The 71764-nt window shown below is 47.8% G+C and overlaps 2 protein-coding genes and 2 long non-coding RNA genes across 4 annotated transcripts in view; all 4 read left to right on the top strand.

Moving 5' to 3' along the window:
• LOC149327611 (uncharacterized) overlaps positions 1–9930 on the top strand; it is a 15219-nt gene extending 5289 nt beyond the window's left edge. The window contains exons 3-5 of the mRNA XM_089564929.1: positions 510–654; positions 8784–9045; positions 9891–9930. Coding sequence (XP_089421055.1) covers positions 510–654; positions 8784–9045; positions 9891–9930 — 447 coding nt within the window. The remainder of the gene's footprint in view (positions 1–509; positions 655–8783; positions 9046–9890) is intronic.
• A 4463-nt stretch (positions 9931–14393) lies between these two features.
• On the top strand, positions 14394–19145 carry LOC149327610 (uncharacterized). The gene is made up of 4 exons (XM_089564928.1): positions 14394–15204; positions 15633–16740; positions 17638–18251; positions 19075–19145. Exons 1-4 carry the CDS (start codon positions 14394–14396, stop codon positions 19143–19145), a joined length of 2604 nt encoding a protein of 867 aa, XP_089421054.1.
• An 8925-nt stretch (positions 19146–28070) lies between these two features.
• On the top strand, positions 28071–33801 carry LOC149327609 (uncharacterized). The gene is made up of 3 exons (XR_016286335.1): positions 28071–28154; positions 31437–31484; positions 33751–33801. It is a non-coding gene; the product is annotated as an uncharacterized LOC149327609 (long non-coding RNA).
• A 15565-nt stretch (positions 33802–49366) lies between these two features.
• On the top strand, positions 49367–50533 carry LOC149327608 (uncharacterized). The gene is made up of 3 exons (XR_016286354.1): positions 49367–49522; positions 49849–49917; positions 50432–50533. It is a non-coding gene; the product is annotated as an uncharacterized LOC149327608 (long non-coding RNA).
• Positions 50534–71764: the final 21231 nt, after the last annotated feature.

The following is a 71764-nucleotide window of genomic DNA, read 5'->3' as shown; positions in this document are numbered from 1 at the left end:
TTGGCAACAGTGATAATACGCTTGCTGCAGTGTTTTGTGGCTAGCCTTCTTTTTTTTTAGTGAAATAAGTTGTAAATTTCATGTTGAGTATTCTTTCAGCGATTAAATTGCTTTGATTTTATTGCTTAGTGTATAGTTGCGAGTGCTCCATGTCTGAGTGCAAATTTCTACCTCTGAAAAGCCTTCAAAATCTTAATAGATGTCCACACTGTTCTAGGGACTCAGTGGCTATTGGAAATGCCCATTTAGCTGTATTCGAGTGCCACTGAGTTAATAGCCATTTGAAAGCCTTCAAAATGCCTGTGTGACACGGTTATTAGATTTTGTGCAGGTTTGATGCTGAGCAGTCTGCGTGCTTGAGTCGGGTTTTCCAGTGTCTGTATTTCAAACCTGAAACTTTTCGAAATCATCGTTAGTTCATTAATGGAAGAAGTACTTGTGCCCTTTTCTGGAATTTCCAGAAAACAGATTAACTGAATTTTTTTGCATATACTCCTACCTTTTTGCAGGTGCTGCATAGTGAGAACCTGTATCAAGACGCCAACCTGCTGGACTTGGAGAAACTGAAGAAATTGTTTAGCCACTGTGTGGCACCCATCATGAGGGATGTGGCATTAATAAAGCCAGTTAAGGTGACCTTATCTATGTCCTTTTGCAAGCATGCTACACACATGAGAGCCATCCCACGAAGCACCGTTTCTGCAAAGCTTGTTATCTCACAACATGCATGCTGAATGATTGGTTTGGTTTGGTTTATGGGGTTTAACGTCCCAAAGCGACTGAGGCTATGAGAGACGCCGTAGTGAAGGGCTCCGGAAATTTCGTCCACCTGGGGTTCTTTAACGTGCACTGACATCGCACAGTACACGGGCCTCTAGAATTTCTCCCCCAAAGAAATTCCAGCCGCCGCGGCCGGGATCGAACCCGCGTATTTTGGGTCAGCAGCCGAGCACCATAACCGCTGAGCCACCGCGGCGGCCCATGCTGAATGAGGCAGTGACAGACAGATGAGGAGGCCTTAATGCAGTACATTAGCGTACCGTGTTGAGCAGTGATGTAGGAGCCTTGCAGCCATGCAAGGTATTATCGGCATCATGATGGTAACTCCATTAGACACTGTCTAGTGCTCTGTGAGCCAGACTCGCCTCTTGAACATTCTGGGACTCACTCTTGGCTCTCGGACATTCTGGAAGTCTCACCCGGCTTGCGCATATTACGTGAGGATGTCTCCTGCTGTACGAGCCTTACGCGGCTTGCGCAGTTATGTGAGAGATGTCTCGCGTTTGCGAGCTTGCTCAGCTTGCGCAAATTATGTGAAATATGTCTCGCGTTCTGCGACCTCGTTCAATCGTCGCATTTTGCGTGGCAATAAACACGCAAAGATAGGCACGCAGAATTCACGCTCAATATTTTCAATAGGGTACGTTTAAGAAAACCAAGTGAGCGGTTAGCAGATGCTAGGGTGAGGTCGATATGGTGATGCTATGTTAGGTCAAACTAAAGGTGCACCCCAAGGTACTTGTATGTTGATGTTTGTTCCACAGTAAAGTAAAGTAAAGGCTTTTAGCGCAAAACGACTAAGAAAGGACGGGGATAGAACACAGACACAAAGGAGCGCTTTGTGTCTGTGTTCTATACCCGTCCTTTCTTAGTCGTTTTCCGCTAAAAGCCTTTACTTTACTAAGATGAACTAACTCGCCCAGCAGAACGTGTTACTAGTTCCACAGTATTGTCATTTAGAATATAAGTGGTTGGAATGCGAGCTGAACGGCGAGTGAAAGATATCAGTTTAGTTTTAGAAACGTTTAATGTCATTAACCGTGATGAGCACGAAGAGCTTACTGCGTTCAGGTCAGATTGTAGGGATTGGCGGTCACTGTCTCTAGTAATGTTACGGTAAATTACGCAGTCATCAGCGAAAAGGCGAACTCTAGATGTTACACAGGCAGGTAAATCATTAATATAGATTAGAAAAAGCAAAGGCCCTAGTACGCTTCCTTGTGGTACCCCAGATGTCACATTAGCAGAGGAAGAGTTAGAATTATTAACGGAGGTAAACTGAGTTCTAGATGATAGAAAGTCCTTAATCCAAGCGAGCACGTTAGGGTGTATATTAAGCTGTGCTAGTTTCAGTAGAAGTCTTTGATGAGGAACTCGATCGAAAGCTGTTGAGAGAGAGAGAGATAAAGAGAGGGGGAAAGGCAGGGATGTTAACCAGAAAGGTTTCCGGTTGGCTACCCTGCACTGGGGAAGGGAATGAGGGGATAAAAAGGGAAGAGAGAAGGAACGAAAGACAGATTGTGAAAGCTGTTGGGTAATCCAGGAAACTGCGTCGACCTGAACGCCCGCGTCAAGTGATAATTGTAAGCCATTAATAAAGCCAGCTAATTGACTAAAAAAATCCCTTGCGAAAACCGTGCTGATAACTGAAAATAATGTTATGATCTTCGAGATAGCTGATGATTTGGCTGTGAATTATATGTTCAAGGACATTGCAAACAGAGCTGGTTAACGAGATGGGTCAATAGTTTAATGGAGAGGAAGGCTCACCTGATTTAAATATAGGTATTACTTTGGCTACCAGCCAGTCATTAGGGATTAATCCGTGTGATAATGATTCCGAACACAAACAGGACAACACAACGCCAATGCTTTGGGATGTGTTCTTCAGCAACTTATTGTTGAAGCCGAGGTGATCCGAACTATTACTTATTTTAAAATTGTTTAATGAAGCTAAAACACCTGTTTCATTAATAACTATTTCAGGCATGCAAATATCTTGGATTATATCTAAATCAGGGAATGAGCTAATGTCTTCTTTGGTGAATACTAATGAGAAGCCGTCGTTGAAAACCTGAGCACATTCTGACTCTTTAATTAAGACGCTGTCGCTGTCGGAAAGCAAAATGTCGGGTTGAAAGCCAGGATTTATGATGCGCCAGAATTTACGAGGGTTGTTGGATAGCAGAGATGTCAGGTCATGATTGAAAAAGTGACGTCGAGTGGATTTCAGTAGTGACTGGTAGTCCTTGTCACAGTGTACTTTTCCCACGCGCTTAGAACACCATTGTTCACTGCCTGCGGGCAAAATCGCTTTTCTTTTTCTTGTTATTCGCACGTCGCAACTTCTGAGTAAACCATGGTGCACTGCTGCTACATCTAATGGTCAATAGAGGAACGAAGTCATCGAAAAGTCTGTTAAAAGTACTCTTGAATAAATCTCAGTTTTGCTGAACAATGCGCAATAAGTATTGATCAATGAACTTAGCAGAAAAAAATTCTAATTCGGAATTTATTTTTTCATAGCTAGCTCTGTAGTGAAATCTGATTTCTTGCAAACGTACATCCGATGATAACATCTCATGGTGCAAACGTACTTGATATCGAAACGGCAGGAGAACAGCTGCTTCTGCCTTTAGAACACTGCATAAGAATGAAATAGTGCATTGGACAGAACCATCGGCTTACCACATCTGGACTTGAGCTGAGCGTTCTCCTCGCGAAGCTCTTCAGCAGTGTTCGTGCCCGCGCTGCGCGAACATCGACTTTGTACTGGCTTGACGAGAGGATGGCGACTGGAGCGGGACGCTGGGCGGACGATGTCTCATGAATGAGGAACGCGCGAAATGGTTGAGGGGCGTTCTTGCAGTGAACGCAAGTAATCACGGGAAAATAGTCTGCCAGCTACTTCCGGTTCCAATTTTCGCCCACTCACTACAGCTGCCACGCATGGTGGCATCGTTTATTCACTCATTTATTTGTGCTGTGACATGGTTCATTGTACAGCATCGTAAGATCAGCGCGTGGTGAGTATGTGCGTGGTAAGAAAAGTTTATTTTGTTCTGTGTTAACATAAAAAATAGAAAACAAAGCAGCTGAACTCAATGCTCTGATCAGTCAAGCACATGCGCAGTGACGCAGCACTGAGCGCGTCAGTAAGGCAGTAAGAAAGCCGACACTCGACCGCCGCGCAGGACAATAAAGTATGTCGACCATTTGCGCAAAACCTCAGCCTCGCTCATTGACAGAGCGTCCACGCATGCTTGTTCAAACAGGCGCGTGCGGAGGCGCTGCAACATTGGAAACATTGTTCTTTGCGGACGCCCATTAAAGGAAGCCTCTCCACGCTGCCGCCACAAAACGAACATGCCGACACACAAGAGCATATTTTGAAACACTTCGAATGAACTAGTGCGCGCTTCCAGGCGGCTTAAAAACATGCGTGACACTAATATCCAAAAGGTGCGCGCAACTACACACTCAAACATTGCGTGCTGCAAAGTTTCAAGGAGACCGCACGGCGGGCATCGGGCGGAGGGCGCCACGCCCCACGCCGCAAGGCGGTCTTTTGTGGGCAGGACCCGCCAGCCTCGCAGCCAGCCGAAGTCCCTTACATCTGCAGGAAGCGCTGCTGAGGTCAGTTGGCGCCAGCGTGCCCCTCTCGTTTTCTGGAGTTGTTCGCGGATCAGCTCAGCGACCGTTAGTGCTTCACACATCCTGGAGGGCGGGGTTTCATCAACATCCAGATCGGGCAGTCTGGCAGTCAACGACGCCAGTGTGCGACGCACGTTAATGAAAAATGCCGGCGGCTGCTCGGCTGTAGGGCCAACCACGTGTTGTGTAAAAAACACGTTACGCGCTGTACCCAGAAAATATGTGAGGAGTGTTCTCCCGGGATAGTCTGGGTTGGGTACAAGATCTCGTACTCCTCGCAAGGCGAGCACATTGCACATGGTGCGGATGCAAGGTATACTAAACCCACCCATGTACGATGGAAGGCGCATGAACATTTGTGACACAAGTTCGGTTTTGCCCGGCCAAACGAAAGAGCCACAGGCCGAGGTTAGCCTGCGAGCAAACGTGCGCGGTGGGTTTGCGACGCGGGCGAAAAAAAACATGCGGCTAGGATTGTGGACTTAACTACATAGCTGCGCTCTGCAATTGAAAGGCGGAAAGTTGACGCCACCGAGAGGCGTTTCTCAGCATTCGTGCGGAGTTTAGTCCAGGTTTCGCGGGCTACTTCCCCGCTGGCGAGGAACACTACTCTCAGGACTTCCACTCCCTGCACCCACTCCACCTCGCCCGCAAGGTACGGTGTGAAGGTGCCAAACCTTAGCACCTTGCTTTTTCTCCTGTTCAATAGGGCCCCCGATATCTCGCTGTACTCGAGAAACAGCCGCGAAAAAGCGGCGTAGCTATCCTCGTCTTTGAGGAACAGCGACACGTCGTCGGCGTAGGCCGAAACCTTGATTTGGCCCTGGCCAGGCAGAGGGAAGCCTCGTATGGATGGGCTGTCGTTAATGCGCCGGATCAGTGGATCCAGGCATAACACGAAGAATGTTGGGGAGAGAGGGCATCCTTTCCTTATGCCCCGGGTGACTCAGAAGGGAGCGCTCTGGTGGCCGTTTACGGAGAGACGAGCATTCAGGTCTGCGTAAAGTAAGCGCAGCGTCCTGACAATTTTCGGTGGGAATCCGAAGGCTTCGAGGACTCCGAACAATTCCGAGTGTTCCACGCGATCGAATGATTTCGCCTGATCAAGCGAAACAAAGCACCCGCTGAAGCCCGTCCTGCTGGCAAATGTGAACAGGTCTCTTGTGAGTGCCAATGCATCAAACACAGAGCGGTCAGGCACGCTGCTGGTTTGAGCCCGGTGGATTAGGTGAGGCAGGATCGTCCGCATTCTTGTGTTCAGTAAAGATGCGACTATTTTGTAGTCTGCATTTAAGAGGCTTATGGGCCGCCATGCTTGCGGGTCGGAGGGGTCACCGCCCGCTTTCGGAATGAATATGATGCGACATTCTCGGAAAGGGTTTGGACGTAACCCATCCGCGAGGAAGCCGTTGACCATCTTCAGCAGCGATCCTTGGATCTGGTAAAAAAAAGGTGGTATAAAAACTTGTTGGAATGCCGTCTGGACCGGGGGAAGAGGCTGCATTCATACTCTGCAGGATGGCGTGCAGCTCTTGGCTTGTGGCTGGTGCGCAAAGGTTTTCATGCAGCTCTTCAGCTACTCGTGGCAAGTTTCCAAAAAACCTTTGTAGAAGCCCGTCATAACGTTCTTGAAGATGTAGCCAACTGTCCATAGAGAACAGGTTCGAGAAGTGACTTGCGAAGATCGTGCAGATATCGGACGTGGTTTTGCTTTGGGTGCCGTCTGGGAGTGTCACGAAAGGCACAGTAGCGGGAGCGAATTCCTCTGCCGTGCCTGCGCGTACGTGTCGTAGCACAGCCGGGTCTGATATAGGCCGCCCGAGCTGGTGTGCAGGACTAGCTGCCCGTAATGACTGGCAGAGCAACACGTGGTAACGTGCTTTAAGTAGACTCAGGTAATCGCTCATGGCAAAGGTTAAGGGTGCTCCCCTCTGCACTATACGGATGCGCTTGAGGGTGTCATTCAGTGCGTGGGTTACCCGGCGTCTGCGGTCTATACCGGCCGCCACCAGAGTTGCCTGCCAACGAGTCTTGAGTGTGTCCCATGAATCAGTCGCAACGAAGCTCTTGGGCAATGCGGCCAACGCCGTACGCAGCGACGCCACGCTTTCCGGGTCTGCCAGTAGGCTCGTGTCCATGCGCCACGTAACAGTACGTGGGGTGTCCTCATAAAAATCGTGCCTGACTGACAAGGGGTGGTGATCGGAAATCACCGGCGTGCCTGCAGGGAACGCAAGAACCTCGCAGCTGACGACAAAAGAAGCGAGCTCTGGTGGAAAATAGAATTTGTCTATCCGACTGGCTGACTGTGCTCTCTCCCACGTCGCTCCAAAGGCATCCTCGTGAAGCTGCACCCACGCGTCAGACAAGCGGAACTGAGTCACGAGATCGCGGAGCGCGGGGGCACCGGCATAACGGCGGCCGTGACCCTGTCTACGGACGTCACGGTCGATGTTAAGAACACAATTGAAGTCACCGACTATAAAAGTGGGGAAGGGATCAAGGAGGAATGAGTCGAGGCGCTCAAAAAAGTCGGAACTACTAGACTGCCGTGCTGGCGCGTATACAACCAACGCACGTACCCGCGGCTGGTTTAGTGTGAAGTCGACCGCAAGAGTGCGGCCGTCCAGCGCGAAAGTGCAATGAGCACCCGCGCGCAGGCAGGGGTTTACAAAGACGACACCAACACCGCACATGTGAGAATCAGTCAACGAAAAATAAGCAAAAACAGAAAACCGGGTGGTGAAATTTAGCACATCAAGGGAAGTACGAAAATTGCATTCCTGTAAAAACAGGATGTCGACGCCCGTGGCCCTGGCAAAGTGCATCACCTCTCTCTGTCTGTCTACGGATTGAAATCCCCGAACATTCAGGGAGAGGAGATGCACAACCGCTATGACTGCCAAGAGCACCGACGGCATAACATACAACCTAAAGAGCGTTGCCATGGGCGGCGCTTGACGCGCGCGGCACTTTTTTACTACAACGTTCGTTAACTGTCCCTTCGGATTCCGATGATTGGGGGTGGGCACGTTTGAAGTCGGGTCTGGAAAAGTCCATTTTTTCGGGGTCGTCGGCGCTTGTGGCCTCGCTCACCGGTTGCTGCGTGGTCTTGGCGACGCTCGCAGCTGAAGCCGATGCCGACGCCAGGGTCGCCGATGGGAGGGTGTGGCTGGCTGGTGACGGAAAGCGCGCGTCGTCCGCACCTTGAGGAGTCGTCGGCCCTGACACCTGGCCGCACGTCAAATCGCCTGTCAGGCGAAGCGGCGTGACTTTGTCCGGTACCTCCTCCAGGTCGCCCGACGTCTCGCTCGACTCGCGCTGCTGCTCGCGGTGTCGTAGGTGTCTGTGCCGGGAAGCGGCGCCAAGGGCTCGGCGAAAACTGCAGCGAACGGCTCCACCTCCTTTGAAGGTGACCCCTCGTGGTGCTGCTCCTTCCCGAGCACCTCCGTCGCGGGGCGGATTCGGGCTCCCTCGGGCGGCTGGTTGGGTGCTCGTCGGCAACCGGCGTCCCGACGGCTGGTGTGCTGCGTGTTTCTGCGGCCACGTTGTCCTTGCTCGGTGCCTTCCTCGAGGCGGCGGCCGCCGCATAGGACCGTGGTCGCAGGCAGTCCGCTGTGGCGTGGCTTCCGCCGCAGCGCCTGCAAGCCGCTCCGCATCCGGCCGTGTCGAGGCCGAACACCTCGCATCGAGCGCACCGCGGCGTTCGACACGCCGCGCCGATGTGGCCGTCCTGCCCGCAGCGGGAACACACCTTCCGGACGCCTCGGTAGTCAAACATGACGCGGTGTCCCTGGATGGTCAGGAAGTTCGGCACCGCCTGCTTCATCTCGATCCGGACCACGCGCGTCCCGTTGCCGACGTGACGACGGCCCTTGAGGACGGGGTGGGTGATGTCCAGCACCTTGCCGTAAGAGGTCAGTGCTGCCGCCAGCGCCGCATCTCCCACGTACAGCGGCACACGAAAAGCCGTCACGTGGACCACGGCGGAACCCACGCAGGCTACTGGGACGGAAGTGCCGTTCAGGTTGAAGGCGCCTTCCACTAGCGCTCCCTCAGCGGACGAATGGGGGCAGGTTCCCGGTAAGTTCAAGAAAAACAACCTCACTAGCCCTCATCACGCGAGGTCAAGAGGTCGCAAGAGTTAAACTTAGCCCTTTCAGATTTTCTGCACCTTCATCACCTAAGATGGTGGAAGACAAAGAAGTTGTTCTTACTAGAACGTTGCCTTCACGCCTCTGCAGCTTTTTTGCAATTTGTGCTATAACCAGGGAGGCGCCGCTCCCTTTCACATACGGCGATGGAAGTGGAGGCTCATGGGCCTCCCTTGGAACCCGGCGGGTCGGCAGCGGCCGCCCAGAGGAAGCGGCTCTACCATCTCAGTGACGCAAGTAGCCAGGCTACCGAGGTGTACTCGGCGGCCAGTGAAGACTCTTCGACGGACGACGGGTTCGTACCAGTCCTCAGCAAGAAGGCCAAGCGAAGACTGCGCCGACGTGAGGAGTCGTCCTCATCAAGCACGTCTACAGTCATCAAGACGCGAGGTCCCCCGACGCATACCATCTTGTTTGTGCCTGAAACGCCAACCGGAAACCTCAACCACCTGAACAGGCAAGCCACGTCTATGTTCCTTGAGGGCCTCGTGCCTGGGGGGATTAAAGACGTGCGAGTCAACCCTTACAAGAACATTATCGCCATTGATGTCACGGAGCGCAGCGCACTGCAAAGTCTGTCCGCCGCTACCAAACTCGGCGACATCAGCGTACGCTCCCATGTCCTCCAAGACAGCGGCACTACAGCAGGCGTCATTTACAACGTCGACATTTCCATCGCTGACGCTGATTTGCCTATTTTAATCAAGCCAGCGTCCAACAGCATCTCTATAATGGCAGTTCAGCGCCTTGGAAGATCTCAGTGCATCAAGCTCACATTCCAGGCCGACTGCATACCGTCGTATGTGAAAGTTGGGCATTTTCGCCACCCAGTTCGACCTTTCGTGCCCAAGCCACTGCAATGTAGAAAGTGCATGAAGATCGGACACGTGAGTGGCGTCTGCAAGAACAACATTGTGTGCTCTAGATGCTCTGATGCACATTGCGGCGACGTTTGCCGCGCGACTACCCTGAAGTGTGCCAACTGCCGTGGCCCTCACGATTCCTCTTCGAAAGACTGCCCACGCCTCAAGAATGAACGAGCAGTGTTGAAACAAATGGTTCGAGACCATTCCACGCACAGAGAGGCCGCTGCTAAGGTGCGACGACGTCGGTCGCGTCGTCGAAGGTCCTCTAAGAAAGCCGTCACTTTTGACAGAGAGGTCTCTAGCACTGCTGCATCTTGTCCTCCTCCTCCGCCTGCCGTATTACACCAAGGCAGCCCGACAGTTGATGAGGCCGGACTTGCTGCATCGGCCGTTACCTGGCCGTCACTCCCGAAACCTCCCACATCCACTGGGTCAGGAAAGTCAATGCCATCTCCAAGTTCGGCGCCTACTGTTGATCCGGAGAAAGGCCAAGATCTCAGCCATGGCCAAGAACTACAGGTTATGGCAATGCTGAAGTCCATCCTGAGTGCCATCCGCGCTGTGCTGGCAGGCCTGCGTACGCCAGCGGCACAGATGCGCTGCAAGTACTAGACGCGCTAACACCAGTCCTAGCGGCGTTACAGTAGCAGGAACAATGGCTCCCCCAGTATTAACATTTCAAAAGCAGCTGAAGCAAGCCTCTATTTTTCAATGGAATGCCCGCGGACTTCAGCCCCGAATTTCAGATATTCGTCATGTTTACGTAAACAATTCCCCATCCTTATCATTTGTGAGCCTAATGTGCCGAAGATATTACGACTGTCGGGTTACGAGGCGTTTGCATCTCCCACGCACCGAGGGAACAGTAAAGTCATCATCTACATTCGGCGTGAACTTACATAGGTGCTTCATCTAGTTCCCCCTAATAACGAGAACCAGTACGTTTGTCTAACAGTGAAGAGGCGTAATCTCACGTTTACGCTTGTGGGTGCGTATTTGTCTCCATCAAGTTGATTTGACGCCGCACGACTGAGTGACCTGATCGCGCTTACACCCGGCCCTTGGATCGTCATGGGTGACTTTAACGCTCACCACACCATGTGGGGAGGCGTTAGAATGAACATTAGGGGACGGAAACTTGTGTCCTTCGCTTCTGACCATGATCTTCAGTGTTTAAATGACGGCTCCCCAACTTATATTCGAGGGACAACTTACAGCAGCTGCCTTGACTTGGCGTTCGTTTCTCGATGCCTTATCAGCGATGTACGGTGGTTTTCGGATATTGAAACCCGCGGCAGTGACCATATCCCTACATATCTGACCATTACTGGCCTTTTCACATGCACCTCTGCCACACGCATGCGACGCATTGATTGGTCAGTGTTTCAAGCACTTCTGGAAGATGCATCAAGAGAAGGTTCATCCGCAAGTTTTGAAGGGAAAGTTAAGGAGGCCATGGAGAACGCGACACGGTTATTCACCCCAATTAAAAACTACACGGAATTCGATATGGAATTGCAGCGCCTGCGATCACTGCGGCGTAGGGCCGAGCGTAGGTACCGACGCACAAAGTTGAGCCTTGACCTCAGAGACGCGAGGAGCATGCAAAAGAAAATTCAGCGCAGAATTGAAGCAGTACAGGCACAACGTTGGAGGTCATTCTGTGAATCGCTTGATCCACAGAAACCGTTGTCACGCATCTGGAATGTAGTTCGTGGCCTTCGAATATCCCCAAACCAGCTGCACCCTTTCAAGTCTCTTTCACTCTTCCAACGACGTGGCGAGGTCGAGGTAGCTGAGGATTTCTGCGCTAGGGTAGCAGGACCATCTTCCCCATCTGCGACGCTGCATTGCAGCGATGTTCCTGCTTCTCGGGATTCTCGGATGGACCTTCCCTTCTCCGTGGAGGAACTTGATTCTGCGCTGGCTTGTTGCAGACGATCATCATCGCCGGGACCCGACGGTGTGCCATTCGCTGCACTTGCAAACCTTGGACAAGAAGCTAGGCGTGTCCTTCTGGAGCATTACAACAAATCTTGGAATGAGGGCACAGTCCCAGACGATTGGAAGTCCAGTCGTCTAGTTCCGCTCCTGAAACCAGGGAAATCGCCTCTTGACCTGACATCATACCGTCCAATTGCGCTGGCTAGTTGTGTTGGCAAAGTACCGGAAAGGATGGTACTTACACGCATTGAGTGGTACCTGGAGCGCTACCGCATATATCCGGATATAATGTCCGGGTTTCGACGTGGACGCTCTTCAATCGACAGCGTGGTCGACCTAGTGTCATCCGTCCAGCGCCAAAAACATTCGAAGCGCTTGACCGCGGCATTGTTCGTGGATGTAAAGGGCGCATACGACAATGTAACCCACCAGGCTATTTTGGACGCTCTGGAAACTGCCGAGCTTGGTGGCCGCGTATTCTGCTGGATACGTAGTTATTTATCCAACAGATCTCTCTTTGTGCAGACAGAGGAAGGCCCAACATCTTCTCATTTCACTTCCCGTGGAGTCCCGCAGGGTGGAGTGCTCAGCCCAACGCTGTTCAACCTTACACTTGTCGGGCTTGTCGATATAATACCATAGTCGGCGCAACTCTCAATATATGCGGATGACATCTGTATCTGGGCATCTGGAGTTACGCGCCCACAAGTTCGAGCGAGACTTCAAAAGGCGTCGAGTATTCTTGCTGCCTACCTTCGCCAGCAAGGCCTACAGATTTCAACCGAAAAGTGCTCGCTGGTTGCCTTTACGCGAAAGAACATGTCTCCTTATACCGTATGCATAAACGGCACAGCAATACCCTACGTAAAGAGCCATCGGTTTCTGGGAGTAATCATCGACTGAAATCTATCTGGACCCCTCATATCTCATACATGAAAAAGAGACTGACAGCGATTTCTCACGTTCTCGCCTTTCTTGAGGGAAAGTCGTGGGGAGCGTCGGTGCGGTCGATGATGCAGCTCCACAACGCCATATTCATGGGATTTCTTCGCTACAGCCTCCCTGTACTTGGAAATATTCGAAAAACAAACATACGAAGTCTGCAGAGCGCTCAAGCTCAAGCTCTCCGGACTTGCCTAGGATTGCCAAAATGTGCCTCTACGGCCGCATCTGTACTTATCGCCCAGGAGCATCCAATCCCTACCTACTTAACAGTTGACGCACTGAGGGCACATTTCCGGCACATTTCCCGGGTTCCCTCTCACCATCTTGCCAGTCTTCCTATTACCGAAAGGCAGTCTCTCAGCCGTGCGCTGGAGCGTCTAGATACACGCCCTTTCACGGAAATGAAGATTCTCGGCCACTGGCCGCGGCGGTCGTCGGCGGAGAAGGCCTGCAAGGCACTGCTCCGCTTCTTGAGAACTTCTGGCCTGCACGATAGGCTGTGACTTTAACGAACAGTGACGTTTTATAGTGACTTCAATTTTCTGTTACTCTCCTTTCTCTTTTTTTTATCCCCTCACCCCCTTCCCCCCGTGTAGGGTAGCAAACCGATTATTATTTCGGTTAACCTCCCTGCCTTTCCTCTTCTATATCCTCCTCCTCCTTCATCACCTAAATTAGTATAAAAAAAATTCGCAGCACAAATGAAGCGCAGACGTGGAGGGGGGGTTACAACTTTACTGCCACAAAAGGGAAGGGATTAGTTGATGCTGGAGCCAGTACAGGTTGGCGTCCAGTCGGGGGCGCCCTCTTGACCTCGCGTGATAAGGGCTGGTGGGGTTGTGTTCCTTGACGTGGCCAAAAGCCTGCCCATTCCACTGCTAAGGGAGCTAGCAAAAGTGTCGTCGAAGGGGGTTTGCTAGCACTTTCCCTTAAAATATGGTCTTGGGTAGCGTGCGTCCCGTCACCACATTGCGGACATGCAGGGTCATATTCACCGTTAGTGATTAGACATAATCGGTAGGTGTTAAGAATTACCTTTTTTTAGGCGTCCGAATGTCGTGGCTTGCGCCCTGTCCAGGTAGGGACGAGGGGCGGGATACGTGCATCTTTGCTCGCGATAAAGGCCCATCTCCATGGACACATCGCAGGCGCACCAGCGCAGCGCTTACGCGCTGTAGTGCCGGCGCCCACATTTCGCTGGCGGGCCTGTCTAAACCAGCGCTGCGCGCCCGCCGGCGGCGGGAAGCAGGCCCAGACTTTCTCGGACAAGTCGCGACATGCAGCGTGACTCATCCCGCCGCCGCGGCGCCGACTCGGACCCTTCCTCCTCTCCTCCTCTCCGTCGGTGCGAACTCCTCCGACGCTCGCCGGCTCTCGACCATTGGTCTAATTTGAACGGTGGCCAGTGATTGGAGGATTTGAACGGCTGGCTGCCGTAACCGTTACCAGCGGCTGTAAAAACGGAGCCGCGCTGAACCCGAGCAGCAGACGGGCAGCAGAAGAGCCATCACGCCGGAGCTACGCTCGCCGCCGGGGCCGCCCTTCTTCTGTGTGCCTGCCCGTGGAGCTCTTGACCCTTGTATCATGTAAAAGCCCTTGTACATACTGTACATAAGTCATTTGACTCACCGTCGCCTCGACCGTTTCCTGGCTCGGACACCCAGTCCCAACAGTAGTGGCAGCGGTAGGATGCCCCAAATCCCAACAGTGGTGACAGCGTTGGGATGCCCCAGTCCCAACAGTGGATGGCAGCTGCGGGATCGACCGGCGTCAGCTACCTCGGCGCGGTGAGTGCCTGATGTTTTCCCCTCAATTCGCCAGACTGCTCTAGCACACGTGATTGTAGTCTAGAGTAGGGCTGTGTGGGTAGCACTGTAGAGAGCTTTGCTGTTTCGAGCCAAGTCGGAGCGCTTTGAAACGAAAGCTGGTGCAGAGGGAGTAAACGAGGCGTTTCGGAAAGAATTACTTGCGCGTGTAATGCTAGTAGCGCTATAGTAGTGAACCGCAAGGGAATTCTTAAAGGGCAAGCTGGAAGAGACTATTGTGCGCGATGGAGAACCTTAAAGTGAAGGAACTCATCGAAATTTGTGAAGAGCTAGGCCTTACCGTAGGCCGTGCGAAACGAAAGCAGGCGATTCTCGAGATCATGCGGAAGGAGGGCGTAACGGCTGAAGAAGCCAATGAGGCCTTGGATGAGATCAAAGAACGCCGTGAGAACGAGGAGGCCAAAGAACGCCGTGAGCGCGAGGAGGCCAAAAGACGCTGTGAGCTCGAGGAGGCAGAAAAACAGAAGCAACGTGAGCGAGAAGACGCAGAGCGAGAGCGACAGGAACGCCTTGAGCGGGAAGAGCGAGAGGGACAAGAACGCCTCCAAGAGGCAGAGCGACGAGAACGCCTCCAAGAGGCAGAGCGACAGGAACGCCGAGAGATTAGAAAATTAAAAGAGTTGGAGTTGCTGCGAAGCTCGCCGGCGCCTAGTGTAGCTTCAATGACAGTGCAGGCTAACGGCCAAAGAATCCGAGACCAACTGCCGCCGTTCGTAATACGCGAGGACATGGCAAAGTATCTCGTGAAATTTGAGCATGTCTGTGAGAGGAATGTCATTGAGCGAGAACTGTGGGCACAGAATTTGCTAGCTCTGCTTCCCGGGGAAGCATCTGACGTGATAACGTGTTTGTCGAAGGAGGCGTTCGAGAGTTACGATGAGGTCAAAGAGGCCCTGTTGAGGAAATATAAGCTGTCACCTGAGGCATTCCGGCAAAGGTTCCGGTACGCGAAAAACGGCAGTGAGTCGCACATCGACTTCGCGTTTAAGCTGAAAGCCGACCTAGTTGAATGGCTCAAGGGCGAGGAAGTTGCGAGTATGTTTTTGCAGGCTAGTTGGTGCCTAAGCATTGTGGGTTTTTTGCGCAAAAGACACGACACAACTTCAGTACTGCGCCGGTGCAAGACACAACTTGGAAGAGAGATAATTGAGGCCAATGAGATAGGAAAATCGGGTAACTCGTGTGTCAGCAATCCTTCAATTTTGCTCTCAAAAAAAGAAATCAGTTATCTTGCGCAGAATTAGAGCTCGAAACATGCATTCACTCGTGCGATGGTGGGATCTGTGCTGATATGATATATGTATGCTAAGTCTCTTCTTCCCTTTTCGTGTTTGATAAGAGCAGCTGCTGTATTTAAGCAATGTTATGTCAATAAACACCTGAGTTGTTAGTAAGCGCTTGTCCTGTCTACCTCGTTCCTTTGTGTCGTGTCTTTTGCGCAAAAAACCCACAATGCGAGGAAGTTTATGACGATCGTGATAAGGTGGTAGAGTGCATTGCGCTGGAGCAATTCTACCGCTGCATCCAGGACGATGTAAGGCTCTGGCTGCAGGATAGGCTTACTGAGGTTAAGCTCAACAAGGCAGCAGAGCTGGCTGAGGAATACTACACTCGCCGAAACTTGCGCAGCAGGGCATTACGCATCGAAAAGGCGGAAACAAAGGATGCTTCTCTAAGGAAGCCTGATGGAAGGAAACCGTTCGCGCGTCGCGATTTTCGAAAAGATGCGTCCGCTTTAAAGGAGGCTGTAGGCGAAGAACAAAAGGAGTTAAGGAAATCTGACGATGCTCCTAAGCAGCGCGCTGATGCCGCACGTGCGTTTGAGTCACGGAGGCCTTTGACATGCTACCACTGCAAAAAGGAAGGGCATATCGCGGCAAACTGTAGACAAAAGGTTGCTTTCGCAACGATTCGGGAGACAGACAAGAATATGCGGTTGTTGGAACCATATATGCAGGAGATAAGCGTGAACGGTAAGAGATGCAAAGCCCTTCGTGACTCGGCGGCAACTATGGACGTTGTCTACCCGTCCTTAGTTTCTCCGAATGATTTTACAGGAGAATGCGCGTGGATAAGGCAAGTAGCCGAGGAGCAATGTGCTTGCTTACCGACCGCTACAGTGATCATTGAGGGTCTTTTTGGTCAGCTCAACACCGAGGCGGCCGTGTCTGCCGCCCTCCCTGAGCATTTTCCTTTCCTCTTTTCGAACAGCTCAGAGCAGCTTCTGAGGGATAAAGGCAAATCGTTCTTTGCCGGCGTGGCATGCATGGCCCTTACGCGATCTCTTGCACCGGGGAGGGAAACACCGCTTAGGGAAGCAGATGAGCATTGTAGCCTAGATACGGTGTCGGTGGAACCTCAGATCGAGGACTCTCCGGGAAGCGGAGAACTCGCTGCTAACGAAACTGAAAACAATTTCAACGATAGTGGCAACGAGAAGGTAACGGCGACGCTACTGAGCGAGGCGAATTCCACATTGAGCCCAGTTTCCGACAGTTGGCACGAGCTAACTCAGGTTGACACAGCGACGCTCGTTCGGGAACAGCAGGAAGATAGCTCGATAATAGCTTTGCTGGATAAAGCTAAAGGAGGAACAAAGGAAAAGAATGTTTCATTTCATCAGAAATCCGGCTTGTGGTACCGAAATTACGCTGACGCCCGTGGTCGCAAGTACGAACAGCTTTTGATCCCACAAAAGTATCGCCGTCAGCTATTGAACCTGGCGCACGAAAACGCGTGGGCAGGGCACCTCGGCGTGAAAAAGACCAAAGCTAGGCTCGCCCAAGAGTATTACTGGCCTCATTGCTGGAAGGACATTGAAGGCTTTGTGCGCTCTTGCGACACTTGCCAGAGAGTAGGCAAGTCTACCGACAAGTGGAAGGCGCCCATGAAACTGGTGCCAATCATAACCGAACCCTTCCGCCGGTTGGTAATTGACATTGTAGGGCCACTGCCCGAGTCCCAGAACGCTTGTCGGTATATTCTGACTGCTCTGTGTGTCGCGACAAAGTTTCCTGAAGCGATACCTCTCAAGGAGCTCAATTCTCCTCAGGTCGTGGACGTCCTTCTCTCAATATTCGCTCGTGTTGGATTTCCTTCGGAAATTCAGTGTGACAATGGCAGTGTCTTTACCAGCTGCCTAACCTCTACTTTTTTCGAAAGGTGCGGTATCAAGGTCGTACACAGCTCGATCCATCACCCGCAGTCGAACCCAGTAGAGCGTATGCACTCGGTGCTCAAAAGAATATTGCAAGCTCTTTGCTTTGAGCGAAAACGCGATTGGGAAGCCTGCGTGCCTGCAGCTATGTTCGCTTTACGATCCGCTCCCCACGAGAGCACAGGCTTCAGCCCTGCGGAGCTTGTGTACGGCCGGAGCTTAAGAAGACCGCTGCGAATGCTGCGAGAGTCGTGGGAGGGCGAGGAGGAAGACCCAAACGTGGTCACGTACGTCCTTAACCTGCTTCAAAGGATCGGAAAAACGAAAGATCTTGTCGAGAGCCACATGAAGGCAGAGCAACAATTGTCAAAAGAGTACTACGACAACTCAGCAAAGAAGCGTACTTTCGAAGTGGGCAGCCAAGTAATGATACTGCGACCGTCTAAGAAAAATGAGCTTGAGGTCCAGTGGGAGGGGCCAGAGAACGTGGTATCGAAACTTTCTGATACCAACTACGAAGTTAAACTAGGTAGAAGGCCCAACAAAATCTATCATAGTAACCTGATGAAACCGTACATTCAGCGTCACGCTGTCGTGAATGTGATTTTGAATGGTTCGGACGAGGAAGGTGCAGAAATATTGACCTCTGCGGACATGAAGGAATGCGGTTCGGCTGCATTGTTAGAACAGGTTAACTTAGAACGACGTCTAAGCCAAGCCCAGAAGGAAGATTTGAGAATGATTGTTTCTGAGTTCGAAAAAGTGTTTTCGAATCGTCCCGGAAAGACGACGCTAATTGAGCACGATATCGAGCTAACGTGTGAAGAACCGATCCGTAGTAAGCCGTATCGCTGTTCTCCCGTGCAGAAAGAAATCATGGCACGTGAGATCAAGCGAATGTGCGACCTGGGAGTTATAGTACCGGGTGAGAGCGATTACACATCGCCCTTGATACTAGTGCATGTACCGGGAAAAGATCCCAGACCGTGCATTGATTACCGGCGACTAAACGCGATAACCCGGGATCAGACCTACCCAATACCAAACCTTGAGGAAAGGGTGGAGACAGTGTCAAAGTCGAACTACTCGTACATATCCACGCTAGACCTCGTGCGAGGCTATTGGCAAGTCCCCCTTACAGAGCGCGCCAGCCGCTACGCCTCGTTCGTTTCCCCATTCGGAACGTTCCGGCCAGTCATGTTGAGTTTCGGACTCAAAAACGCGCCATATTGCTTCTCGAATCTAATGGACCACGTGCTCCATGGTCTGTCCGAGTACGCGCTCTCGTACCTGGACGATGTCGCCATCTTTTCTAACACATGGGAAGAACATGTAAATCTCGTACGGGTCGTGCTGAGCAGGCTAAAAGATGCCGGCCTCACAGTCAAACCTGCTAGATGCCAGCTAGGTTGCGCCGAAGTGACTTACCTAGGGCATGTGGTGGGGCGCGGCCGGCGTAGACCGTCAGAAGTCAAAGTAGCCGCTGTCGTAAACTACCCCCGGCCAACCACTAAGACCGAGATAAGGGCCTTTTTAGGCTTATCTGGATATTACCATCATTATGTAAAAGACTACTCGACGCTTGCCAGTCCTCTCACAGACGCGCTTCGAAAGTCGGAACCCGTGCAGGTGACATGGGACCAAAAAAAAGAGAACGCGTTTCAAATGCTGAAACAAGCCTTGAGCCAGGAGCCAGTTCTAATGGCGCCTGATTTTTCAAAAGGCTTCATAATTCAATATGATGCCAGTGATCGGGGCATGGGAGCTGTGCTATGCCAAGAGGATGATGAGGGCAATGAAAGGCCAGTTTTGTACCTAAGCCGTAAGTTGACTTGCACTGAAGAGGCGTACAGCACTTCTGAAAAAGAATGCGCCTGCCTGGTGTGGGCAGCTCAGAAGCTCGCCTGCTACGTCGCCGGTTCCAAGTTCGTAGTAGAAACCGACCACTGCCCACTAACTTGGTTAAATAATATGTCATCTAAGAGCGGCCGGTTGCTGAGGTGGAGTATGATACTCCAGCAGCACAATCTTGTCGTTCGTTATAAGAAAGGCAAGTTAAACGCGAACGCAGACGCACTCAGCCGTGCGCTCTGACCAAGGCTACCTTCGAACGCCTCGCTATTTACATTTTGTCACTTCGCGAACGCTTGTTAAGTTCGCTCGTAAATCGGGGCAAAATTGATGTCCTCATTTGCGGCCTCAGCCGATTGTTTTCCTGCCCAAATGATCTCGAGGGACCCCGTTTAGAATCATTTCATTCCTTGTGTTGTTTGCGTTTGACACTTTGTTTGAGTTTATTATTTTAAGAGTTCTGGTATCCGACATGTGTCTCTTGCTGAAGAGGGAGCGAAAAGGGGACAGAACTATTGCTAGCGGAGTTCTGTGACCTTTAAGTCTGGTGTGTTGACGGGTGACAGAGGGCACTTGCTCGTGTTGGGTGTTCCCTGTTGTCGGTCGGTTCTTCGCAACATGCAGAACGATCAACGACCGATGCTGAGAAGCAAGCTCTTCTCTACTGAAAAAACTCTGCGTCAGTTTGCACGAGAACAGTGATTTTTGTACGATCACGTTCATTTTGCACACGAATGCGCAGAAATTGTGCGTTACCTGTACGCATTCTGTGCGTCCTGTGTGTACATATGCGCGTACTGTGAGCTGATAGACGTTCACGCTCACTCTTTGCGTGTAAGAAATCGTGGACTCTCGTGGAGAACTCTCTGTACGTGGACATCTGCGTGCTGAGAGGGGGCTTGCCGAAGCTGTGCGTGCTTATGTGCATACTGAGCAAGCTCAGTGAGGCTGCGTGTGGCCATTTGTGCGTTTGCTTGCTTAGTAGCAACTTGTCGAGGCTGTAAAGGCCCATTTAGGGTGAAAGCAAACAAAGTTCGAGAATTCAGTTAATGATTACTTCTCAATAATGAGCAATAAGCTCACGTTTTGCTTTTTTATAATTTTCGTCTTGGCGTAAGTACCCATTAATCATTTTCAACTTCAGCAAACAAATAACCAAAAAATTATCTTTAAGTGCAAAATGGTTCCCTTCGATACTGCAGGGACCTGTACATGACAACATGCACACTGAGCAAGAACTTGTCAACATTGAAGGTTTGAAGGTTTATTAAAACGAAATACAAATGAGTTGTAAGTTTCATAAAAAAGTTAGAACAGTAGGAGGTCCCAAAGTGAAAACTGTCTGGGGGACCTCCCATCAGGAATACATGAGGAAAGTGCATAAGTTTGGCAGAGGAGCTATAAAAGTATAGAATCAAGTTAAAACCTATTAGTGTAATTTGCGGCAATGAATAAGTTATACAATAGTTAGCGGGCATAATTTAACAAAAAAAGGCATAAAATAGCAAAACATAAGAGCAATAGAAAGAACACAAAAAGACATCAGATAACAATGGGCATTGAATAAATGCAGATATAATACACAGGCGGAGAAAAAAAAAAAGAGGTTCCAGAAGATTAACAATATGACCGTTTGCTGTCAGAGTGGGGAACATAAAATAAGATGAAGGCAACCTTAAGCATGGCATGAAGCTGAATGGGTTGACAGGAGATGTTTTTTTAGTAAAGTGTAGAAAGCGGGCTGCGAACGTGCGGATTTGATTGCTAGTGGTAATGAATTCCAGGTTTTGATGGCGGAGAAAAAAGCAGTTTGTTTTCCATAATTTGTGTTCACTTTTGGTAGAAGCATATTATTTTGTTCAGAGAATCTAGTGTTATTGCTATTAGAAAGGAAAGATACGGAAAAACAGAGAAGTTGATTGTTATTATTGCGAGCGCGGTAGATTAGAAGACCTCACCTAAGATTAAGGAGGCATTTCAATGGCAGAATGTTTAGGTCAGAGTAAAGAGGTGAAGCAGTGGCTGTGTATGGGCTGAAAGATAAAATTCGAAGCGCTGATTTTGAAGATGAGAAATACATGACATATGGCATGAATAGGTATTACCCCATGATGATAGGCAATAATTAAGGTGACTGTTAATGAAAGCATAGTACAGGGATAAGAGAACATGGCGTTGAAAGAAAAGTCTAGTTTTTATTAACACCCTTATTCCAAATGAAATTTTTTTACTGATAGATTTGGTGTGTAGATGAAATTTTAGATGACAGTCAAGCGTGATGCCGAGAAATGTAACGGATTCGGAGGCAGTGATAATATGATGTCCCAGATAAATGGCTGGGCTCGGGATGACATGCTTTTGATGAGAGCGGAATATCATGAAAGTGGTTTTTGTAGGATTAAGTTGTAGTAAGTTATTTTCACACCATAAAACAATATTCTGTAAGTCCATGTTTAATTTGTTTATTAGGCTTGTGAAATTGCTATCCTGAGTGAATAATGTCGTATCATCCGCGTAAAGTATACATCTTGTGTTAATTAAGGACAAAGGTAAGTCATTGATGAAAATGAGAAAAAGAAGCGGACCTAAAATGGAACCTTGTGGCACTCCTAAATTAATAGTTAAAGGGGAAGACAATGTTTCTTGTAGCTGGACAACTTGTATACGGTTAGTGAGATAACTGCGTAAAAGAGCTAAAGCAGGCCCACAGATGCCTAGAGATTCTAATTTAGTGTACAGTATAGTGTGGTTAATTGTGTCAAATGCTTTGGTGAAATCTAAGAAAACAGCACCGGCAAACAACCCATTATCAATATATTGCTTAATACTGTCTGTGAATTCGATTAAAGCTAGTTCTGTGGAGTAATTAGGCCGGAATCCAAATTGCTGATCTGCTAACAGCTGGAATTTAATGAGGTAGTTCATTATGCGATTAACAATTAACTTTTCTATTATTTTACTAAAGAAAGGCAATATAGTTATTGGACGGTAGTTACTTAGGCATTCTTTGTCGCCTTTCTTGAATATCGGCGTCACCTTACCTTTTTTAAGTTCAGTTGGAAAAACACCAGTCCTAAATACTAAATTAATAATGTGACTAAGAACATTAGACAGCTCCCGACCCACCAGCTTTACTTTGAAAGAAGGAATTTCATCGATCCCAGGAGCGGTATTTTTTAGGCTAGAAATTATTTGGAAGACTTCGTCTGGTGAAGTAGGGCGCAAGTAAAAAGAGTGAGGGCATCGACGAGGGCCACAGTAACTACTTGGAGGCGGGGAACCGCGGCGCGAGAAGAAGGAATTAAATGCATTAGCAATGTCAGTTTGATCAGTTAAAGTACACTCACCGTCAGAGACTTTCGTTATGCTCGTTTTGTTTTCAGCTATATTCAGAAATTCCTTAATTGTTACCCAATTCTTACGAGTGTCATTTCCATTTCTAAGTATTTCATTTTGGTAGTAATCTTGTTTGGAGCGTTTAAGTGCTGCGGAGAGAGTATCTGAGTATTTTTGATAGCGCTGTTTTAGGCGCACGTTAAATGGCTGCTTTCTAACCTTTTTGAGAAGGTTATTTTTTTTATTTATACAGCTTAAAAGGCTTTTGGTTATCCATGGATTCCGGGGAACTGAATACCAATGAGTGATGGGAGTTACCGATGTGCATGAGCTAATTATTTCTTTGAGCTTCGCAGAAAATATACTGAACGCTTTATTGGCGCATGTTTCTTGTAGTATGCTATCCCAGTTAGTCTCAGCCACTATCGCAACAAACCGGTTTCTATCAAATGTTTGCTTATAGCGTTTTCTGGGGGGCGTGTTATTAGGGCATTCAATTAACAGGAAAGTGGGATAATGGTCCGTGATATCAAAGTTGATGACTCCTGCGATTTGAGGCGTAATGACATTAGATAATATATGATCAATGAGGGTGCTAGAGCCTCGATGAGCAATGCGCGTTGGTGACGCCAGTAATGACTCCAAACCATGGCCGAGAAAGCAGTTTGTGTATACAGAACAAGAGCTGTCAGAAATGTCAGTTATGTCAATATTAATGTCACCTACGATTACAATGTTCTTTTTTTCACGATTTAGAATTTGGAGGATGACTTCTAGTTCGTGGCAAAAGTGCTCGTAAGACGCGGATGGTGAGCGATAGATACTACCAATGACAGTGTTTCTGTGTGAAGCAAAAATTGCTTTGTCAAATTCTAACCATACTGATTCGCACTTTGCTGTTTGAAACGCGATGTCGTGACGGCGTTTGTATGATATAGCGTTAGAAATAAAGATAGCAGATCCTCCGTGTCGATCAGCTGACCTGTGATAGTATTCATTGTGATAGCCAGGAAGAGCAAACAGCCTATCATCGTCGGATGACAGCCATGTCTCAGAAAGACAAATGATTGAAAAGGCGTGATCAACGAGCGTTAAAAAGTTTACTAAGTCATCGTAATGCCTTGGTAAACTGCGAGAATTAAAATGAATAATAGACTTATGGGTATCAGCTGAATTAAGGAGGAGGCTTTTAAAGTGGTCTAGTGAGAAGTGCATGATGATTATTGATATGTGGTGCTCCTTTTACGTGAAGACTGAAAGATCATCAACTCCAGAGATACGGTAGACGTCGCTATCCTTGGTCTCCCTTGCCTTGATACGGCCATTGTCTACCCACACAAACTCCCAGTTTTTTTCTTTTTTCAGAGCCAGTGCTTTGCCAAGAAGGCGTTTGTTCATTGTAAAATAATGTAAAAAGCAAGCTGCTAATGACTCTTACAGCATCCTTCAGTTCTTCCTTTAACCAATTCTGAAAGTTACAGATATCTTATAGATGCATGATGAAAGCCATCCAGAGCACTTATGTCGTTGCCCGTCATGCAGACAGCCATATTTCGAAATCAGAAGCAACACAACCATTTGTTGCTTGCACTCGAAGGGAGTCAATCAATGGAATAACTCTGAAAGGGCAACAGTGTTTGTTAGGTGCAACAAACAAGCTTGGGGATATAATCAGGTTCAATCAAATATGACGTGCAGAAAGCGAATTGTGAGCTGTAACAGGAATGTTACGAGGCAATTTCCAAAACCATTTCCAAAGCAATTTCCAAAGTCATTAGCATAAATTTACATACACGTAAAAAGGCCATGTAAGCCTACACGAAAAGACAGCTTTGAATTCACAGTTGGTGTCAAAAGTTCAGAAATTAGTGCCCTCTCTCAATTTCAGTGACAAATCCCAGATCGATCAATTAATTCCCAGTATGGCTCCAGAACAAATCCAATGAATCTCAAATGTGCTAAGTAGATATACCACACATGTTGCCTGATTAGCACCAGCATTGCATGATGCATGACGAAGTATCACACTCTTCATTCTTCTTCAATCTGTTTTGAAATTTGCACTACCACAAAGACCATCTGGATGGACTATGATTCCATCATATTGCTGAGAGTCACATTTGGAGACCAAGAGCAACACAACAGTGTGCTGCACATGAGTGGATATAATGCACTGGGACAACTGTGCACAGTAAGGAACGCTTGTAAGGCGTCAGGTATTTGCTTGGGGAATGTAATCGAGTTCAGTCATGTTTCATGTGTAGAAAGGAAGATAAAAGTTGTAGCAGAACTATGAAATCCAACATCCAATACTGAACTTCCCCAGGTGATCTACACACACATAAAAAGCACGAAAGGATAAGCTCAGCGGTACTGTTAAGTTTGATGCCCTTTGAGGTTTGACTTGCGCGTCTGTATGCAACCATCAGATACCATCTTGAAGTTACCGGAATGCCCAAAACAACTTTGTTGAACTGTTCTACTCTAAACTGAAATACTTTTCCTTAAAACATTTTTTTTTGCGACATGCTGTGTAGCTAATTATAAAATAAAGAAAAGAAGCTGATAAAATTTTCTCATCTCAAACGTACTGATAAGTACACAAATCTGAGTGCTTTCAAGAGAGGTGACGCACCCGGTATTCAGTGTCCAGAAGCATACATAATGCTGCAGAATCCTATAGCAAGAAAATTTCTTTTAGTTGACAGATGGCTATGTCTGGTTACAAAGTCAATACCAAGTAAGGCGCATATCCTAACCTGCAATTACATGAAGCTGCACGTGCTTCATAGGCTGTAACTCCGCCAATAACTGCTACATATTTCCCACCTCTAGCACGAGTGCGGAATCAATATACAGCATGGAAACAGCAGTTTTGTTGCTTTAGCTTCTTTACTATGCTGTTTAGGCAAGAGACGAGTTGCAATATTTGCATGGGCAGTTCTCGATTGAAGTAACGTAAAAAACATCCGCACTCCTTTCTGCTGAAGCGACTGGTGGACCACTTTTGCATGTCGCATCTCGTATGACTTGCTAAGGGTCCAGACGGACACACGCACTTCGTCAAACCTTCACACAAAACACTCTTCGCTTTTGCTATAAGCTCCGGCCACAGGCAGTAAGTGTCCCGTCACCGTTCACATCGCAAAAGAAGGCAGGGCTCGCTGGCGGTCAGTTTGAGCTGACAGCGACAGGCGTTGCAGGCACACCGCCGACTAAGTTTCCAAGGAAGCCACACTGTAGAAGGGCGCCGTCTTGTAATCGAAACACACCACAGAAACAATGGCCACTGTCGCTGCTTATGAGCCAGGCATTTTTGCAACGAAGTTAACAGTGCAATGGGCCGAAAGGTTCGACTCATCAAACGACGGCACCGCACTTCTGACCTCATTATCGTTGTCGACCAGACATCTATAGGACATATGCCCCGACGGATCGCTTAATTGGGAGCTGCTACTACTCTTGGATGCGAGCGCGCCCACCGGCAGCACACACCGGTAATCCTTCTTCTTTTGCGATTCCAGCACAGTAACAGCGGCGCGCAAGACCCCCCAGCAGCAGCACGAGAAAACAAGCGAAGCTCACGGCGGTGATCTCAGAAACCATGCAGCATGTCGCAACGTTGGCATGTCGGATAGGCTTTGGATTTGATGCGCTAGACCATGCCCACTCACGCACGCACGCACGCACGAATGTACCGACACGCATATTAATGCGTCCATGCGTCACAAATTTCTCAAGTTTTTAATGCTAATATGTGCACAAGAACTTAATTATTTTTGTAACGAAAGTTTCATTTGGTTTTAGTCCTTTGCTATCGCACTGCCCAAAAGCATAGAGCCCGAAAGAGACGACCTGGAGGATTGCCTGGAGGCGATACCTTTCTAAACGGGCCGAAGGAAGCCGGAACTGGCCGAAGCGCTAGCCAACGAACGCAGCGTCTGGGGAGGGACAGCATGGCGGTCAGCGTTACTACGTTTTTCGTGGTCCTTTGTGGTGCCGAGGGCATGAACCATCGCTGGCATGAGCATTTGTCACTCTTCCGATATGTGATGTGCCGACAGCAGTGAAATTCGCTGGTGCGATGTACGAAAACGTGGTAAGGTGCTGAGTAAACCTGTGTTTATAGCGTGCGTCAGCGGGCTCGACGGATAGCGCGTCGTCCTTTGCGCGCCTTCACTGGAAACGCTATGCTGACGGTGGGGCTCATTTCCTCCATGGCGGAGCAGCTGGTGGGAGACCACTACCCGGGTGACATCTCGCATCTTGGGGGTAAGTTAATTTTCTTCGAACCTGTTCATTATTTCAAAGCCTTTGCGCACAACTGGCCACGTCAACACAGCTAGTACAGAGACGCGAAGACGTAGTGCCTATCGCGGCAGCACGCAGCGCTGAAAGGTTGTTTGCTGGCGGCACACGGGCATGAATGCGCGTGTAGTGTCAATGGTCACACGGTCATGGTCAGTATGCCATGCAAATATGCACAGCTGATCCGATCGCGGGGTGCACGATATCGGCGCCGTACTGCCGCCGTACTGCCATTCAACTCTCGCCGAGAATGGAAGATGTGCCCACCAATAGATCTTCGGCCCGGGCTTTACATTCTCGCCGCATGTTACGGTGTAATTGAAGTAACAGCGCTCGAGCAGTTTAACTACGTAGACTGCGATTCAGCTGTATGCGTTAGGATTGAGCTTCCTCCTCTTTCACTTGTATTTCACTTGTACTTTTATAAATTGTGTATTTAAGGTACGAAGCTCCATATGATACAGCTGCGTTCGTACTTATAGCCGAGCCAGTGTAGTCGAGCCTTGAATAGCAGAACGGTGAGATAAAAACAAATTGCTCTGAAGTTTTTCGCCTCTATTTTGGCATTCGCTTTTTCATACTTTGGCTCGGAGCTGAAATGGTACAAACAACTGCAAAATGCACACAGGTGCCCTAGCTCCATTTGCCCTAAATCCCGAAGTTGCAGTGAAATTTAAGGGTAATTGAGCCTTTAATATGTACGAAGAATAAACTTGATTGTTTCATGATTATAACCAATGGCGGAAATAAATCTGACTTTGACTTAAATATGCTGAGGTACCTCTCCAATACCTTATTTGATGTTAAAGGAAAAAGTGTGGTTTTTCTGCAATTGGCACAATTAATTCATCATACCTGTGAGAATGTGAAGTCAGTGCTAATCATGCCAGATTTCAAATTGAGGGACGCATGCAAAATTTGAAGCAAACCAGCCTTCTACTGAAAATATCGTTCTGCGGTGGGTCTGTTCTTTTGAATGGTGGCATGTATTGTAGAAACGATGCTGGATATCGATATGCAAGTGATGTCTCGTCTGAGGCTAGCTTGTGAATGACTGCCGTGGTTATGAATTTCTTGTTGCCTGGCCCACTTCGAAATGTGGTTAAACAGTTGTGTTCCATTCTGCGACCGGCTCCTTTTTGTGCCTAGCATTTTGCCTTACATGCTTGATTCTAGTCCATTTTTTGCACTGTGCTGCTGGTAAATGTGTCTTTTTACCTTGCAGCAATCTCCACATAGCTTTACCAGCAATGCCTCTTCCCAGCTGTCCAGTATAGCTGTGCCAGCCTTTCACTTGGTGCTAGGATGCCCAGCAAGCAAGCAGGCTTTTGAGGTAAACACTGAAGACATCTTCCGACACAAGTAGCTTTTATTTTCCTAGTCCACTGCTACTTGTGTGACCCCTCGTTATGTTGATTTTGGCAAGTTATTTTGCCTATTAAGGGCTCTCTTTTGTTTTTCACCTGCTGCTGTGGCCTACTGCATTGGTGTTCGGCTACTGAGCCCAAAGACGCGGGATTGAATTGTGATGGCTTCGTTTCGACAAGGCGAAATGCATATTTGCTCGTGTGTTATGCAATGTCAGTGCATGTTAAAGAATCTTTGGTGGTCGAAATTTATGCACAGCCCTCCTCTATGAATGGAGCTATTGTTCAACTTTGAGGCATTAAAGGGACACTGATGGCAAGCTGAAGTTGACCTGTGATGATGAAGTTCCGCATCCTAACCACAAAGACGACACTTTTTCTGAAAGTGGAGCTTTATAAGCCAGAGAAAGCAAAACATACAATTTTCATCAGCACCGGCTGATTTCGGAAGTAAATTGCGATCCGCTGACTCCGTTTTTTTTGGCACAGATTCCAGAGGCTAGTCTGAACTGCCATTCACCTCAGAACGGTTATCATGGAGTCCTTTGTGTAGACTTCATGAGTTCAAATCGAGTGGCGGGAAAATTTTTAAATGTAATTTTAAATGTAATGTAATTTAAATGGCCTTTGCGCTGCTGTTAAAAACCGGGATAGCAGTATGGTATCCCATAAAACTAGGTTCAGGACTTGCAGGAAAGTGGTTTATCACATTCCGCTAGCTTGTGCAAGAAACTACTTCAGGGATATGTGCAGGTGTCTTTAATGTGTTCCTGAGTGAGCACTAACTCGCTAGGGGGAAGGCAGCTTCTAATCTGGCACTACAGTGCCAATGTCGTGAATGTAAATCATAAGATGACCCATCAGTGTGTACGCCTGATTTCTGTGACACTTCAGTGGTGTATAGAAGTGGTAAACAAATGTGTAAGGTATTTGATGCATATCTCCAAGGCAACGGCTGTATGAGTAGCGAAGCCATTAGTCCATCTTCAACAGAAAGAATTTTCTCTTTTAGATGACGTGCTTGTATATCAGTGACAGTTATTTGTTGTCCTGCCTTTCGCTGGTGTGGGTCATGTGTGGCGCATCTTCATGCGAGCCTTCTTTTCCTTTACAAAAAATTCAATTGATAGTCCAACCTGTTTTCTTCTCTTTTCCTGTGTTGCATCTTTTGGCTGGTTTTAAATCTGTAACTGAGCTCAGACCGTGATAATTACAGCCGGTAAACAGGGCTACTGAATGTGAGCTTGGCATACATGCGTACTGTATGTGTGAAAGTGCAGTTTACAATATTCAGAAATGCTTGACAGCCTGACAAGAATCTAAAATTTTGTTGGAATTCCTATTTGTTCTCTGTTCAAGTGTCGAGAGTTTTTCCGCTTCATCGTGTGATTAGAGCCACTTTGGTACTTAAGCTAAAATCTTCTTTTTTTAGCCTGCATGTTTATCACTTTTGGGACAGAAACGTGGAGGCTAATGAAGAGAGTTCAGCTTAAAAGAGTATAGACACCTAATCTTGGTGGCATGTTTTCTTCTCTATAGTGATGCGGAAGACACTACTATGCATGAATCATCATCTGGTATTCGCGTGAGACCGCTAAATAATTTATAATCAACTTTTTCTGCCATCCTGTTTCGGTGAACAATTTGACTATGCCTATGACATCAAAGAGAGGTATAGGTCACGTGAGGCGCGGAAAAACTGCACTTATAATCGCTCCTTCATCATTTTAATTCGCTACAGCGCTGACGCCAGCATTCCTTAAGAGCCAGAAGTACCAATTGTATTGCAGTTTTTCATGCCTCACATGACCAATAACCTCGCTTTGACGTCACAGCCATCATTCAGCTGTCGAAACCGAAACAAATACAGCAGGAGAAAGAAATTTGATTATAAATTATTTAGCGGTCATAGGAGGATGCCATGTGGTAATCCGTGTATAATACTTTATGCCTTATTACAAAGAAAAAAACACGTGCCAAACGATAAGGACAGCAAAGTGAGCTATGGAAAGAAAAATGATAAGTCTAACATTAAGAGACCAAAAGGGGGCGGAGTGGGTGAGGGAACAAACGCGGGTTAATGACATGCTACTTGAAATTAAGAGGAAGAAATGGGCCTGGGCTGTGCTTGTAATGGGAAGGCAACATAACCGCTGGTCCTTAAGGGTAATGGAGTGGATTCCAAAAGAATGCAAGCATAGCAGGGGGCGGCAGAAAGTTAGATGGGCGGATGAGATTAAGAAGTTCGCGGGGATATGGTGGCCACACCTAGCAAAGGACAGGGTTAATGTGGAGACATGGGTGAGTCCTTTGCCTTGCAGTGGGCCTAGTCAGGCTGATGATGATGGTATGTGTCGCACCTGCTGCTTCGTGCTATCGGCTGGCCCATGCTTGGCCGACCAGACTAGCCAAATTTGTGATGTGGGTTTTCTATTGCACCTGCATTTGTGTACACAGAGGACTTGAATGGTAGCAGGCGATGCTGTGCATGTGTTCACGCCACAGCACACATGACCCACACTGAAAGCTTCTCTGCCTTTAGTAAGACAGCTGCATCAGTCTGGGGCATAACGTATCCCAGTATGAGTAAATTGCTCTGGAATTTTAATCTGTTATCAGGTAGCATAGCGCAAAAGAAGGCTAGCGCGGCTGCCTGTGTTGGATTTTCAGTTCCTGTTAGTATAATCCGTGAAAGTTCACTGTAACCCATTCGTTTCGATGTAAATTAGGAAGTCCTTAGAGCCCTGTACTTTTTAATGATAATAACAAGGTAATGCAGTAATTCAATTGTACCTGTTCTCTTTCAACACAGTAAAGTGCTGCTGGGTCGAGATCACAGCTTTACTTTGTAGGTGTGCTCAGGCTGTCATCATCATCAGCAGCAGCAGCAGCAGCCTGACTACACCCACTGCAGGGCAAAGCCTCTCCCATGTCTCTCCAATTAACCCTGTACTTTGCCACTTGCGGCCACTGTATCCCCACAAACTTCTTAATCTCATCCACCCACCATTTTTTCCTGTGTGTGTGTCTTTTCGCCATTCTGAAATTCTATCATACAAATGGATTGATGCATGTAGTGTCAGGTGCGTAATGTGATACCACCAGCTCACCCCAAGCTGTGCTCAGATTTGCCTCATTGCTGCAGGTGCAATAAGGCAGGCTTGAGGCTGAGTGGTGCAAAAACATGATTTTTCAAGAATGTCTTTGTGGAAATTGCAGTTAATCATGTGAATTTGCTTTCATTTTAGGAGCTGCACACAAGCTGTGCGCCTTTCCATGCTGATCATGCTGGCCAGGTACGCTTATGGTTACATTACTAGGTTGTTTTCATAATGGCAGTTGTGGACTTCTGTGTGGTTTTAAAACATAAATTGTATAAGTATTTGGCCTGCCACAAACGTATAGTGGTGCATTCAAGGCCAGTGTTACAAAGGGATGTTTTGATTGCTGCAAGAACTTGAAGGCCCCTGTGTGGTCACTGTGGAAGGCCCCCTCCCTACTTAGGAATTGCTATTTGGGTTACTCAGTCAATTGGCAGAGGAATAGTGTATAGAGATAAGGGATGGAAGAATGCTTCCAACTAAAGAAAAAAATCCAGCAAGCAGTCATAGAAGCAGAAGTACAAAAATGGCAAGGCTTTCTCTAATTTACATAGAATCTTTTTCACTTACACTTCTTATTGCATACAACGGCTGATGCTTGGCTTACACACATTTTCTTTAGGTATGCAGTAGGCCTCACATTCTTGTATGATATGGTCACGGTGCAAAAAAATGATGGTGATGTTAGAAAACTCGGAATATAGAAGAATTTTATTGCTGACCTTATGGAGAACTATGGTAGCTGTGCAGTCGTTATAAATATCTTCCAATATTTTCACATAACACTTTTCTACACCCTGATTCCACAATGCCTGCATGACAGCTGTGGTTCCACCGAGTCAATTGCTGTCTGGTAGTCAATGAAGGCTATATATTGGGGTTGGTTATATTCTGCCGATTTCTCTATCACCTGATTGATGGCATGAATGTGGTCTCTTGTTGAGTATCCTCTACGAAAGCCTGCCTGATCATTTGGTTGATTGAATTCGAAGGTTGTCCTGACTCTATTAGTGATTACCTTAGTAAATACCTTGTAGACAATGGATAGTAAGCTGATCGGTCTCTAAATCTTCAAGTCCTTGACATCTTCTTTCTTATGAATTAAAATAATGTTCGCATTCTTCCAAGCTCCTGATACGCTCATGGTCACGAGGCAAGCGTGTACAGGGTGGCTAGTTTCTCTAGCACAATCTCTCCTCCGTTCTTCAACAAATCTGCTGTTACCTGATCCTCACCAGCTGCTTTACCCCTTTGCATTGCTCCTGAGGCTTTCTTTACTTCCTCCCTCGTTACTGGCGGGATGTCCCATTGCTATGCTCTGCTGCCTCTCTCCGTAACGTTCTGGTTACATTCACTACTGTAGAGATTTGTGCAGAACTCTTCGGCTACTTTAACTATCTTATCCATATTGCTTATGACATTGCCCTCTTTGTCTTTTAGCGCATACATCTGGTTTTTACCTGTGATTAGTTTTCTCTTCACTGATTTTAGGCTACGTCCATGCTTTAGAGCATGCTAGGTTTTCTCCATGTTAAACTTTCTTATGTTGGCTACCTTGCACTTATAAATAACTTCGATAGCTCTCCTAGTTCTATTCTATCTCTAAAGTTAGACGTCCTCATGCTTTGGCGTTTCTTCATCAGACCTTTCGTCTCCTGAGATACCTTGCAGGTATCCTCTCGAATGATCTGACCACCTACTTCTGCAGCACGCTCCAATGAATTTAAATATGTATTTAAAGATAACAGTTGAGGTGGGAGATTGAGCTTTGAGATTTGCACTTCAACTCGGGAGTTATGCCACTGCTACACAGAATACTTGATCGCCGTAGAGATATTTCATCATCTCGCACCAAGCTGCTGTGGCGCCACTGTCACAGTTGATAATTTTGCTGGGAAGCTGTTGTAGCGCTCACACAGTTTTGAAAAGGTGGTATTCATTGTTTTTGTGCTATTGGCAACAGTGATAATATGCTTGCTGCAGTGTTTTGTGGCTAGCCTTCTTTTTTTTAGTGAAATAAGTTGTAAATTTCATGTTGAGTATTCTTTCAGCGATTAAATTGCTTTGATTTTATTGCTTAGTGTATAGTTGCGAGTGCTCCATGACTGAGTGCAAATTTCTACCACTGAAAAGCCTTCAAAATCTTAATAGATGTCCACACTGTTCTAGGGACTCAGTGGCTATTGGAAATGCCCATTTAGCTGTATTCAAGTGCCACTGAGTTAATAGCCATTTGAAAGCCTTCAAAATGCCTGTGTGACACGGTTATTAGATTTTGGGCAGGTTTGATGCTGAGCAGTCTGCGTGCTTGAGTCGGGTTTTCCAGTGTCTGTATTTCAAACCTGAAACTTTTCGAATTCATTGTTAGTTCATTAATGGAAGAAGTACTTGTGCCCTTTTCTGGAATTTCCAGAAAACAGATTAACTGAATTTTTTTGCATATACTCCTACCTTTTTGCAGGTGCTGCATAGTGAGAACCTGTATCAAGACGCCAACCTGCTGGACTTGGAGAAACTGAAAAAATTGTTTAGCCACTGTGTGGTACCCATCATGAGGGATGTGGCATTAATAAAGCCAGTTAAGGTGACCTTATCTATGTCCTTTTGCAAGCATGCTACACAGATGAGAGCCATCCCACGAAGCACCGTTTCTGCAAAGCTTGTTATCTCACAACATGCATGCTGAATGAGGCAGTGACAGACAGATGAGGAGGCCTTAATGCAGTACATTAGCGTACCGTGTTGAGCAGTGATGTAGGAGCCTTGCAGCCATGCAAGGTATTATCGGCATCATGATGGTAACTCCATTAGACACTGTCTAGTGCTCTGTGAGCCAGACTCGCCTCTTGAACATTCTGGGACTCACCCTTGGCTCTCGGACATTCTGGAAGCCTCACCCGGCTTGCGCATATTACGTGAGGATGTCTCCTGCTGTACGAGCCTTACGCGGCTTGCGCAGTTATGTGAGAGATGTCTCGCGTTTGCGAGCTTGCTCAGCTTGCGCAAATTATGTGAAATATGTCTCGCGTTCTGCGACCTCGTTCAATCGTCGCATTTTGTGTGGCAATAAACACGCAAAGATAGGCACGCAGAATTCACGCTCAATATTTTCAATAGGGTTCCGAAGGACCGAGCGAAGCTGATCCAGTCACCTGGGCGACAAGGCGGCGGAGCAGTGATCCTGTCCTGACGAGCGGGGCCCGTTCTCGGAAAGGAGCCTGGAGCTACCTGCGGCTGAACACCGGACGAGAACTCGGAGGAGCCTGGCGTACGAGCGCGCCCCGCATCCGAGCCACGCGGAAGTAGCTCGTCTTCGTGGCGCACTGTCTGGCGGCGGTGGTGCTGTAGTGCCGGCGCCCACATTTCGCTGGCGGGCCTGTCTAAACCAGCGCTGCGCGCCCGCCGGCGGCGGGAAGCAGGCCCAGACTTTCTCGGACAAGTCGCGACATGCAGCGTGACTCATCCCGCCGCCGCGGCGCCGACTCGGACCCTTCCTCCTCTCCTCCTCTCCGTCGGTGCGAACTCCTCCGACGCTCGCCGGCTCTCGACCATTGGTCTAATTTGAACGGTGGCCAGTGATTGGAGGATTTGAACGGCTGGCTGCCGTAACCGTTACCAGCGGCTATAAAAACGGAGCCGCGCTGAACCCGAGCAGCAGACGGGCAGCAGAAGAGCCATCACGCCGGAGCTACGCTCGCCGCCGGGGCCGCCCTTCTTCTGTGTGCCTGCCCGTGGTGCTCTTGACCCTTGTATCATGTAAAAGCCCTTGTACATACTGTACATAAAAGTTATTTGACTCACCGTCGCCTCGACCGTTTCCTGGCTCGGACACCTAGTCCCAACAGCGCCCAGCGCCGCACCGCGACAAGCGTCGAAAAACACATGCAACTCGATGGCCTGTCGCGGCTGCCGCGTTCAGCTCGGCTCGGCGAAGCAAACGGCGCGAAGGGCCGTACCGGATGCCGAGAGAACTACGTTCTCTGATTGGTTACACCGACCGCAAACCAGCGAGTCACTTCCGGCGCCGGCGCGAGCGAGGCGCGAATATCTGACATGGACAGATATTTGCCAAGCGCCAGCGCCAGCTCGCGTCGGCGCGTCGCGCATGCGCAGTCCGGCTCCGGCTCCGGCGTACGCTGGCACGCGTAGGCGCTGCGCTGGTGCGCCTCGGATGTGTCCATGGAGATGGGCCTTAAGAGTCTGTAACCTCCGCGTACGAGCGAGGCGCCTCGGCGGGGACGTCCGCTCCCGAGATGTATCCCGCCCTCCGGTTAGTTAAACCTTGGGCTAGACGTCGTCCGCAAATAGCGATTGCGCACACTTCAAGCACACCAGACTAATAGAAGTTTACGATTATATTGTTTTTTAAGGTGTTATCCGTGGTGAGACATCGAATTTTTGTGTTACACACGTGCGCAAACTTTCTTGTAACGGGTGTTTCACTTCAGATGTTCTGAAATTTTTAAAGATTTTTTCTGTTAGAAAAGCGCTGTTTTCGGCACAACATTGTGTGCGGTGTAGCGCATCCGACTAGAGCTAGGATGTGCTAACTAGAAGGATAGTTAACTACTGCTGAGTTGGGAACCTCTATTACTGTGTCCTTATTCATTGAGAGGCATGTAGCCATCCATAAGTAATATCCATGATGTAACAATAGCGCAAAAGGAACGCGAGGAACGGAAACGACGCAGACAAGCGCTGACTCGCAACTGTGGTTTTTCGTGCTATTCTTACTTCATGAACGTTATCCAACTTGACCAACTTTCGGCTTTGCGTAATAACCGCACCACGTTTTTACAATTTCGAAATCGGTTTTTCTCGGCGCTGAGGCCGAACAAATTTACGCTACATCCGGCCAAAATACATGCGCGCGAAAAGCAACCCATCCAATACAAGTAACTCGGTGAAATAGCCGAAATTTGTTGGACCATGGCGCCGAGAGTAACAGCCTTTTCGAAATTTTAAAAGCTAACATCGATGTTACCTACGGTGGCCTGCACGTTTCTCAATAAATGAGGAGATTAGCAGTAATCGCTAAACGGTTAACATCCGATATTAGTTACCAAGCCTACTAGTTAGCACGTCTTAGCTGCATTCTGATGCGCTGGGCTGTTCGCATTGCTATGACGAAAAAAGTGCTTTTCTAACTGAAGAAGCGCATTTTTAAAGTTGCTTTAGTTCTTAGGTGAAACGCCCTCTATTATTGTCGTGTAAAGATCGTTTATCATATAAGTTTTGCGCAATATTTATGGCGACCCATCGTACCGCCTCCGTGGTTTTCACGTTCTGCTGGTGATCTCGCCCGCGGCACAGTATTTCGACGGATCGAGGCGCAATACAAAAGCGCCAGTGCATTGTACGATGTCAGTTGCAAGTAAGTGAAGGCGGTTTGAATTGAACTGGAGCCCTCCTTCGTAGCGACCATCGATCATAGCCGATCGGTCGTTTGGGGTCTTTGTAAACCACGCAATTCGCAATGAGTGCAGCCGCTTAGACCACGGCATCTCAAGGGAACAAAAAAAATGGACACAAGTTCCGCCTTAAGGCTATGATATGATAGCCTAAGGGGTTAATTCCCATATATACATAAGGTCGATCCGCACTTTACATTCATAGATGCCTGGCAGTCCGCGTACCCCTCTAAGGGCAGTGGTGCAGCGGTTAAGCGACGCGTCACTGGCCTGCGATGGCAGGCGCTCCAAGCAGTGGGCCTTGTGCCGCCCAGGTTTCCTCTTCCAGAACGACCCGTCATTAATTTAAATGCCACGTAGGGCAGCTGACTCCCTATCCAATGGCCAGGTTGTGATGACTCGGTGCAAGGTCACGTGACCTTGTGGCCCACCTGCCTCCTAGGTTGCTCTGTGGGCACCACCTGCCAGAGCAAGGCTCGTGATTTTTCGCTCACAACGCCGGCAACGCCCACACCTGACCTTCTGGGCAACGGGGCCTTAACTCTCGCGTTACATTAAAAACTGCCTCAAAGTGCACTAACCTAGCAGAGCATATACTGGCCTTTCTACCTTTCGCCTCTACCTGAATGCGGTCGTCGCGGCCGGATTTCTCAGATATCCTTGCGATTAGTAGCCAAATAGCACATCCGTTAACGCCATTAAAGTTTCAAGGGAAAAAATAGAAGCGGACAAACTTCAGGAATATCCTCGACGCTACGCCATCTGCTGTAATGCCTCGCCGATTCGTCACGCAGTGTTTCATCACTGCTGCGACGGCACGGGGTAGACAGGAACTGCCCCGCGAGTGGGCAAGCGTGGCTCCCAAGACCGCACGAGGAAACACACACAAAACATAAGCTCGACATCACGAACATCAGTCTCGTTAAGCCATCAGTTGTGATGTCTTGTTGCGATGCAGCACCAGTCTGCCCTTCCCTGCACATAGCATATTTCCGTGCAGTGTACGATATCTGCCCAATTAGTCTTGTATGAAATTCGTTTTAGGGCTCCCTTTTTTGGTGTTACTCGTGTATAAAGCACAACCCAGTTAAAAAATACACCAGGATGGCTTGGTGTGTTCTGGTGTTTCCTAGTGTGAACACCAGCTTCTGTAGTGTGTTCTGATCTTAACACCAGACCGGGCTGGTGTGTTGTAGTGTGCACACCAGATCGTTTTGGTGTGTTGTAACGTGCACACCAGCCCGGTTTGGTGTGTCTTAGTGTGCACACCAGCCCAGTTTGGTGTGTTGTAGTGTGCACACCAGAATGGGTTGGTGTGTTGTAGTGTGCACACCAGACTGGGTTGGTGTGTTGCAGCGTGCACGCCAGACTGGGCTGGTGTGTTGCAGTGTGCACACCAGACTGGGTTGGTGTGCTGCAGCGGGCACACCACGACGGGTTGGCGTGTTGTAGCGTGCACACCAGAAAGCGTTGGTGTGTTGTAGCATGCACACTACACTTGATTGGTGTATTTTGGTACCCACAGCGTGCAGTGTTAGTGTGTTGTAGTGCATACACCAGACTGCATGGGTTGTGGTGTGCACACTGTTTTGGTCGTCAATTGCACTTAAGAGTGGATTGGTTAATTTTGGCATGAAAAACACTTTGAATAGGCATTAAGGTTTGGACACCAATCAACCACATTCTGGCTGACACACACAGGAAGTTAGTGTGCTGTTGTAAACGTTTACAACTACACTGCAGTACCTAATTTAGTTTACTTCAGTTTGGGGGCATACACAGCAAAGACAAATATTGGCAGAGTGCATCCATCCTAATCTGGACTTCTTGTCTAACGCGCGTCGCACTGATCACAAAGTGCAGTATAGAACTATACCAACCATTTTTCAGGTAAAGCGAAGGGCAGAAGTGTTTCATGCTTAAGCATGCCCTAACTTTGCTTCACTGGATGTTACGTGCTGATGCAAATGCCTCAACATACCATTTCAAGCAGAACGTATGCAGCAGAAGGTCGCCCTTTTAGATCTAATCGCCTCTGTGAAACAATGTTGAGTAGAATGATAATTAAGGTAACCTCCTAACATGTTTTCATAAACATGTGTGAAAATTATATATCAAACATCATAATTCTTTATTTACACTACAAATGAAGTGCTATTTTAACAAACCTCACATAACAAACTAACAATCTCACATAACAAACCAAAACACGTACATTTGAACCTTAGGCCAAATATGGCATATGAAAAATGCGATTACAAGCCACATTCAACTTTAGTAATTACAAACAGGACTACACACTGGACATTAGACAGAATGCTTCTTCTATAAACATGTGTGAAACATGTGTATGTGTATTGCCTAAAAAATGAATAAATAAAATAAATAAATATATACAATGACCTATAGCAGTGCAACACAGAGATGCAGAGATGTTTCACAATAATCGAGAACAGCACAAGGAAATAAACTTCAAATGACATATGCAGCAAAAGGTGCACACCTTCCATACAACTGAGGCAAATATTGTCACAGAGTGGTGACTGCAGTACAGAGAGCAAGAAGACAGCGAAAATTGCTTCTAACCGAAACTCTTTTTGTGCCGACTTGCACAAGCAAAGAACTGAATGACTCCGCGGCGGCGTAGCAACAGGCGAACTCTGCGGTCGGACAGAATGCCTGCCGCTCTTGGCCATGCTGAATTTAAAGCTGATAGCGAACTTTCGAGATAAAGCGTGCAAAGTTACTAGAACATTCTGGAATAACGTAGAAGCGGCTCCGCCTGGATGTGATCAATCGAGATAAATCTGGTCGCGTCTTGCATCAGAGCCAAAGCAATAAAGCGGCGCACCGCAACACTGAATAATAAACAAACACTACAAAGGTTAACAGAATTTCTCCCCTTTCAAAGAAGCATCGACCCAATGCTTTAAAACATAAGACTACAAACAAATAAAATGGACTGTGCAAAAAAAAAAACAGTGTGGGAACAGTGTCCTTCAGCATGCATAATTGGGCTCTAGACGGACAACATAGAAAACTTCTGGTCATACGCAGCGTCGCAGGGATTGGCTATAAGCCAATTTAAATTTGTCCCTGGCATCTGTTCCTATCACTTTCATAGAGATTGGGCACCTTCACAATATGTGACTGGTCGCTCTGTGCCGCAAGCACACAAGGTGAAATAACTTTCTGCTCACAAATTAGGCACAACCCAACATCAGTCGGAGGGTGTTCAGCAGTGAACATGAAAGGCATAAAGCTTTCCTCGGTAATTAGTTCTTGGCAGAGTAAGAAGATACTGTTTTCCACTAAAAAGATTTTGATCACTCGCAAGAACTTGCCATCATCTGTTAGAATATATTCAGAGCGCGTTTTCTCGGTCCTGTTGTAATTGGCACTATGTACAGTGAACCCTTTGATACGTGCTCTGAGGTATTCACTCATACTGGGCACAGCCCCAATGGTCTGGCTGATCAAATCCAGAACATGGCATTCAAGACTGCCAGGCTGCAATGGCGAACCTAATACTCCTAACTGGAGCTTATTGCCTTGCTTCCCCGAGATCAGCTTTTGCTGCTTGTTCAGGTAGGGTGGCAGTAGTACCAGACGCTTCAGGGACTTCTGCACCTCTCGCATGATGAAGCGCTCTGCTATTTGATGTGGAACACCTTTCGCTGCAGAAACCAGCTTGAGAATGTCACCATTCCCTCCTTCAAATGGGAAGGTAGAGGTTGCCCACAGTGGCCCAGTCATGCGCACAGATTTTGCAAGGTGCACAAGTTGGTGCACATTGAATGTCAGGGTGTGTTCACCATAGAGAATTGGCATCTGCTCCACAAACTCCACAAGAAGCCTTTCGGCACAAAAAATATGTCTCTTCAACACTTGCTTGTAAGAGTAAACTCTGTGCAAGAAGGCAGAAATGCGTCAAATTTCGACAGGCATTAATTAATCACTGTACTGAATAAAAGACACTGCTCAAACTTCACCCAGTTACACTTATTCTTTTTCTTGTTGTTGTTGTTGTTCTTACCGCCTAATTCAGCCTTGCGCCCTTCATTATTGACCAACGTTGTATTGTGATGTATCGTTTTTCATTTTATTGTATTTCATTATGTTTTGTTGTATTAACGTATTATTCTCAGTTGCATTTGCTTTGTCCCCCCCCCCTTATGTAATGCCTCAACAGAGGCCTTTAAGGGTAAAAAATAAATGATGATGAAATATCTTTGCGGGAGCATATCGAAGAGGCAAGGTGCACTGTAGTAAAGAAGCCAATATCTCCACTCTGTAGCTTTCCAAAACGAGCGCTCAGTTACCAGTCTTGGCAATCTGGTGAAATTGGTGGCCGAATTTTCAACAGGCGGTCATTCAACTCCCTCACATGATTCCCAATGTGCCAGGCACTTCCTGGTGAACACAGCCAAAGTTCCATTTGCTGCGATGTGACACCTTCCAGTACGCAGTGCATGTAGTCCGGTGGAAAGCCCCACGACAGGTCCAATGTGCTGAGGGTTGCGACGGCTGACAAGCCCTTCATACCATCCACAGGACAGTCTCACCTGGCTGCAAGTTTCATTGTACTGTACACAGTGTCATGGCATCGCTCGACCATATCTCGCCCCTCCATGATATTGTTGAAGTATTAGCGGGGTCGCAGCGGAGCACCAGAGAGACGACCAGCGTGGCAGGCTTCTAGTTCCGGACTGCCCGTGCCGGGCGTGCGCGCCCAGCACGCGCTGTTCATCTTGATTTTCCTCTAGCGCGGGAACGCCGATCTCAGCGCCAGCGCCGCCGGGCGCTACAGGGCCCCCCGCCTAGACGGAACGTCGGAATGTGCGCTCGGTAAAAGAAAAGAGAGTAGAAGTGTCCAGTAAGTTCATGTCAGGAGCCGGGAAGAGCTGTCGGGTGGAGTGCGCGGGCTCAGGTGGACGAGCCTGGCTTCTGCGCAATGGGCGAATGATGCAGGGTGTCCAGCTGACAATGGACATCGGGGCAGGAGAGGCCATGATTGGGCCGGCACCGACTGGAGTGCTGCCCGCTGGCACAAGTGTCATTGGTGCTGGACCGTTGCAGGTGATGTCGGCGGGAAGCTGGCACGCAGAGTACGCCGTCACAAGCAAGGGAGCGGTCGAAACGGCTCCGTGGACAGATGTGGTCTTTAGCGTGGTGTCGTGTCGCTGCTGTAGCGCCAGCTTCAAGTCGTCCAAATAGGTGGAAATGGCTGGCTTACATGGCTCAGGTGCCCGTGATGTAGGGCGCGAGCAGTGCGGTCCGGCCACTAGGGTTAGCACAGGTGTGACCGACGAGACAACGGTGACAGCTGTGGTGATGACGGAGGAAGTTGCTGGGTTCAATTCCAGGTGCTGGGGTAAAGCGGGAGTGGCCGTCCGGAGCGACTGGCCAGTGCTGATGCGTGTGTGGGCATGGTCGGGCTTGAGGGTGCCTTCAGGGTGCCTGAAAAAAGAAATGACAGATAAATTTCTCATAGTACTATGCATAATAAACAAAGAAATACATGCTAAAGAACAGACAGGAGAGTACGAATGCACATGTAAGTGACGGTTATGAAATGCTACAATAACTTAAACTACATGCAATGGTACCACATCTACCTTTAATCAATGCACAAGCCCATTTTACAAAATTAGGCTTTTCATCTTACACTCAGAATATGTAAATGGGCAATAAGTCAACATGTGGAGCTTGCATGCCCTATTTTTCACTGCAGAACCCAACTTCCAAGAGGTAGACCTAGGCTATGGGAGATGCTAATGAAAAGCTCTGGATTATTAGGATCACTATGGAATCTGACCTGCACAGTCAATCTTCCTGACCTTTAATGTGCATAGCTTCTGGAGGAAGAGGTACAAAAGTTTACAAGAGTGCTTGTGTAAAATAGAACTTCCAAGTGACAATTTTTTCCATTCTGAATCCATACATGTGCACCACAGGTGACAACTGTGATTCCAGTCTTCACACCTCGTACGTCTTGGATCACCAGACAATAAACTTATCACAAGAGTTTAAACAGACAGCACAGACATTTGCTCACATAATTAACAGCACCCAATCTCCTCGTAGCTAGAAATAAGTGCCCTGTGCATATCTGCACATATTTCTCACAGTAAACACAAAGCTAAATGTGACTGCTCACCAACGCGCAAAATGACCGTCCTTTGTCATTATGCCTGCTGGAGAGTAAACTAAGCACCCCACAACAGCCTTTTGTTTCAGAATACTTATGAGGAGTTTTAGAAGACCTGTGATCCCTATGGTCGAAAACTGCTATACCCTGGCACTTGTCAGGCTCCATTTCTGGAATATGTGAATAGAAAAATTTCTTTAAAAGACTAAGCAGCAGAGTTACAGCTGTCACAATCAAGCAACTTTGCCATCCTTTTCTCTGCCATACCATCTTCGAGTCTCTCTCTCCCCCATATGGGTGATAATCCTTCCCAAGTGAAATTTCTTTCACTGCTTTTATGGGGAAGCACAGATTGTCACGTCATCATCATGGCCCTCCATCACCAAGTTGCTGCAACACCAAGTTCTTTTTGTATTAGAACACAACCTTGTTCAAACTGATATGAACCAGTATTTTTATACCTGGTAACAGTTGATACCAACCACATGGGATACGAGTATGTTGCTTGTTGCATGTGAATGCATTTAAGCAACAAAATTATGTTCTTAGAGCTGTACAGTGTGCAGAAAGCAGAAGAGGCAAAGCTTGTAATTTGACTGAAACTATTCTTACCATCAACAAGCGTTTCTTTTTGAAGGCACCAAGAACAGCCATAGTATCCGTTGTATTGCATAGCATTCAGCAGTGAAGCGCGAGCTGGCGAGTCAACACAAAAGCACAACACATTCACTGTTGACTGCACAACTTTGCTGGCAAATGACCACGTGAAGCTGCCCATAGTGTGGAATTTCTCAACAAATGTCTTCAAGTAGAGGCGAGTAGGTGGGTGACCTTTGGCAAACCAAATGACGCCGATGAGGATGTTCTTCCAACGATAGGGAAGAGGGAGCTCATTAAGCGCTACTTGAATTGGCCAGACTGACCCTTTGCTCGACTTAAATACTGGCGATCCATCGCTGTTAGCGGTAACAGTCAGGTCACTCCAATTCATGTTCCTTTCACGGCGGACCTTTCTGTACAGTTGGCCATCTGTGATATCCTTATAAGCTCCCTGATGAGTTTCAGCTGTGAGTTTCTGGAGGTTTGCGCCAACTATATCCCCAAACTTCTTTAAGAGACACTGTAGCTGATGCTTGAGATCGACAGTTATGAAAAAGCTTCCTTTTTTTCACCAGCTGTGCCACAGTCATTGTGGCTGCACAATTTGTGCAGTGCTGGAAATCTAGGCCGCAGCTTGATGTCAGGCACTCACACGTTGGGCAGTATGTATGGACTTCCACCATCCTTGATTTGTGCAAATCCCATAACTTCCTAAAGCCATATTTTGTCGATGGGAAGACGTTCTGGCCAAGAAATGCATTCAACAGCTTCAACAAGCTGTCCACTTGTGTCCAAGGAAGGCCAGCAGCAACAACAAATGTTAATAATGTTAATACACGCAGCATCGCCTGCAGGTGGGTAGTGTTCTGTGTGGAAGTCTCGACTCGGAGTTCACTCTGATAAATTGCGACAAGTCTTCATCGGGGTCCTCTAGCACATGGTTGTCAAGCCCATTGGTGTCCTCATCAAGCCTTGGCAGTTGTGCATCAGAAATGCTGTCATCAAGATGCAGGGTTGAAGGCTCATCATCCAAGTTGGGATGACTTGTAGAGGCGTTGTCATGCACCTCATCTTCAGGTTGCTACAAAAAACATTGGAAAGGCTACATCAGCAACAGAAGAAAAAAACATCAGTATTGAAGTGAATGACTGCAACCTGTTCATGTATACCTTCAGTTGGTATCATTCCGCATGAACATCATTCCGATTCCCTTCACATTTTAATATTTTCATCACAGGTTTATGTTTTTTTCTTTATAATGATCCATAAGAGATAGTATACATGGACCACCATGTGACACTCACCTACAATCACTAAATAATTTATAATCGAATTTCGTATCTCACCTGTTTCAGCTACAACAGTCAAGTAATGGCTACAACGTGAAAGGTCAGTATAAGTCACGTGAGACACAAATAAAAAGTGCAACATAATCACTGCTTCATAATTTTAATTCACTGTGATGCTAAAGACAGCTTGCCGCAAGAGCTGGAATGGCAATGGGTTTGGTGCATGGTTCATGGGAGTTGTGGCGTCCTAAAGCGACCCCGGCTATGAGGGATCCCAAAGTGGAGGGCTCCGGATAATTTCACCCACACCTGGGGTTCTCGAATGTGTACTGACATCGCGCAACACATGAGACTCTAGCATTTCAACTCCACTGAAATGTGATCATAGTGGCTGGGACTTAACCCCCGCTTTTCAAGTCAACAGTCGAGAACCATAACTGAGCCACCACAGCAGCAGAATCGCAATGAGTGAAGCAGCAGCGATTATATTGCAGCTGTCTTCATGCCTCATGTGACCTATACTCACCTGACATCGTAGCCATCACACTGCTTTTGTAACAGAAGCCGAATCAGGTAAGAGATGAAATTTGATTATTATTTGGCAGCTGTAGCCAGATACCTCATGGTGTTCCATGTACAGCAATGTCTAACGCACCATTACAAACAAGAAAACATAGGCAACCAAAATTTGGTATCTACACTCCTTTAAATTTTATATGGGAAAGTGTTAAAAAGGTAGGACCAAGAGTGAAAGTGCGACAAGCCGCCTTACAGTTCAGCATTGCCAGTTTCGTTGAGTATGATTTCACAACAGTCACACAAGGCAGACAACAAGAGATGCTAATATTTTTAAAAAGAGAGTTGCTCAACAGCGGCATGAGCCCATGCATAGAACAAGCATTAGCACAACTGAGTGGGCAGGAAACATAGGCAAATAAAATAATACATTTTCTCATAATACCGCATCTGCCTGGTTCACAGGCAGCTAACATTAAACTATCAAAAGGGCACACAAGAAACCAAACATGCATTTTCGGGCTCAACTGCCAAGCACCTAAACACATAGTCACCACAGCAAGTCTACGTGCACATATCTATGTGGCTTCGCTTGAATTCAAGAATTGCCTCTGAACACCTCAACGTTTACACGAAAATTTAGATTCATTCTGGGGCAAAGGGCAGTAGGGTAGTACATCAGTGTGTGTGTGTGTGTGTGTGTGTGTGTGTGTAAGGGGGGGGGGGGGGGAGGGCAAACCACTTGAACTGTGTACTGCTTGGAGATTTTTTTTTCTTCGGAAAATTGGGATAAGCAAAGTTTTCTTATGCAAAATTTCAGGCTTGTGGAGGGGGATAGATTGTCCCCTTTCAATGGGTGAGGTGCGTTTCCAGAGTCAGCGCAGAGGCTCATGGAAAAGTCGTCTGCTACAGCTACTTCCGGTTCCAAATTTCTCCCCCTGCTTGTTGCTTCACGGCAGTCGCTGTGTTAATTCGCTTCTAACATTTATTTCCACTGCAACACCGCTGATTGTATTGCATCATCGCAAGACCAACCAGACGTCGGCTCTGTTCTGCTTCGTAGCGTGTACTCGCATGAAGTACAACCACAATAATGTAAACGGTCGGATGCTTCCTATGCGTACGCAGTGGGACGTGTTGAGACGCGCTGCGCGCACGTTGCATGTATGTGCTAGCCCACTGGCAGCTTTTACACGCTTTGAGGCAAATACATCAATCGTTTGCTAAACTGTGCAAGCTCAGCCTTCGTTGCCTTCGTGATGCAGCAAAAAAAAACAAATATATAACGACCAACGCGTTAAACTATTTCGCGCACACAGCCGACTGCCGTGCATACACTCGAGGAAACACTCGTACCTTTCGTAATTGTCATTTTCTGCGCTCAGGACGCGTTCATACACAGCACGCGCTGATCTTACGGTGCAATACGCAATGTCGCAGCACAAATAGATTACCGAATAAACGATGCACGAATACAGGGCATTTGCTATGCAGAAGGCAGTGCATGGGAGAAATTTGTAACCGGAAAAAGCTGACAGACGATTCTTCCGTGGTTGTTTGCATTCACTTCGGAAACACGCCTCACCTATTCACCACTGCCTGTTAAATCCGCCCCCATCCCTCAAATATGCACTCGCCTCGATTCGGTGCGGGCCCCACGACACGCTAGAAACAGGCTTACTTGCCTCTGCTCATCGATTTTTTTATTTTTTTTTCGTAGAAGCGCAAGGTACAGCCCAAGGAGTACGCGGAGAAATTGGGGGGTAGCGGGCGTATTTGGAAACGTGCCATGCGCAACGGCTCACCTGTGAAACTTCATTCGACGGTTCCCTTTGCCGCTGGCTCCACACGGTTTGCCGCGGAACTTTCGCTGACGACGCACCGGGCTCAAAATAAGCAATTTACCGTTTTTTAGGAGGCATGCTGCGATAAAGTGCACGGCCTGCTGGTAAAAGAAAGCCTTCGAACCGAGTACCAAGAAGGCGACACAGATTAACAGACGCACTCAACGAAGGCGAGGCACGAAGGAGCGCACCGTGGAAAAATAGACTGCGCTATTGGCGCGCGGTCTCGGCCTCCACAGTTACGTAACCATCACGCCACCGCTTTGCACCTCTGAACTCTCAAAACAATACCTTTTTTTTCATTAATACAAGCGTAAATGACCGTTTTTCACAGTTCTTTCTTCGCGGTAGATACTGTAGATCTGTGAGCAGGGAAATGTTTTGTCATGCTGTTTCGGTTTCGGTTTTTAACAGCCGAACGATGACTGTACCGTCAAAGTGGCTTATAGGTCAAGAAGCGCGAGACATGAAAAAACTACAATATAATCTCTGCTTCTACATTCGTTGTCATTCCGATTCTTGAAGCAGACTGCATTGTAGCGAAGTAAAACGACTAATCAACGTATCGCAGTTTTTTCATGTCTCCCGTGACCTGTGAACCATAAGCACAGTGCAGACAACTGACACAAACAGCACATGCACAGAATAGCAATAGTTATCAGTATCAGTAAGCGCGATATCTGCACTATGAAGGACCAGCTTTAGGCCCCGCTCTTGCCTTGTTAGCTATAAACACACGTTGGCGTCACAGCCATCGCTATAGGCTGTTTAAACCGAAATAGCACGAGAAAGAAATTTGATTATAATTATTTAGCGCTCGTAAGAGAACACCACAGAATAATCCATGTACAGCAATGTCTTGCGCATCATTACAATCAAGACATTACACACAATTAGATGCATATACTACTGTAACCACCACAGCGGCTTTCCTTTAATTGTAATCAGAGATGTCCATCCCTTTTGCTTCCGCGACCTGTACCATTTATTTTGGCTTCCTTTACTGAGATCTTTGTTTCAGTTGCTGTTAACTGGTAAAAGTGAGGAAATATCATAGGCAGTAAAATTAAGCGACCACAGAAAGATACACCATTTGAGGGGCCTGTAATTTACGAGCGAGGGCTCATTTCACATGCGTATACTTCTTGGATATTTTTCGCCGAAAAAGTGGAGTTCGGCATGGCCTTCCTACGTAATCTTTTTTATTGGCGGGGGGGGGGGGGGGGGGGGTTAGAGAGTGCCATATTTCTACTTAAATCATGCCTGAGTTTCTGGGTTTGTCATACGTACGGTTTATTATTGTTAGCTGTTCGCATAAAATGATCGCGAAGCTTTTTTTTTTTACCAAAGAAGCTTTTCTCAGTCTAACCGGATTATTTCCACCACATTTTGAGTTGCATAATGCGCGCAGTTCCTTTTTATGAGATTTCTATAGCTTCGAATGTGACAGCAAGAACTATATATTAGTAAAGCTTTTTGACGGGCTAGTTGGTACAAATCCATATTTGAAAGGGTGTGCGCTAAAAAGACGTACACAGGAAAAAGATAGAGACGACCGGAAAGAAGCGCAACTTCCAACTTTACCCAGTCAACCACGGATATCCGGGGTAGGTCCGAGTAAGGTCCGAATCTCAGTGCCAGGCTGGGATGTCCATAGGGCATGCCTACGTATGTCCATATTCGGATATACGCATCGGAGATTCTGTGTATGTACGAGGGACGTTCGTTTTTAGATGGCTGGCGGACATCCGCCGGCGGATGTCCGAGGAGTATCCGTAAACATCCCTCTTGGGATGTGAGCTTACATGGCATATATAATTTGTTTTCCCTCAGACGAACATTTTAAAACAAATTCTATTTTGCCAATGCCAAAATTCACACAATCACATTTCTACCACCAACTAGTTTAATATTCAGATTGATTAAGATCACTCAACTATGGTGTTGATGTAAAAGAACCAGAATTAAACGAATCGCTTGGCTTTCTGGCGCCAGTGCTCTTAATTAACGCCCTTTTATCCTGCAGCACTCCTTCGAGGTAACCGAGGCATGTAGCCATGCATGCTGCCTTCCATGAAAACAAACCCGAATAAACTCCTACCAGGGGCCGCGGCAGAGCGGTACGCCTAAAAGTCAACGCAATCCAATCTATCAGCCAAGCCAATATTTGTGGCGCGATGGTCTCGTTGGTTTTCGTCGCGCGGTGCTCCTTTTGACCTTTACTTTTGCTGCAATGTGCGGTTTGTTCGCTCTGTGGTTTCTTGGCTGTGCTACAAATGTGATGTGTCATCTACGCGCTCGAAAAGACGCTCGTTTGATTCTGAAGCTCTCGTGAAAAAGCTCCGGTGTCGCCTGACCCCTTGCCGAGACATGCTTTGTTGCTTCGGATGAAAGAAGCGGCCATGGTGTTAACACTTGCGAGGTACGTAAGTAACTGTGCTTGAAAATTACTTTCAGGGTGTTGCTGTGGGATGACTAAAGCGCATTAACGCAGTTGTACTCTGCTGCGCTACTTGTTTGCCACGGAGTGGAAATTGCAAGCACTATGCATTAGCTGCCGCAAACGTGTTTCTCGTGTTTGTGAAAAAAAAGTTGAGACGGTGTGTAGTTGCATGGTGTGAATCTTAAGGCAATTGCGCGTAGGTTCATAATTACGATAAAACAGAATGCACGAAAAGCATAGTGCCAGGACGGTGTTAGTTTTTCAGTGCTTCGCGACTGAGTTTTTCTTTTCTGTTGCCTTTGCAGTGTGGATGTGGCCCGGCTACCGAGTGTATTGGTGCCTACATTAATTATGCCAAGCCGTGCAAAGCACAGGTAGGTTGAAAATGTCATATAAAAGTTGTGCATACTTCCACAGCTTATCAATTTATTTATTAGGCTTGCCAAATGGAAGTCTCCAACCATCCACTCACTGCACAGTACTTTGCACTGTGCAGTAGCATTGTTTAGGACAGCTTAACTGTTGTGTTAAATTTGCGAGCTTCAGTAACATTTTTCACTTACTTCCCAATCACTGAGTGCAATGAGCTCTTGCAGTGCTTTGGTATAACTTTGCCAAACATGTTATACCCACAGGGCTCAATGCTGAGCCAGATAGCAGGACCATATATGACACTCCTAGAGCCACATGTTCCTGGATTGTGACCAGACCTCTCTTCCTTACTCCTGTGCAGCTGTGGATCATCAAATATGCTGTCAGTGCCCTGATGCGTGATTCATCAGTGAGCCCTGTGGGCATTGTAGTTTCGACAGAGATTGTGTTTTGCTGCATCGTTGACAACGTGCTGTATAAGGTGCTCTCTCGTACATTATTTTCTTGTCCATACAGTGTGGATGTGACTGACCTAAGCTAGCAGCTATATAGTACCTGCAGCTTACAGCAGCAACCTTCAGGTAAGTTTGAACTACAGTGCAAGTTTGACCCTGTCACATAATGGATACTTTCCTTCTGTTTGATCTGTGCAGCGGATGGGTATCTAGCTATACTGCAGTGTTCTTGTACAGTAATGGATAAAAATTTGTGGGATGAGAGTTCTGTACTGTTAGCCAGAGCAATTTAATCAAAAGCCTAGAATGAGGAGGGGACATGGATACTCGATCTTATTGAACAAATTTCAGCTGACTGCCTGGCGAGGCAATGCAAAAATAAATATTTTCGGAAAATCGACATCCAGCAAACTTTTCTCTATGAGTGTACCTTGTGCCCAACCTAAGTCATTAGCTAGCTTGCAACGGTGTGGTAAGGATCCCTACTCTTGCACTTGAATTTTTTTGACCATCAGTATGGAAGTGACTGCCTGTGGGAGTAGCTGTGGTGTCTTGCAATGTAAAAGACAAAAGAGCTACTACTGGGGCGAGTTGGAAATACATACTTGAAGGAATTGGTGAGCGCTATAAAAACACTGAAAACGCACAGGACGAAGCGCTTTCTAACTACTGTTTAATCTCAGAAGAAACATGACTATTGTTGTGTCCCCTTATTGCTTTTGTGTGTGTGCGCCCCCTCCTAACGACCACTCGCATTCCCCTCCTAACGACAGTTCGCATCCTCCTCCTAACGACCACTCAATCCTCCTCCTAACGACCGCTTGCCCCTCGTCGCACGCTGTCACCAGATGCCCCCCCCACGGTGCGCCCCCGCACCCTCCTCCTGTTCTGGGAAGCCACTCCCTGCCGTGGACGCTTCTCCACTCCCTCCTTTCTTCGGGCGGCCAGTTCGGCTCCTGCCTCGGTCGACGCTGGTCGCACCCTCATCGGCTTTAAATAAACGAAGTCTAAAAGTACCGTGTGCGTCTTTCGCTGCATTCAACACAGCGACCGGACACGACAGTGGCGACGAGAAAGTGGATTCGACCCGCGCTACGCAACGCTATTGACAAGCCATGGCTACGCGAGGGTTTCCCAATCAGATACCAGAATTCAACGGCTCATCGTGGTCATCGTGGGTTGGACGCCTTCAGTTCTACTTTGAAGCTAACAACATCACAGACCCAGCCTTGAAGAGGGCCAACCTGCTGACGCTGTGCGGGGAGCAGACCTACGATACTGTCTGCGCCCTTATTCAGCCAAGCACACCAGCGGCAGTGTCTTACGACGACATCGTAAAAGCGCTGCAAAAGCACTACGACCCAAGGCCATCCGAGGTCTACAGCCGGGCTCGCTTCCAACGACGAGATCAACTGGGAGGAGAAACTGTGAGCGCCTACGTAGCCGCGCTCAAGAAGCTCGCTGCCGACTGCAATTTTGGAACGCTGTCGACAACAGCTACCGGGCAGGAGGGAGACGCAGCTTCTTCTGCTAACACCACCATGCTTCCCTTGGACGTGATGTTACGCGACAGATTTGTGTGCGGACTGAGTGACGAGTCACTGCAGCAGCGCCTGTTCGCTGAGAAGGACCTCACATTCAGCAAAGCTTACGACATCGCCGTTCGAGCGGAGAGCGCCGGTCACCAGCAGAGAGGGATTCGCCGGAACACCGAGCCGGTACACCAGACAAGCAACCAGGTGCGCAAGCCTTCTGTTGTTGTAAAATCGGTCAAAAAGGCACAACGCTGCTGGCGGTGTGACGACCAACACAACCCCCAGGGATGTCGATTCCAGTCAGCCACGTGTAATTTTTGCCACAAGCGAGGGCATATCGAAAGAGCATGCATTACGAAACGGAGACTTGCCAAGATAAAGTCACCTTCCCAGCCTAATCACAGCGTCAACGCCTCAGAGAATACGCCGCTATCTGATCTCCATGGAACAACATCAGCAACACCATCTGTGTTGTACGACCTGAACACCATGAATCTCGGCACGCGACCGAAGATTTTTACAGAAGTAAGCGTACATCACCAGCTGATTAAGTTCGAGGTGGACTCCGGCGCAGCCCGTACTCTGATCAGTGAGGACACGTTCCGAACTTCATGGCCATCTGACGCACCCGCCCTGCAACAAGACGACACGCACCTGCGAACGTGGTCAGGACAGAATCTGCCACTATTGGGCTCTGCCAACGTGCAGGTTAACTACAACGGCCAGACCCATACGCTACCTCTGCTTGTTGTGAAGGGCACAGGATCAAGCCTTCTAGGGAGAAACTGGTTTTCTCCACTAGGCGTGATGATATGCGGTAAACATCAAAACGCCGATGCGCTAAGCCGTCTGCCACTAGACGCAACTGTTGACGAACCATTTCCACCAGGAGACGTTCTGATGTTCGAAGCACTGCCAGAACCTCCGCTTACAGCAGGCACAGTTGCAGCATCTACGCAGAAGTGCGCAGCTCTCCGGCTAGTTTACACAGCTGTTCAACAAGGCAACGTGCATAAACTCAAAGGGGACAACTTCGACGCTTACCGCAGGCGAGCTACAGAGTTGAGCACCCATCGCGGCTGCATCATATTTGGGTCCCGAGTTGTGATGCCGAGAGAACTACGCGCACAAGCTATGTCTCTCATCCACGCCGGACATCGGGGCATCGTTGCAATGAAAAAGTGTGCCAGAAGCTACATGTGGTGGCCTGGCATTGACAACGACATCGAAACAGTGGTGCGAGAATGCAAGCCTTGCCAGAGCAGCCGGAGCGCCCCGCCGAAAGCTCCTGTCCCAGAATGGGAAAAACCAGACACACCATGGCACACACTGCACATTGATTTTGCAGGACCAATTGAGGGCTGCACTTTCCTTGTGGTCGTAGATGCCTACACAAAGTGGCTTGAGATAAGGCAAATGGGACAGACGACTTCGGCAGCAGTCATTGACAACCTCCGATCACTATTTGCAACGTTCGGCCTGCCGAGCAAGGTAGTGTCGGACAACGGAACACCGTTTGTGTCTGCGGAGATCCTCAAGTTTTATCGCGACAACGGGATCTCATCAGTTACATCGGCCCCCTACCACCCAGCGACAAACGGACAAGCCGAGCGCTACGTAGCCGAGCTAAAACGCGCCCTTGAAAGAGATCAGACAGGCTCGCTGCAGCGCCGCCTTGCGCGCTTTCTCTTCAAGCAGCACACGACGGTTCAGAGCACAACAGGCGAGACCCCCTCGAAAATGATGTTCGAGCGTGAAATGCGAACCCAGCTCACAGCCATCCTCCCCGAGCCAAAGGCAGAGACGTTCCGGGAAGAAAAAGCAATTCCGCGCTGCGGCACGCTTAATGAGGGGCAGCGCGTCCTCGCCCGACAGTTTCTGAAAAAGCCACGCTGGGAGGAAGCTACAATTGTCAGACGCATAGGCCTGCGCTCTTGGCTCGTCAACATACATGGCACAGTAGCACGCCGACATCTCAACCAGCTGCGTAGATTTACGACGCCGTCTGAGAGCTGTCCGCCAGCGGAGAGAACACGTGCACCATTTTCCCACATAGCCTGGCACCTCTTCCCGGAAGAAGAGACTTCGCCCAGGACAGACCCAGGAGACACAGCGAACAACAGCCAGCCTACAAGTGTTTCTCCCCCGAGCGCACAAAGCCAGCGCGCCTCCACGCGTGAGCGCCGACCCCCTGCACGATACCAGGCAACTTTCTAAGGGGGAAGGAAGTGTTGTGTCCCCTTATTGCTTTTGTGTGTGTGCGCCCCCTCCTAACGACCACTCGCATTCCCCTCCTAACGACAGTTCGCATCCTCCTCCTAACGACCACTCAATCCTCCTCCTAACGACCGCTTGCCCCTCGTCGCACGCTGTCACCAGATGCCCCCCCCACGGTGCGCCCCCGCACCCTCCTCCTGTTCTGGGAAGCCACTCCCTGCCGTGGACGCTTCTCCACTCCCTCCTTTCTTCGGGCGGCCAGTTCGGCTCCTGCCTCGGTCGACGCTGGTCGCACCCTCATCGGCTTTAAATAAACGAAGTCTAAAAGTACCGTGTGCGTCTTTCGCTGCATTCAACACAGCGACCGGACACGACAACTATATACACACATTTGACGACAAGAATGAAGGAAAAACAGGTAAAAACTACGCGCGCTTACAACAGCCGAAGATTACTGTTCTTGAGGGAGGTTAATTCTGTTCCCCCTAACATCACTGAAGGGGAGCTGACGCATTGCTTATCTGGTTTCGTTTGGTTTGGTTTGTTTTGGAGCAATGTGCATTGCAAAAGCTTTGATAATTTCTTGTTCCCGTCCGTTTCTAGCCCTACCTATTACCTTGGTGTTTTTTAGCAAGGGTATGCATTTACAGTATGCGAAATGAGCTGCCAGATTCCCGGACTTTGCAAGTTGTTCACATGATCTTCGTGTTCCCGGAGCCTCTTGTTAAGGCATCTTCCCGTTTGCCCTGCGTAAGTTTGTTGGCAGCTGAGCGGAATGCTGTAAATGACGTTTTCGTCACACTTTACATAGGTGTTTTCATGTTTGATGTTGCACCCAGGTTTCTTTTTGTGGTCTTCATTCTCGTTGACCTTTTTACACATTCCAATGAGCTTATTGGCAGCTGAAAAAACCACCTGGACTCCGTACTTGTTAGCTGTCCTCCTTATTCTGTGGGAGATTTTGTGAACATACGGCATCACGGCAGGGCGTCCCTCGTAGCTCATTTTCTTAGTTTGGTAGGACCCAGTAACTTCTCTTAGTAAGCTTTCAGCAATGCCGCAAAGTAACTGCTCCGGATAACCGCTCTCCTTCAATTGGGAGACCTGTTGGTCTACGCTGTGAATTATCGAGTAGGGTCAAGATTTTTTTATACCTGGTTTCAGGCAAGACGTAGCTACAGCTCGCTTTACAATTCTGGAATGACTGCCATCTGCCATCACAGAGCGTGGTGTTGAGGTTCACATGAGCCTGGATACTATGCTCTGTTATGGCAGATCACGCAGCAATGTTGTTTTGCTTCGCCCCACCACGCATCACAGATCCTGCAAACTTTTGCGGCCAACAGTACCGTGTTATGGATGAGGAAACGCCTAATGTACTTGTGGCAAGTGGGTGAATCTCCTTGCAGTGGTCAAACAAATGCCAGTGTTGTGATTATATACGAAGTGCATGATGACTTGTGCATGATACACATTTGCTGCATTTATATTGGTTATGCTGTAGCGAACCACGACGGCCGCGCCTGATTCAGCCTAGGCCGATCGCTGCCAGAGCGCCGACGACGACGAAGCGTCGCAAAAAGACGAAGTGCCGCCGCGCTGCACGAGATCGCTTGGGTCGGACTGGCCGTCTTCTGCGCTGCCCGCCGTTCTGCTCGCCGCTTTGTGTCGCCTGCCGTGAACACCACGCCCTGTACCATTTGTGCAGAAACCCCCTTTCACTTGGTGGAGGTGCGGGGCGGTGTTGTACGCGTATGTCACGAAAGGGAGGACGGCATCCCAGTTGGTCTGATCTGCTGCGACGTACATCGTGAGCATGTCTCCGAGAGTACGGTTGAAGCGCTCGGTCAGCCCGTTAGTTTGAGGATGGTAGGCAGTGGTGGTCCGATGTACGATGCCACATTCGGCAAGCAGTGCTTCAACGACTTGGGAAAGGAAGGCGCGGCCTCTGTCACTGAGCAGCTCGCGCGGCGCGCCGTGACGAAGAACAAAATGGTGCAGGAGGAACGTAGCAACTTCGCGGCTATTTGCAGCAGGAAGGGCGGCTGTCTCGGCATACCGGGTGAGGTGGTCGACGCCGACGATAATCCAACGGTTCCCAGAGACCGTACAGGGAAGCGGTCCGTAAAGGTCAACGCCAACGCGATCGAAAGGACGTGCTGGGCATGGGAGTGGTTGTAAGGGGCCGGTCACTCGGGGAGTGGAAGTCTTCCGCCGCTGACAAGCCATGCACGATCGGACGTATTTTCAAGTATAGGCGTACATGCCGCGCCAATAGTAGCGCTGAGAAATGCGTTTGAATGTTTTCAGCACACCGGCGTGCGCACACTGAGGGTCAGCGTGGTAAGATGCGCAAATTTCAGATCGTAAATGGCAGGGGATCGCGAGAAGCCACCGCCGACCATCAGGCATGTAGTTGCGGCGATATAGAAGGCCGTCCCGGAGGGCAAAGTGCGGAGCTTGACGCCGTAAAGTTCTAGAAGGCGCAAAGTTTTGTGATGAAGACACGGCGTCTATGAGGGACGCAAGCCACGGGTCTTTTCGCTGCTCCGCCGGCATATCAGCGATGGTAAGAGACGAAAGCACGGGATCGGTCGCCGAGGAGCAGGCAGCGTCGCTGGGAAGGGGAGACCGAGACAAAGCATCGGCGTCCATGTGCTTACGGCCGGAACGGTAGATGACGCGGATGTCAAACTCTTGAAGGCGAAGAGCCCACCGAGCGAGGCGACCGGATGGATCTTTAAGCGACGATAACCAGCAGAGCGCATGGTGGTCCGTGACGATGTCGAACCGGCGGCCGTATAGATAGGGCCGGAATTTCGTTAGCGCCCATACAATAGCTAAGCATTCCTTCTCCGTAACGGAATAGTTGGATTCAGCTTTGGCAAGCACGCGACTCGCATACGCAACTACGTATTCTTCAAAACCATGTTTTCGCTGGGCCAAGACAGCTCCGAGGCCAACGCCACTCGCATCCGTATGGACCTCGGTAGGTGCTGTGGGGTCATAGTGTCTGAGTATTGGCGGCGAAGTCAAAAGATGGCGCAGGGTAGCGAACGCTTCGTCGCACTCGGCCGACAAGCCAGATATGTCATTGGTCCCGCCAAGTAGCTTCGTCAGCGGCGCAATGATGGACGCAAAATTGCGTACGAAGCGCCAGAAATAAGAACACAAACCTATGAAGCTTCGAAGTTGCTTGAGCGAAACCGGCTTAGGAAATTGCGCCACAGCACGGAGCTTGGCCGGGTCAGGGAGAATGCCTTCCTTGGAGACGATGTGCCCCAATATTGTCAACTGCCGAGCTCCGAAGTGGCACTTCTTGAGATTCAGCTGCAGTCCGGCGTCTGTCAGGCAAGTCAAAACCTGCTTTAAGCGTGCAATGTGTGTGGTGAAATCGGCGGAAAAGACAACAATGTCATCCAGATAGCAGAGGCAGGTCTGCCATTTCAACTTCCGCAAGATGTTATCCATCATCCTTTCGAATGTGGCGGGAGCGTTGCACAGACCGAACGGCATCACGTTGAACTCGTAGAGGCCGTCGGGTGTAACAAATGCTGTCTTTTCTCTGTCAGGTGCAGCCATCGGTACTTGCCAGTAGCCGGAACGTAGGTCAAGGGACGAAAAGTACTCAGCGCCTTGGAGGCTGTCAAGAGCGTCGTCGATGCGGGGAAGAGGGTAATTGTCCTTGTGGGTAATTTTGTTGAGGCGGCGGTAATCGACACAAAATCGGATTGAACCATCTTTCTTCTTGACAAGTACCACCGGCGACGACCAAGGGCTGTGAGACGGACGGATGACACCACGGTGCAGCATGTCCTCAACTTGTTCGCTAATCACGCGGCGCTCTGCCGCCGACACACGATATGGCCGCTGGCGAAAAGGCGGGTGAGAGCCGGTCTCAATGCGATGAGCGACGGTGGAAGTCCGGCCTAGAGGAGTGTGGGCGGCGTCGAAAGCGGAGCGAAACGTGTTTAGTAGAGCTGAGAGCTGCTTCCGGTAGGCGGAAGGAAGAGCGGCGTCGATGGCGGCTTGGAAGAAGGCGTCGGGCAACGGAGCGGGTGCCGAATCAGGATGAAGAGCATTGATGGAGGAACTGCGGGAGGTCACAGGTGCATCCAGGTCAGAGAGAAGGTGGGCAGGTTGAACTGAGCCAAGAGTCTCACCACGTAGCAGGGTAAGCGGGCATGCAGACGGATTATAAATAAGCATTTTCGCTAGACCTCCGTGAACATCGAGAACAGCGTACGGCAGCGGCAGGTTTTTGCGATGGACGAAGGAAGACGAGGGCATAAAGAAAACTGCGACGGCGGGTGTGGCAGGGCACGAGAGGGATACCAGCGCTGAAGCCTCCGGAGCGATGTCGACGTCTTCACTTACTGTGATCTTCTGCGGACACAGGAAATGGTTGTCGTCGGCCGGTTCGTCAGACAATACAGAAAATTCTACCTCTGCGCGGGCGCAATCTATCACGGCGTTATTTTTTGATAGGAAGTCCCACCCGAGAATTACGTCGTGGGAACAAGACGGCAGGACCACGAACTCAACACTGTACAAAATGTCGGCAATGACGACCCGCGCTGTGCATGCGGCCAAAGGTGCGATCCTCTCTTCGGTAGCAGTCCGAAGCGACAAACAAGAAAATGAAGTCGTCACTTTTCGTAACCGACGGCACAGTCTCTCATGAATAACAGACACAGCAGCACCCGTGTCCACAAGCGCGTACACAGAAAAACCATCGACGGAAACCAATAGAATGTTCGCGGGAGAAAGTTGAGGCCTTGAGCTGTTTGAAGAGCACGCAGTTCTATGCCTATGCTTTAATTCTAGTCAACAAAAATGGTGAAGAAGTTGAGAATGGCTGCGAAAAGAAGTACCAATGAGGACATTGTGGCACTCAGAGAAAGCAATGCGCTAAAAGAGGAGCTGGAAGCCCTCAAGAAAGAAAATTCAAAGCATGAGAGGCCAGCTCTGTGTCGGAAGGGTAGCTTGTCTTTGTGTGTGGTCTTTCGCATTGCTTAGTCATCATGACATGTCTTGAGAAGGGCATCTGGTTGCTATAGAAATTTCGTGACAATTCCACTCTACAAGGGGCACCATATCATGTGAACCACAAACAGCACGGCTTTTTTGTGTGCTGTTCTTATTTTTTTAGCATTTGTTACTGTGCGCACATACTAATTGCCTATGTCCAGCAAGGTAGAGCCATTTTTCTGAAATTATTTGCCGATAGCATTCTAAACATGAATTGAGATTAGCATTAGCCAGTTACAAGCACTGCATGCAGTTACCTTTGATACTCCACTGCTGTTAAGAAGTGCCACTAAATGCCCATCGCACTGTTAATGTCCACGCTTAAGTTCTGCAGTTATTTTCAAGTTTTAAATGATTTTGACCTTGGTGCTGTGGCAAGTGCTAACACTGAGTTTTAAGTCAGAATGCATTCGGTAAACAATAATAATTTGTACATTATGTACGTCCCTTTCAGTTCGGCATGCCATTTTTCTTTTTCCTGCAGGTACACCTGGCCAATGGCCACGAAATATTGAAAGAGGCGTACGATACTCCCATGGCGCTGCCAAAAGATTCACTGTTTGTCAAAAGAGCAGCAACCACATTGTGGTCAACAGAAGTGCTGGCTCAGCGCAGCTTCACAGGAACGCTGTCCAACAGATTCCTGGCAGAGGGTGGGGACAAGGCACCGCAGAAGCCACTGACGCTGCTGAAGGTGGAGACGATTAGGGGTAATTATTGTATTCTACTGGGGTTAGCACATGTGCATATTGTCATATTGCAATAACATATGAAAGGAGGCTATCTCGACCTTGGCAATAGCTCATGAGAAGGTAATAATTATCAAACACTATTTGACTCATATTAGAATGGATCAATTCATTGCATGGCTTTTGGTTGTGCACGAGAATTCATGTGCAGTTAGCTACTTGAGAGGCACAATGAGAAGCATTTGGTAGAGATAAGAACTTCCTACAGAGCTGAGCTGCTAGATGAGTGTATGACATGAGCACTCCACATCTGTGGCAACAACCAAAGAACATAACTTGTTTTGTGATGCTAAAATAGGCTGTTGTCACATGACAATGTTGAGCTGGAAAGTTAGGTTCTTAAGAGCTGCGCATTTTTAAAACCTTTAAATGTGCACTGAAGAGGAATCAGAACTCGTCTTCTTGCGACGGGAACCCGATCTACACGTTCCAAGCATTCTTAGAAACGTTGAATTATTGCCCTGTGGGGCTGATTTTCCTCATTTAAATGTGATTAATGTCTGGCTCCCGCCTTTTTTTAATTCTCCGCAGTCGGGGAGGAGTCAGCCAACGCATGGAGTGCCTTGCAGGCAGTCACATGGCGGCTTTGCTTTCGTTTTTATTTTGTTTTTTTTTTACATTTCCGTGGATAAATAGATCTATTCAGAGACTACATAGCTGCAAATTAGGCCCACAGAAATAAAAATACGCGTGGACTCTGCTTTCGCCAATCACTCCGTATCGCTCCGCCGATGGCAGAGCGGCAAGCCGCCACAGGACTGGTTGAAAGATTAGTCGACTCCTCCCACTGTCTGCGGGGGAATTAAAAAAAAAGGCGGGAACCGGGTGTTTAATTCGATTTAAACTAGAGAAACCGACTGCACAGGGAAATAATTCGCAGTTTCTAAGAACGTTCGGAATGTGTAGAACGAGTTCCATCGGTAAAAGTATGAGTTCAGATTCCTCTTTAGTGCACCTTTAACGCAAACGCTGATGGTATCATTCTTATGTATCTTCCTGTCCTTTTTTGTTATTGTTTCATCTTTATTGCCTTAGCAAAGGCACTAATTATGGGATGGTTTAGCACAAACATATTCTCGGGAAATGTACGCAGTTCGACCTGTTGTACACTTCGCATACATAGTAATGCTTGGTGTTCTTTGGCTTTGTGTTCAGGACCATACCATGTATGCATCTGCTAGGGCACTGGGCACTGCCTGCATTCTTACAATTGACAAACGCTTTTTTCTGCTCACCTTAGTCATTTTTCTGCTTTACACTTGGCGTGAATATTAAGGCGACATGCTCATTTTGATGATGTAGGCAGTGCAAAGTGTCACAGCAGCTGTCGTGCTTGCAGTATTGGCACTCATGGCCTTTGCACATGCACAAGATTTGGCAACATAGCTTTGTGCAACCTTTCTAGAGTGGAGAAAGTGATTTGTTTACATATCTGCTGAGATTTACCCAGAATCAGAACACCTTGTTGCACTATTAATGATATTAGGCAGAAGTCTTCTAGGCTTAATTCTAGGCTCATTTACAACTTTCTTTTGATGTGCTGTGTTTTAGGGTGTTGCGCTTAAATTTGCTCACCATTACTGCTGCACCGTTCTGTTGAGATTGCACATGCTTCTACACTTACTAAGAGCAGAAGGAATGGCATTGTGCATCGTCAGAGCTACAGCTTTGTGCCCTAATTGTGTTACAGGTGTTGAAACATGGACGGTCTCACACCAGGATTTGGCCCTTTTCATGTGTGAATCGAACTATGGGTTCATTTTCTAACCCAATTTTCGCAGCAATGAATGACTCTGCAACATTAACATGGCCCCAAAGCCATACAATTAATTTTTACAAAGAACTAAAGCTGGATGAGGTTGTCCTCTGTGTCCCTTTGATATGATCAGGTGAATGAATTTACTTATCATGTAGCATACTGTTCTTTGTTACAACAAGCCGTGGCGTTACAAGTAGATGCGGCGGTTTTTGTAGTGCTGAGCTAATTGTCAGGCTAAGACTTACTGTGTGTCCTGGAAATTGGTTCTACAACAACAATTCAGCCGAAGCCAGAATAATAACAAAGCTTGCGCTATTTTTAACTCTTATGCCTGATTTTCTTTCAGTGTTCTTCAGGCATTATGGCCGCAGTCGGGGAGTGACGGACGAAGCAGCCACGGAAGCTGAAAAAAGCATAAGACTGTGTCTATCACAGAAAACTTGCGAACTTCGCCGAAAGAGGCCCGCTGCTTCAAAGAGCTAAGCGAATCAGAATAAATTTTGTTTCTTTTTTTCTTTTCTACATGCCCTTGCAATTTCTTGTGGCAATCATACGAATTGAGTATTGGCGTACGCGTGCGAATTTTGTTTAATTTTCTTTCTCTAAAATTTCTATTGGTAAGTTTAAAAATTGAGTGCTGGTGTATGCATGCTGTTATGTGTATCCTAATGCACTGCATCGCTATCAAAGCACATTGAATTTGCGTTTTTCTCACGGCCACTCTGCGTACACACAACTCTTCTCTTTGAGCTCTCCAGTGATAGTGAACAACTGCGCAAGCATTGCAGAAGCTGGTGGTTTAACTGTACTTGTGCAGTTTATATCAGCAACAGTACCAAAGACAGAAGAGGGCAGCTGTCGAGCTCACACTTGCCTCCTCACGTGTGAAGTTGGCGTCATGTGGAGCCACACCTTGCCTGCTTCACCCACGTGCGCTTCTTTTCAACCTGTTTTCTCGGTACCGGGTATGCTCGTTATGCTCCACAGCGGGCGGCACATATCGTGAAACAGGCAAATTGTTCCCGAAGGCTCCTAACCCGGTCAGCACGGCACCAAATTAAATCACATCAGAAAACACCAGACCGGCCACACCAAAAAAATCAGCCCGGGTCACACCAGACCCGGTAACACCAGACCCGGTAACACCAGTCCGGGTCACACCAGACCGGGTCACACCAGGCCGGGTCACACCAGGCCGGGTCACACCAGGCCGGGTAACACCAGAACCCGTGTCTGAATTTCCGGTCTGGTGTAAACACCAGATACGGGCTGGTGTTTTTTTCGACTGGGAAAGCAGTGATGTCTTAGGCATATTCTTGTTTCTCGGCGAGCGAATAGCGACAAGGCTGAAATAAGAATCTGTGTATTGCGTGTACTTCGTGACTACTTCAATGCATGTGATCAACAGCTTATCATACCTTGGTGAGGGCATTAGAAAGTACTGTGCTGTTAAGCGACTTCACAGAGGGGTAACCCGCTGCGGTGCCTCAGTGGTTATCGTGCTCGAGGTGCGGGTTCGATACCGGCCATGACGGTGGAATTTCGATGGAGACGAAATGTTAGAGATTTATGTACTGTGCCATACCTGTGCACGTTAAAGAAAGCCCGGTGGTCTAAATTATCCAGAGCCCTGCACTACGGCGTCCCTCATAGCTTGAGAAAAAAACATTGGCTATGGCTTAGCTGTGCTTAAACCTGGAGTGACGTGATAGCTACAGCTGGTCGAGTGGAACTCGCTCAGTCGAATTGCAAAGTCAGTCTTTCGTCGCTCCATTTCGCTCGGCGTTCCTTTTTCATCTTCTCTGGACGTGGATTCACTCACTCCCCCCCTCTCCACTCCACCCCCACTCGGTTTCGCCGGTGCGCCGCGACCCGGTAGCTGCTCCGCGCAACGTGAGCAGTCACGGTGGCCACGGCACCACCACGCTGAAGGCTCGAAATGCTAGCGTAATGCAGGCGCTCGGCGCGCACTAGCTTCGTGTTCTGACGGCACTTCGCGGATGCGCACAACTGAAGAGGCGGGAGGCGTCTACTCCGCCGTCGGCGAGGTGCGCGGCGCGCACGCCATCTGTAGGCTATGACGTCACTCTGCGCATGCGCACAGGCGGCGGGGCGGTGGTGCCACGGCTCAGCGCGCAGCCACGCTGACCTCGCGAAGCAACTGGCATAGTGTAGCTACCGCTACAAAATACTCAGCTAGCACATGAAAGGTGCAAGCGATTCTTCTTTGAAAAAAAGAAATGACCACGCCTTGTTATATTACCGCGATGTCCATATTGAACAATGTATATTACCTACAAGAATCAAACTACTTTCGCGGCAAGGAACTACTCATCATTCCTAATTAAACATCTGATTAAATTAAGCGTGCGCACCAAGTTATACAGCTGAAAAGTGTCTTTTCATCCCTTTCTTTTAAATACCAGCTCTCACTACAACCAGTTGGGCGCCTGCAAGTCTAAATTTACTCCGGTCATAACTCCCCTCCTTTTAGTGTAGTGATTGTTCGATTGTGTTGAGGGGTCACTTGTATAGCCCCTTCAGTCCCGCATTATGTTCTGCCATCGAGAAAAAATGCCTATACTTAAACACCGAAGGTGAGCGGACATGGACAGCACCGCCTTCCACGCTCGATCGAGACCAGCTGGTGGAATAAAAAGATGATAGCAAGTACCAGCAGAAAAAACAAACAATGCGACCCAACGAGATAGGAAAGCGCCACCATCCCGTGTAACACACCACGGCCGCAGCTTTGCAAGGATCGGGAAAGGACAGAGGTACTCTCGGAATTCGACTCTGTTCGCCAACACGACGTGTTTTGCACCGATGATGTCGTTCGAGGAACTGTCGTGTGCAGTTTTTGCAGAAAGAGCTTTGGTGCTGTTTCGGGCCGTCGATTCTGATTTGGAGGTCTCATGCTCGTCACTGAAGATGCGCCGAAACATTTTGCCATCTCAATTCTAAAGCGAGCATCGTGAGTGCGGTACAGATTGCGTTGGCTGCGCGAGACATGCTCCGTCAAAGAATTTGAGTTTCAAGACAGCAGGACAAACACCTCGTGTTCACCTGTACGATGCGGAGCCAACCTTGTAACGATCTCTTCAAATCATCTGTCGTTGAGATCACGGGGTTGGTAATTACAGCGCATTGTATCCCACAAGAATTGCTCTTCTTCGACCATCACTGTAGGATCGGTCTCTTGGCTCGTCGAAAAGAACGCGAACGTCTTCGCACGAGCAACACTAAAACCTTTCTGCCGTGGTTCGAAACTCGTGCGGAATCATTTCTCGCTGTCGTGCTCATCCCGCGAGGCGTCCAGACTGTGGAAGACGAGGCCCATGACAACGGCTGGGCCAGAGAGGCGGGCGCTGAGCAATTCTAAAGTGGCGGGAAGAGAGATCGAGTTCCTTCATGGCCGCGGGCGTTGTGTGATGCCGGGTGGGCTTTCAAACTATACAGATGTTGGCACAGTTCCTGCCTGGAAGCAGGGTTAGTCGAGGAAAAGGTCGCGATTAGAACGAAGTATTCCTTGCAGTAGAAGTGCTGGGACTGGCGCCAGTTATGCGTCGTTTTAATATCAAATTGAAACACCCGCTACTCCCGTTCGTGAACGCTTTTGAATTCGCAAATTACCCTTATAAAAATGGTCTATAGACTTTCTATAGACTTTTTATAGACTCTATAGCCATCCTATAGACTTTTCCTTTTGTCTATAGACAGTCTATCGAAAATCTATAGACTAAAGTCTATAGCTGCTTCAATTTCCTTTTTGTCTATAGACGGTCTATAGATTCGCTATAGACTAAGGTCTATAGCCGCCTCAATTTCCTTTAGTCTATAGACTGTCTATAGACCCTCTATAGACTAAGGTTTATAGCTGCCTCAATTTCTTTTCGTCTATAGACTGTCTATAGACTCTCTATAGACTAAGGTCTGTAGCTGCCTCAATTTCCTTTTGTCTATAGACTGTCTATAGACACTTTATAGACTAAAGTCTATAGCTGGCTCAAGTTTCCCTTTGTCTATAGACTGTCTATAGACACTTTATAGACTAAAGTCTATAGCTGGCTCAATTTACTTTTGTCTATAGACGGTCTATAGACTCGCTATAGACTGAAGTCTATAACTACCTCCATTTCCTTTCGTCTATAGATGGTCTATAGACTCGCTATAGCCTAAGGTCTATAGCCGCCTCAATTTTCTTTTGTCTATAGACTGTCTATAGACTAAAGTCTATAATTGCTTCAATTTCCTTTCGTCTATAGACGGTCTATAGACTCGCTATAGACTAAGGTCTATAGCCGCCTCAATTTCCTTTTGTCTATAGACTGTCTATAGACTAAAGTCTATAATTGCTTCAATTTCCTTTCGACTATAGACGGTCTATAGACTCGCTATAGACTAAGGTCTATAGCTGCCTCAATTTCCTTTGTCTATAGACTGTCTATAGACTGAAGTCTATAACTGCTTCAGTTTCCTTTCGTCTATAGACGGTCTATAGACTCGCTATAGACTAAGGTCTATGGCTGCCTCAATTTTCTTTTGTCTATAGACTCTCTATAGACTAAAGTCTATAACTGCTGCAATTTCCTTTCGTCTATACACGGTCTATAGACTAAGGTCTATAGCTGCCACGATATCCTTTCGTCTATAGACGGTCTATAGACTCTCTATAGACCAAGGTCTAAAGCTGCTTCAATTTCCTTTTGTCTATAGACGGTCTATAGACTCTCTATAGACTACAGTCTACAACTACCTCAATTTCCTTTCGTCTATAGACTGTACACTATAGATAGTCTACTGCCTATAGACCAGTCTATAACAATCGTAATTTTACCTAACAATGTTCGATACACTGACTTTCGACTAAGTCCAGAACAATGCCAATTCATTTTTGCACTGCATGTTGAGGGGACCTGCATCTAGTGACCACAACTATGTCGGGAGTTCCCCACCTCCTTCGCTATTACGGAAATTAAAAAGTATTGCGTAAGGCCATTACAACACCCTCCTGTACATTGTTTTCAGGAGCGTTGACAAGCTCCTTTTCGTTATACCGCGACGTATATTGTCAACACAATTACATATTAATGCTAACAAGTAAGCAGAGGAAAGGCAGCCGTTCTTGATGCAAGGGCGCCCGCATCGCAAACTGTACTACATCGAACGAATACGCTGTCCCTTAAAGGAATCGCTCTACACAATTCCATTCCATCTTTCGATCGTTACTGTCCAACGCGCTGAAATCAGACACATTTCATCAAAGGTTCTACATTTCTCTTTAAAACGTCCTGCAAATAAAGGGGAAAATACGGGTGTGAGAATTCAAGGAAGCGCCCATCCCTTAGAAACACTTTAGATTAATTTCAAACAGCCTGGTCCTCCGTGCGATTAACATCTGCCATTTCTACCTTTGCTGTTTGTATTCACGTGGATAAGTGCTGGGACGCAACAATCACAAAGCCAGTATTTTTTCGTTCCTACCCTTGCACCTGTTGCTTCGGAGCCGATGACACGCTGATGTGGCGCATATCAGTTTTCTAAAAACGAACACACGCAAAAAAGACGTTATGCTATGCAACCTTATAATTATTATTTGAGAATTGTACCACATACTATTCGGTGGGAGATGCGGCGCGTATACCGACAAGAAGTTAGATTTCGGTTCTGTTTTCACGAAAGCAATAAGATTTTTAGAGGGTAAGCGAAGAATTTAAGCTTATAAACCAATTGCCTTCTGTGGTCTTGGATATCAGATCAAGCTGCACATGGCAAGAGTGCGAGCGATAAAGATACGACCGTGAAATGGGTTTCTGTTTCACGTTTTACCCATTTTACCGCGAGACGGCGGAAAATCATTCGGGCAGCAAACAACCCTGTGCGTGGCTGCATCAATGGCGTTGGCGTGTTTTGCGCGGATTACGTTTTCTTCAAAATCCAGCTTCATCGTCCGCTTAAGGTAAGTCTACGCGTTTATATTTTATTCATTTGGTCTCCTAAACCACTCCAAGCAGAGCTTTGTGCAGAACAGATTATGTGCGGAGTTACAAACGTCCTAGCTTCGTTTCTAAGGGGGAAGCCATCGGGTTCTCGACTAATGCCGCTTATCTCTGTCCCGCTGTCTTTACTAACGCGCGGAAAGGCAGTCTGTGCGATGCCCTTGATGATAAGCCGCTCCTCGCGAGCTGCCTACTAGATTTTTCGTGTTTCAAGGTAGATGCGCGGCCAGAAATGTCGTTTAGCCTGTGAATGACGGCCGAAATGGAACTGTGTGTTAGCGCCCTGTGAGCTCAGTTTACTTTGCACCTCCGAAAACGTACTTACATACAGTCTCGTTCAGTGGTGGATTACATTTATTTTCTTATCTTTGTGTTATCGCCTGTCTGGACCATGGAGTGCTGTTCTTTTTGAGGTGTGCATTGCTTGCTACGTATGGATGTTCGCTCGGTGCGCGTCGTGGACGCCGACGTTTCAACAAAGGTGTCTTGTAACGCTATAGACTGGAGCTCAAGACGTTTTTCAAAGTTGTATTCAAGCGGGGCTGGAGGAATGCTTGTAGTGTGATGGGTAAATAAAATTCTTTGCCGGCGCGAATGGCCGGCGTGCTCAAACACCGCGAAGAACCCACAAGCTCCATCCCATCTCCCCTTCGTTGCACACGTATGGATTCGTCCGTGTCTGTCATCAGAGCCGTTGGCCGCCGCCGCTGGCTTGCGGGCGCTTCATTTTGAAAGCTGGGTAAAGGTCGGCTCGACAAGAGGTGGCTTACATTTCGTTCCGAGTGGTTCGTTCATGAATCCCGCTCACGCGTGCACAGATTTCTAGAATACCATTTGCGCGAGAGGCAAAGTATGTGTTTCTGATTTCAGACTGCTACGTTACGAAAGCGCCGATGTGACTCGCCGCTTATTTGCGCCTAAAATCAAATTAAGCTCTCGTATTATTATAGCTGCGCCTGTTGAAGGCGTTAATTGTTTCATTGAAATACTTCCTACTTTGAGCACGTTAAATGCTTTCGCTGATTTTTCTAGCAGCGTTGGGTTAGGCTGCCTCCATGCAAGAAACACACCTCTTTGCGCTGTTGGAGCTGCACTTGAAGGAAAAACTAAGTGAATTTCAGGCGGTATTTTATCGTGACAGTAATTTGCTGTCTCAACCTCGCGTCTGAGAAACGGCGCAGCTGCAACCTCTGTGTGCTGTATTAGTTTTCTGAATAATGAGAGCGACATGGAAGCGTTGCAACCCGCTTGTTTCTAAGAGCGCGCGCAGATGTACGAGTATGCTGTTCCGTCTTTGTGCTTCAAGTTATAGGCGCAAATCTGTGGTGTGGTGCTTCTGCCTGCTGGTTTTGTATAGCTTGTGCCCGTTTGAGTATCGGCTTACGTACACTCGGCCAAATCTTTAACTGGCTGAGGTGTCGCATCGCTAAATGCACCTTGTAAAAAGGTGCCTTTTGGCTACACTGCTGGCATATTCATGTTGTAATTTGATGCGTGAGATGGCATTTCATAGTTTCTTTTTGTTAATATAATGTTTGAGTGGAGTACTTGCATGTTTAGATGAAAGTTATCAGAAATATTAATCGTCTGCCGCTACGAAGAGCCGAAACAAGCGGAACACGCAGCAATGGTTATGGTGGCGCATTTGCACTAATCTGGGTAAACGACTTGTCCGCCATGAAAGAAGTGGTACTTTGCCCAGAGGATGAGGCCATATGGACAAGATCCATTGCTGCGTATGCCGCTTGTTTCAGCTGTTCGTAGTGGCAGACGAATGTTTCTGATAACGTTGATATAAACACGCAAGTACTGCACTCAAACATTATATGAACAAAAGGAACCACGAAATGACATTTCACTCGTTAAATTACAGCATGAATATGCCAGCAGTGTGACCGAAAGGCACCTTTTTTACAAGGTGCATTTAGCGATGCAACACCCGAGCCAGTTAAAAATTTGGCCGGGTGTACCAGGCTTAATTCACGCAGGGTATTCTGAAGCGCTTCTTCTATAGCGGTTATAAGAATAAATGCTGCAATATTCTCCTTTTTGGATCCCTCTGTAAGGTGCACTGAATCTGTATTTTATGGAGGTGGCATTCTTAACAGCCCCTTCCGAGTCAGTGCAGATATGTGGCACAATTGTTCGAAGTCTTCTGTTACAAATAGTGTAAAAGGATTGCCATAAAGAGATCAGTATTTGCTGTAACAGTATTGCCATACAGAAATCAATATCAGTACTGGATTCAGAGTAGAGTGCTCCAGGGATTAGGCGTCTTTGTTACAATGTTTTATGACGCCACTTAAAATCTGTAGTGTATTTACTGAAATGATTGAGCCGGCGTGATAGCACAGTGGCTATCATGTTCGTATGGCGACCTGAAAGATACAGGTTCGATTCCGGCCTAGGCGGTCGCATTTTAATAGAGGCAAAATGCTAAAGGCCTGTGTACTCTGCACAGGTGAACGAAATTATTCCCCAGCCTTTCACTTCAGCGCCTCGTAGCCTGTGTCGCCTTGGGTCTTTGAACCCCATAAAACCAAACCAAAAGATCAAGATTGCCTTTCTAGAATGGCATAGCCAGGATATGCCTTGCATTGTAAAGCACATGTGTAGAGATGGAATGGGAATTTTTTTTTCAGTTCCTCTTATATTATTTTTTTCCTTTGTGCGGTACAGGTGAGCATGCCCGGATGATTTACTGCAGACAATATGCCACAAGAATGCTTCTGAGGAAACTAGCCGGACTGTTACTTTCAACTTTTATGTTACTGTGGTGCATTCTTATGGTGCATGTATTGCATATTCCCAGCCTGGATAGCTTGGAAATAAACTAAATTTGTAAGTATATTGATTGTTTCATCTGTGAACTCTGTCTGGTGACCTTTTTCAATGATTGTGGACAGTCTATAGGCAGTCTATAGATAATGGTCTACTAATAGTTTAGTAGACAGAGGTCTATAGACTGTCTATAGACAAAAGGTCTATAGCACTGCCAGGCCACACACCTAGGGAATGTCTATAGACAGTCTATAGACATATGTCTACTGGACCAGTGCACTTTTGTCTGTAGACTGTCTATAGACAGTAATCTACAGGAAGTCTATGGCCATAAGTCTATAGGTCGTCTATAGTCCGTCTATAGACAAGTGTCTATAGACGGTCTACAGACAGCTCTATAGGAAATGCATGGCCATAAGTCTATAGATCGTCTATAGACTGTCTATAGTCCTGTGTCTATAGACCTCCTATAGACCTATAGACTTTCAGTAGACATTTGTCTATAGACTGTCTATAGACAAAAGTCTACTAAAAGTGTATGACCATAAATCTATAGACTGTCTATAGACCAGTCTAAAGGATTTGTCTATAGACAGTCTATAGAATTCATAGACTAAAGTCTATAGACAGTCTATGGACTGTCTATAGAAATTTTTATAAGGGTAATATGGTTGTCTTCAGTGCAATCAATCGGCTCTATCACATTGACATGTATCGTAAGGGGTAATTGAATATAGAATTGACATCCGTTCCGTAATGTTGAGAAAAAATTTTAAGGTGGTTTTTTTCGACGGCAAACTGCACACAATGCATTCGTGCCCGTATACCACAACAGATGCATCGCTATCCAGCGCTGACTGAACGAAGTAATAACTCTGTGGGACGCGACGCGTGATGGCTTCGCGCGATGGCCTAGGAGGTGCTGTCGCTGATGGCTCTGGTTCTCCGGTTCTGTGGTTGAGGAAAATTTCAGCCACTGCCCGGAAGCCACTCGCGAGGCAGAAAGCATTGCGGGTGCCCGACTTCCGATCTTGGTTGCGAGGAAAGTTCGTTTTTCTTGCATAGCTTCAGCGGAACGCTGCCTGACGCTCGCTTCGTCGTGAGTATGGGTCCGAGGGGTTGCACTTTTCTATATTGAATTGCCGACAATTCAGCCGACTTTCTTCGATGTTTATTTCTGAAGGAATATTTAGTTGAAACTCCGTTTTTTTTCTCGCTAATATCGCTTTCTTTAACTATATGTTCAAATCACTTGTAGTCTATCATTACCTTTTTATCATCACGAGCAGTCGATTTTAAAGTAATTAATGCTCAAAGGGTCTT

This window comes from Amblyomma mixtum, chromosome 10 (assembly GCF_055824585.1).
Source record: "Amblyomma mixtum isolate Tamu chromosome 10, ASM5582458v1, whole genome shotgun sequence".
Lineage (NCBI taxonomy): Eukaryota > Metazoa > Arthropoda > Arachnida > Ixodida > Ixodidae > Amblyomma > Amblyomma mixtum.
The sequence above is the reverse complement of the archived record's forward strand: the minus strand, read 5'-3'. Positions and strand labels throughout refer to the sequence as shown.

What these genes read in the sequence shown, in the direction of transcription:
- LOC149327610 (XM_089564928.1), top strand. Translation starts at nt 14,394, where the DNA reads ATGGAGAACCTTAAAGTGAAGGAACTCATCGAAATTTGTGAAGAGCTA. An exon ending in CAAGGGCGAGGAAGTTGCGA is followed by an intron (nt 15,205 to 15,632) that starts GTATGTTTTTGC and finishes AATGCGAGGAAG; the next exon opens with TTTATGACGATCGTGATAAG. An exon ending in CCTGGGAGTTATAGTACCGG is followed by an intron (nt 18,252 to 19,074) that starts GTGAGAGCGATT and finishes ATATGATGCCAG; the next exon opens with TGATCGGGGCATGGGAGCTG.